Raw genomic sequence first — 70,944 nt, forward strand, 5'->3', positions numbered from 1 at the left:
CCCTTCCAGCTGACCTTCACGTGACCCGACGTAGGTTGTGCCTTTTTCCTGAAACCTCCAGCCGAGTCCAGGTAAGAGTCACCCCCACAGAACTTAACGCCTACCTCTTCCCTAGTGGCTTCACCTGTGAGGCTCTGGCCTCTGGGGGCGTAGTTACCCTCTCGTAGGGGAGCTGGAACTGCCCTTTAGTCTGCCATTCAGGTCTCAAGGGAAGTGTCACTTCCTCCAAGAGGCCTTCCCTGATTTAAGCCTTCCTGATATAACCAGCCTGTTTGATTTTCTCCACAGCACTTCACACTTTCTGGACATCTTGTTTTTGTGTGTTTGTTTTTCCTTGTCTAACTCGCTAGAAAGTACAGCAAGAAGGCACTTTTCTGCCTTGTTCACTACTGTGCCCTCCCCCCCCCCCCCCGCTCCCCCAGGGCGCATTGTAGACTTTCAAACAAACAAACAAACCACACACTGAATAAATGATAGAATGAATGAATCCTCTTTCTCCCTGGCATGGTGAGCAGTGCATGTTTGCTAGCGGAAGGGATAAATAGCTCACGGGACAAAGCTAATGACGCATTGTGAGGAGAGCAAAACGATGCAGCCAAGCAGAGGGGTCCCAGGGACAGAGCCAGGATTCGGGGTCGAGGTTCTGAAATCCACCCTGTAGATGACTCTGGGCTGGTGGCTGGATGACAGTCCTGGCCCTTCTTCTTCCTATGCTCTAGAGCTCCAGAGGTGAGAAGGTTTGTATACTCTGGCTTGGCCACCAGACCTGCCGTGGCAGCCCGGGCCTGCACTCAGGGAGCGCTCAAGTGCCCGCGGCTGCAAAGCTCTTTATGGAGCCCCTGGTGCAGGCCTCGTTAGTGAGGAGAGGAAAAGAGAACAAAGGGCAACCTTCCCAATTATTAATAAGGCAGCAACCCCATCCATCTTAATGAGACAGGGCGGAAAAAATCAGCGGCCGGGCAGCCAGTACACAATGGGACACAATAGAGACCCTGCTTTCTTTTTTAAAAAGAGGAAAGAAAGAGAGACAGAAAGGAGAAAGCTGTGCAGAAAGCAGTTCCAAACGTCCACCTCCATGCACTTCGCAGAAGGTGTCACCTGCTCCGCAACCACAGCGACTTGAAAGAATGCAGAGGGCGTGGTGGTCCTCAGCGGCCCTGTAGTGGGTGGGGCGGGTGCACGGTGGGGGTGGTACCCATCCCAGCAAGAGCCTTTGCTTCCTGGGTGCAGTGGGGCCCGGAGGGAAAGAGGAGATCTCTAGCCTGGGGACACAGGACCTGATGCATTCGCTGGGGCTCAAAGAAACTCATTCATTTACCTTTTCAGTGCTCCGCGCCCCTCCTCCATCCCGACGCCAAAGATTTTCGGAGCCCTGGATTTCAGTCTTGCCCTTGCCAGCTGTGTGGCTTTGGGCAAATAGCTTTAACTCTTCACCCTCGGTTTCTTCGGGCCGAGCTTACCTCCAAGACTGGCTGAGAAGATTTTGTTGTGCTAATCTATGTACAAATGATTGTCGAAATGTCTGACACAAAGAAGGCATTCAGTAGATCTTAATTACATCAGAATCTGAATCTTATTTCAGCTTGTAGTCAGGCAAATGAGGTCTTCTCCGGGAGGCTAGAAACATCTTGAGGGTGGTTCTGTCTCCTGTATACATCAGCTTAGCCCAGGGCCCGGCACGGAGTAGCTGACTGAGTGATCGAGAGGCAGGAACTAGAATAACTTTATCAAGATGAGAGGCTGATTAAGTGTTGGTCAGACCCTGAAAGGTGGGTGATCGTCCTTTGTGGTGGAGTTGCTCCCTGTGGTGGAAGCCCCACCAGCCTAGAGTTCCTGGGTTGCAAGGCCCCACTGGGAGCACGGGCACACTGCTGCACTTCCAGCTGGTCTGCACCTGCCTAAGGGGGTGGGGGCAAGGAGGAGGGACGCACCACACGTAGCCTGAGGTCTAATCAGAACCCCCCCCCAAAAAAAGAACCCCAAGAGGTGAGCCCACAATGATTGGGCTGGAGCACCAAAGCACACAGCTAGGGACTGCAAAGCAGGAGAGGAGCTGGTCTCTGGTGGCCGCCTATGCTTAGGTTGAGGCTTCGTGGGGGTTGTCCTGAGGGAACATGTCAAGTGTTTTGATGTGGGGCAAGTGGAGGGCAGAGGAGCTGTTGGTGAGGCTAGTGCTGTGCCATACAGGGTGTCCCAGGTCTGCACCCTCTGCTGGGGCCCGGAGACAGGGCAGGAAAGCTTCTGAGGAGAACAAGGCTCTCCACTCACATGCGGATGCCCTCCAGTGGAGCTGAGGCTGGATCCCAATTAGAGCGAGGATTCCTGCCAGTGAATGTGGCCCTCTGCCAGGACCCTCATTAGTTTGGCGGGAAATCCTTGCAAACCTTGCTGGATCCTGCCACATGCCCAGACATGCTCCCTGATGTCCAAACCACCAGGCTGTCTGCCTCCCCTCTCTCACGGGATGACACATGGTTTGTCCAGCATTTCCTCAGAACAAACACCCCCAGGCCTCTGCATACTCGGGTGCTCTCTGCGGCACCCAGGGAAGCAAGTTCACTATCCCTCCTGTCCTGGGACTGGGTCCAGTCCAAACGGGAAAGGTGTGTTTTGTGTGGCAAGTTATTACAGGATGAATTCCAGCAGTCCGGAAAGGGAGGCTGCCAAGCGCTCCCCTGGTATGACAGGTATATGACCTTCCAAGTCTCCCTCTTGGCACAGCTTAGGGTGGATTACCCCGGGGCAGGACTTGTGCCACACCCACTATTGTCGGGAGGGTAGAGGGGTCCAAGGCGAGTGGCCTGGCATCCACGAATACCCCCACTGTGTGACCCCATGCAGGCTCTTTAACTTCTCTGAGCCTGTTTCTCACCTTCTTATGCTCCCCATTCAGAGTTAGAGCAAGCAGAGGAATCTCTTCTCTTAGGGGGATGCATGGGGCAGTGATCAGATGCCCAGACTGGGTCTGTGGTACCCTGGGAGCACGGGAGGCCCAAGCAAAGCTAACTCAGATGGGGCAAGGTGACAGGGAGCAGTTGAGGAGGGGATGTGTAAGAGGGAGAGAGAGAGAACGCACGTCAAGTACAGACCTTTGCACATAGTAGGAGCTCATTAAATATTTGTTGATTGATTGCTGGCCCAAGAGTTCTGACTCCTTGCTTTGCTTCTGTGTGGTCTGGAAGAAAGATGTAGAATATGCCTCCAAATTCATCCAACCCGGACAATGGGGGCAATTATCCAGAAATGTGAGCCATCGTTCACCCCACTTCCCACACTGAGTCTTTTGCAATAATTACCTGACATTTCAAATGAGGCAGGATTTTTAAGGACCTATGTAATTGAAGCTAGGGTTAGAGACTCACATTGTTCCTTCTGCCTGAGAAAGACATTGATGCTCTTCACCCATCTTCTCTTCTTTAAAATTAATATTTAATCCTTTCACCATCTTTTTTTCACAAAAAATTATGGTCATTGTAGAAATTTTGAAAAATGAAAAAAACAAAAACAAAGAGAAGACAGTTTAAACTACCTAGGATCCCAATAACCAGAGATAGTTAACATTTCAGTGTACCTATTTCCAGGCTTTTTATCTTTTTTCCTTCCTTTGTTGCTTGCCTCTCTCCCTGTCTCCTTATTTTCCCACTATTATTTCTGCAAAATCTGAATCATGCTGTATATATTTTTGTGTCCTATATTCTCTGTATGTTATTCATTCATTCATTCACTCATTCATTCATTTATCATTCAGCAAGCCTTTATATGTTGAGTGCTTACCAGGTATCAGGGCACTGTTCTATGAGATACAGTTGTGAACAAAACTGATGCAAATCTCTGCCCTCGGGAAGCTTACATTTTGGTGGTGGTGGTGATGAGACAGACAAGAAAATAAATGAGCAAAACATGTAGTGTGTTAGAAGATCATAAAGAGTAGGTAGGGAAACAAAGCAGGAAAAGGGGATAGGGAGATGCTGGGTGCAATTTAAATAGGAAAGACCTCCCTGAGTGGACGATGTCTGAGCCTGAACCAGCAGGGCAATATTCTCTCCCAAGATCCCCCATTTTCTGTATCTAGACTTCGGCATGGCTTTCTTAGTCAGGTGCACAAAAAATTTAGGCAAAAGTCTCGTATCAGCCATACCGATAATGCAATAGCTAAGAAGCAAAATGCAAAGAAAAGTGCTGGAAGCCTATGATCAAGTCCTGGGTCTTCCCCCTCAGGTGATCCACAGCAGGAAAGAGCATGCCATGAGGGAGGGCAGCATTGGTTGTGGGGGGGGGGTACATCGCTGGCACCTGCTTGTCAAAGCTATGCCAACAGGGTGGCTTTTTCATCTCTTCACTTGGACAAACCTGTTTAAGACTAAAAAAAAAAAAATCACATCAGAACAGCTCCATTTTTGGTGTTGGCTTTGCTTTTTTCACACTGATCTTTGCCGAGGTCATGATTATTGCTAACATTTGCACTGGGCTCTTCAATTTTCAAGTTCTGGTGTTCTCCGAGTTCCTAATGCAGTATGGGATAAAGTAAAGGAAGTGTAGTGGTCAGAATTTTCTTTCTACATGAAATTTCAAAGTTTGAAGGTCTACAGCCTGTCTGGCCCACTTCCCCATGATTTAAGGACCTGAGGCTCCGAGAGAAGTAAAGAGATCACAAATGTCACTCAGGACCTCGAGCTGGAAAACTAGACTCCTTAGCTCCGTGCTCCGTCCACATAGGGTTGAGGTTATCACAGCATCATTCTCTTCCAGCAGCCATGGTGGGTTTTCCAATATAAAACTCCAAATGGTAAAGATTGTTCTGAAGTCAGCCACTGGTACCAGGGCCCTCTAATTAAAAATGAAATCTGTCTTACCTGTTTCAAGTAGCAATTTCTTAGCCCTGTGGGCTCTGTCTAGGGATGGGCTCAGTGGCTGGTGTTGGCCTCAAGGATATCTCCTGGATTGCTATGAATGGGGGGCCCAGGAAGTCACCTGGTGCTGGTGCCCTAGTGCCCATTAGCCACCCCCGTATGAAGTCCTGAATATAGACTTTGTCTGGTGAGCTCCTCTGTGTTCCCAATGGACTAAAGCCAGTCATTTGGCAAAAATCAGCTCAGTTGCCACCATTGTTCTTAAAGAGGCAGCGCTGAAAGGGCGGCGGACTAATGTATTCTATTATGCCCCCGCAGGCTGGCCTCTGAGTGTTGGGGAGAGGGCTGCATTCCACAGACGCTCCCTCCCCTGCACTCTGCTCTCTAGCCCCACACTGGCCCCAGGGAGGAGCTGCTCAGCCAGGCCAGGGGCCATGGGTATCTCACCTCCCAGGCAGGGCCCTTGGTAACCAGCTGTGGGGAAGGCACTCCATCTGGAACCCCTGCAGTGGGAGGAAGGGGTGTTGATCCAGGAATGGGCATGGAGAGGCAGTCCTGGCTGCTGAGAGGAGCAGGCGAGGAGCTCCTGCTTCCGCCACATCCACATTGCATGGCAGATCATGCAACCTGTGTCTGTCGCTCCTTCCCCTCTGCAGCCCATTGCCCACCACGAACGTCTCTTCTCTAAAGAACAAGAGGGGTCATGGCATTTCTTTCGAGCAGCCTACAGATCTTTCATTCCGGGGCCAGTTATGCCTAAACCAGGAGAAATATGATGTGTGGCAGATAAGGGGAGAGGTTTTGGAGACAGAGAGCCTGGGCTCACACATTTATCATATACGTCCTTCTAAGCACAAAGGAGAGGCTCGTGTGAGTCTGAGGACATTACTTCTGGTTCCTTGTGTTTTGCAAAGCTGGGCCTCCATCCAGGACTTCCCTTCACCTTAGAGACCTGAAGGGGACCTCCACCAGAGGAGGCAGGAGGGAAGGCAGGGTGTGGCCAGCTGGTTTAGGTGTCATTCCTAACCAGACAGAGGTTTGGAAGTTTGACTTCCTTGGCTCTGGGGCTAGCTGAACTCATTCTTCAGAGTTCTCTCCCTTTTTTTGGACTTGAGTACTGCCTGGCTCTTCCTTCCTGCCACCCCAGGAAATCAGCTGCAAGTGCATTTATTTTCAATGACAGCGACTACCTAATCTTTGGAAAGCTCTCAGAGGGCTGAGAGCCTTGTTTAGGACAGTTTGGGAGAGGCCAGAGCTGAGGAGGGGAACAGAATGATGGGGAGAGAGAATTGTCTTTCAATCTGACAAAATTGTTAGACTTGTATGCTATGGGGACCTGTGCCCAACGCCACAATGAGGGAGGTTCCTGGTGGGCTTGTTCTGGAGCCATGGCTCCTGCACACCCTTTGGCTTCTCTGAGTTTCTGGAGAATGGGCAGAAGAATGCTTGGGGATGAAGCACGCTGTCCTGACCAACTGTGACATCTCCTCAGCCTGGGCTCTTCAGCCTTCCCCTCTCCCCATCCCTCTGCTCTGCACAAACTCCTCCCTTGGTTGCTTTTATGTGGGTCTTTCTCTTTCCTACCTGTACACTTTTAGGGGTTTGGGAATACATCTTAGATGGCCTCTCTCACGTGACTCAGCTCTGGCAAAGGCTGTATCAGGAGAAAAGAGAGAATGGAATAAACTCCAATCGGAAATCTTGGCTAATTGCAAAGAGGAGATTTCCTTGGGGAGGGGATGGAAATAAAATAAAAATCTGGGAAAGTGGGTGAGTTAAAATGATGTAGGATGCAGAACACTTCATTCTTCAGAAAGAATAATTTATTCCCCTGTCAAGGCGTCAGTGATAATGGCAATAAAAGAAAATATAAGCAGTGGGATTATGTGGCAATTTAGGAAGGAGCCAGTTATATATTTATGGACCGAAATGGCTGGAAACCCTTCACACCCGAGGAGTTAATGCGCAACTTGGGAAGCGCTCCAAGGCTGAGTGGTTCTACTTGGGGAGTTGTTATTTATGGAGCTTTAAACCGTGTATTAAGTAATTTGGTGGTCTAGACTACAGTTAAAAATAAAGAACAAAAGGGTTGGATGGACAAATTATACTTTTCTGAGGGGTGGGGGCTATGGCTTTTTTGTAACACTCTAAGTGTTAGAGGGATTGATAACGGGTGATGTTTGCATAGTGACAGATATTAAATGTGATAGACTGTGGAGCTGCTGGGAGATCACAGAAGCCTCCAGATACACAGCTGCTTAAATTACAGTGCGTGGGGAAGAAAGCAAGGTCTGTTCACTCCTGGCAGCTGCAGTCAGCTTCTGAGGAGCCAAGGGGCAGCACCTCTTTGCTGCCTGCCCTTGACTCTCTGATGCCCCTACAGCGTGGCTTCCTTAAAAAAGAAAGTTGCCTGTCCACCCTTTCTGCCAGAAAACTTGGTTTCATTATTAAAGGATTGTCTATATTTGGGGTGGCTGAGGAGCTTGTCTGTGACTTAGTCTCCTGTTCAGAAAAGTGGGTCCTTCCAGTAGGATGCTAAATCGAGGGGTATAGAGGAATGCAGTGCATGTGAGTGACAAATCTTGACACTTTAAACTAGATTATTTTGCAGCTATTGAAATAAAAAAAATAGCAGGCACGTGTTAGAGTTTCTGAGGCTGGTGCTTCTCAGTCTTAAATATGTATAAAATTCACCTAGGAGTCCTGCTAGAATATAAATTCTGATTGGACATGTCTGGGGCGGGGCCTGAAATTTCATATTTCTGACAAGTTCTCAGAAGATTTCGATGCTGCTGGTCTGGGAACCAAACTTTGGGTAGTCAAATCCTAGGTGACATAAAAATTAGAACTTTAAGCTTTTGAATTTTCTGTCTGCTTGGAGAGTCCCTAGACTACAGATCTATGTCAGTGAGGTTTGTTGCTAGTGGTATGCAAGAGAAAACCCAATTAACTTTGGATTTCAAAACGAGAGAGAGAGAGAGAGAGGCCTTACCTAACAAGAATTCCAGGGTAGGCCATCAGTTCATTTCTTACAAACGAGGTTCTTTCCATCTTTCTGTTCCTCCACCCTCGCTATGGGCATTTATCCTCAGGTGGTCTCATGATTGCAAGATCACTGTTGTACCTCTTGGTATCACATCTGAATTAAGCAGGAAAAAGAGGGAAAGGTCAAGGTGCATGCCTTCTAAGGTTGTCTGTTTTAGAATGCTTTCCAGGATGCCCCACTTACCAACCTGCACTTCATTCTCAATGCTTAGAGCTGGGTTATAGGACTAATCTCATTTGGTGACCGCATGTCCACTGTGTGCCTTCTATGTGGCAGGCACTGGGCCAATAAGTATTGGAGATAGGAGGACAAAAAAGATATAGTTTCTGTCCTCAGAGAGCTTCTAGAGGAGCTCCAGATGTGTAAACAAGAAGAGTATTCAAGGAGAGGTGCTCAGAGAGCTGTGGTGCCCAGGGGCAGACACAGGATTGCCCTGGCCCCTTCTTGCTGGGGTGCTCTGGAGAAGGGTCCACCAAGAGAAGGTGGAGAGCTGAGTATTGGACAGGGGCTGAGGGAACAGCCAGGCCTGCCAGAGCAGTATGAGTTTTAGGCACAGAGGAACGAGGCAGCGTGGTACCTCCTTGGAACTGCATATCCACTCACACCTCTGCTGGAATTGTCCCAGTACTGGGGTCCAGCTGATACACACTCGTAGGGCTGCACAAGTGATCTTCATGTGACCTACAATCCTATTGATGATGCCACACCAGGTTTTAAATATTTTAAATATCGCTCCTGGAATGATCACGGAACTCTGGAAATGTTTAGACTCTAGAGAAGACCATAGATAGACCTCTTATCTTTTGCACCCTGGATCAGCGCTTGTATAGTTCCCTCCTCCCGTTCTCTCACGGGTGTATAGTGAGCCCCCTCTCTTGGCATGGCTCACAGTCTTTTCTCCCCTGGAGCCTTTCTTTTGGGCATTGATATGATGGCAGACCAGCTGTACATGCTTTATGGGCAGTTGCCTGCAACAGAGCACTGGGGTCACCTCTGTAACCCCAGCCAGGCCAGGCCACCCGTCCTTGCAACCGGGGCCAACCCCCGACTTCTGACACCAGTATGTACTCACTACTCCATCTCATTATTTTTCTGCCCTGGGATCCCATAGGAAAACACTTCATGCCCTTGTCCAGACTTATCTCTCCATCCTCTCCCTCTTTCAAAACCATCTTTTCCTTCTAGCCGGTCCCTTGGAAGTGTCTGATAAATGAATTCATGATAGGATGTTAAGGACAGCTGAAGGCTCTCCAGGTTTCTCTTCCCAGGGCTGAGCAATTAGCAAAGGCAGTTCAGCCTAGTGCAGCGCCAATGGGATTGAAATACAAAGATCCTGATCTGAGTCGGCCTTGCACAGAGTGGTGGCAGCTGGACTCGTGGTGAGGGGCCTACCACTCTGAGCCTCTGGGGCTTCTGTAAAATGAGGATAATGAATTTCTCTGCCAGCTCTTAGGTGATGAGGCAGGAAGGGTGCACCTGGGGAAGATACCAGGAAGACAGCTCACTGTACTGGGCCCACACTGTGCCTGAGCCAGCTGGGGGAAGGGGGGGTGCTGGGCACAGAAGGCAGCCCTCTCTGCTCCTGTGGAGGGCCCCACATGATCACTTTCCCAGACAGCCCCGGACACAGTTTGAATGCTCTCTGGAGGGGAGCAGGAGTGCGATGATGCACTCTCCTACTCCTCCTCTGGCACCTCATTTACATCCGAACTCTTCTTGAGAAAGGTGGTGGAGCTGTCTGGTGTGCTGCAATGAAGGGTTATGTAAATAAACACAGGGCTTCTTGGGGAATGTGTCCTGCTGCTGGGCCACTGCCCTCCCTGGGGTGATCCTGGCAGATTTACGGGGCCTGCCTTCAGGGAAGCATGTGCCACTTCGCTTCCCGGGGAGAGGTGAAGCGAAGGCCTTCCCTAAAGACCTGTTTTTCCTACTCCGTGGTGTCCCAGTAAAGCCTTGAGCTCTGAAGCCAGGACCTGGCATCAGGTGTCACAGGGCTAGAGCCCCTACCAGCTTCTCTTGCCTCACCCCACACCCAGGTGATGTCAGAGGCTTCTGGAAACCTGGCCTTCTGGATACCAGCACCTGTTTTTAAAGATTTATTTATTCACTCAAAGAACAAATAATCCAATCAAGAAATGGGCAGAAGACATGAACAGTTACTTCTTCAAAGGAGACATACAAATGGACAACAGACATGGAAAAATGCTCAACATCACTTGGCATCAGGGAAATACAAATCAAAACCACAATGAGATGCCACCTCACACCAGTGAGAATGGGGAAAATGAACAAGTCAGGAAACAACAGATGTTGGCGGGGATGTGGAGGAAGGGGAACCATCTTGCACTGTTGGTGGGAATGCAAGCTGGTGCAGCCACTCTGGAAAACAGTATGGAGGTTCCTCAAGAAGTTGAAAACAGAGCTGCCCTATGACCCAGCAATTATACTGCTGGGTATTTACCCCAAAGATACAAATGAGGTGAAATGATGGGACACCTGCACCCCAATGTCTATAGCAGCAATGTCCACAATAGCCAAACTAAAGAAAGAGCCCAGATGTCCTTCGACAGATGAATGGATAAAGAAGATGTGGTCTATATATACAATGGAATACTACTCAGCCATCAAAAAAAAAAAATAAAATCTTGCCCTTTGCAACAACATGGATGGAACTAGAAGATATTATGCTAAGTAAAATAAGTCAGTCAGAGAAAGACAATTATCATATGATCTCACTCATATATGGAATTTAAGACACAAAACAGGATCACAGGGGAAGAGACGAAAAATAAAACAAGATGAAATCAGAGAGGGAGACAGACCATAAGAGACTCTTAATCATAGGAAACAAACTGAGGGTTGCTGGAGGGGAGGGGGATGAGGAGATGGGGTAACTGGGTGATGCACATTAAGGAGGGCACATGACATAATGAGCACTGGGTGTTATATAAGATGGATGAGTCACTGACTCTACCTCGGAAACCAACAATACATTGTATGTTAAATAATTGGATTTAATAAAATTTTTAAAAATACAGATTAATTTATTTATTTGAGAGAGAGAAAGAAAGAGAGAAATCATGCAGAAGCAACGGGAGAGGCAGAGGGAGAGGATCTCAAGCAGTCTCCCCGATGAGCACCGAGCCTGATGTGGGGCTCGATCTAACCACCCTGAGATCATGACCTGAGCCAAAACCAAGAGTCAGACACCTAATGGACTGAGCCACCCTGGTGCCCCACCAGCCCCTGTTTTTAGCAAGATTGCATTAGTGTTCACAGTAGTGTCCAAGAAGGATTTACAGGAAATTCTGCTCGTTTACTGGAGCTGGCCACTATGTTCACCACCCACATCCTACCCACCCTCTAGAGCAGCCTACTGTGTGTGTGCCCTGGGGAGAGAGAGTGGAGTCTGCCTATAGTGGCATCTGTGCACCAACCAGGTCCCTCTGGACTTGGATGAGACGAAAGCCAATACAAAAGCCCTAGGCCCTCTTTCCAATCCTTGTGTAAGGTGCTTAGGATCATTTCCCTTAGAATTCAGATATAGGAAAGATTTTTCTCTCCTGCAGACAAAGAGAGCTATGTGAGTTGTTCACGCTTACTTTTTACCTTGGTTCTTAGGAAACCCAGTGCATAATCGCCGCTCAGGTGTAATGCCTCTCTCAGCCTGGCTACTTCACTTTCTGCCTCCCTCCACTACATATCAACACTCTTTGTGTGTTGGAGGGCCTTACAGAGCACTGGCTGGCTGCCTGGACAGCGAGAGATGCTGAGGACGCCCATGTGAGACAACATGTGACAAGATCCTGGCCTTCCATGGGCTCACAGTCACACAGTCTGTAGATACCCCAAAACGGTTTTAAAACGTCCACGCGAGTGCTGTAATGAAGTGTTCTGAGCAAGGGGAGGAGAGAGTGGTTAATCCAATGCCAGGTAGAGAAGGGAGGTGACGGACCGAGGGACCGAGCGGAGTCAGGCAAGGCAGCTGGAAGGATGGGTGGTAGGCTTGCCAGGTTAAACACAGGACATGGAGTTCAGTTTAAACTTCACATAAACAGGAATAATTGATCTTATATGTATGTCCCATGCAATGTTTGGGGCATACTTATACTAAAAATATTAAAAAAGCAAGTACCATATTTTACTTTTTGCAGTAGCAGGACAGGCATCAATAGTTCCGTTTTCCAGATGAGAACTCTAGGACCAGAGGGAGAAAGTGCAAGGCACCCAACCTGTGAGTAGCAGAAGTAAAGAAAAAAAAAAACAAAACCTCACTATTTCCTGAGTCTGGGCCAGAATGCTTTTCTCTGCATTGCACCAGACCCACCACAACCCAGCCACAAGTGGGACACCCTCTTGCTACTGCACGGCTCCTGGTTGATGCAGAGGATGCTGGGTGCATCTCTGGAGTGTCAGAAAAAAAATCACTGATGATATGATAATAGGACAGAATAAGAGGAAGAGGCTGAAAAGCTCTACCCCCATCCCACCCCAGCCTTTTTCTAGGAACAGGCCAGAAGGAGCTCGCTTTGTGTGTGGGAAGAGGCCACCAGGTAGGCACCTGGCAGGCCCCTCCGTGGCCCTGCTTGGCCCCAACATTCAGCTTTGGGCAATGGGAAGAGGAAGAATGCCTCCTTAGCTGGTGTTATGAAGCAACAGGGAATGCACTTCCAATTTTCATGTATGGGCATCTGGCAGTGGGGGAAAATCAGAACTCTTTTGAAATGGAAAACACAAGTTTAAAGTTGTATTTTCCCCCTGCTCATTCAAACCGTCCAAGGAGGAGATACGTGCCTCCTGGCTCACAACTCTCATACTCTAGAACCCTGGTTTCTGGGAGCTCTGTCATGTCAATTGCATGTTTAAAGAAACTTTGTTCTAGAACGTTCTCCTCTATATACATGCATTCTTGCCATTAGGGGAAAGGGAGACTTGACTTCGAAGCACAAAGTTTTGATAATATGAAAAAGGGCAAAAAAACATCCCAACAAAAACCCCTGGAGGCTCCTCTAAAATGCAGTCTTCAGGCTGGTCTGCCTGGTGCCGTTATACAGTATGTGCACTGATTAGCAGGAGGCAGTCATTGTCCAGAATCTCAGGTGTGGGCTCAAGTCTATCAGTGGTACTTGGACCGAGTCAGTCCTTCTTTCCAACTGGGCCTTTAGGAGGAGCCAGGACTATACTGGGTTTAGGATTCTGGGTTCTTAGTTATACCACACTCCCTGTCTGTCCTCCAGACAATTGTGTCCCTAGTGGGGCTCAAGAGGCCCCTCTCAGGACACCTGGGTGGCTCAGTGCTTGAGCATCCCAGGATCGAGTTCCACATCGGGCTTCCTGCAGAGAGCCTGCTTCCCCCTCTGCCTGTGTCTCTGCCTCTCTCTGTGTGTCTCTTGTGAATAAATAAATACAATCTTAAAAAAGAAAAATGAAAGTCTCTCTCTCTCTCTCTCTCTCTCTCTGTTTCTCTCTCTCTCTCACAGTAAGATAGGGTGGGTAACTGGGAGGTGAGGTTGATCAAAGACCACAAGGAACAACCAGGTGTGCGCTAGGTCCTCTGGTGAGTGGGACTGTGCAATTTCCTCCTGGCTTGAGACCTCCGAGACTGGGGGAGGTGTAGTTCACCTGAGCTACTTTCCAGAATGTTAATGGCGGACAGGCCCAAGTCTCCCCACCATCTGGGGAGACTGCAAGCATGAGTGAGAGGTCAGCTAGGCCTGGATTTCAGAGGTGAGAGGGTGTTATCTACAAACACAACTCTTTCCAGTGAGTGAGTAAACAGATATATTTGGCTTGGGACTGAGGGCCTGGCTAGAGGAAAGAAAAAGACCCCCTACCAACAGCATTTTTCTCTAAATGCCCCTTGAATAGAGACACAGTTGCCTGGTCTCCTGCAGTCTATTCTCTGTGAGGAATGTCTTCCCCAGAGAAGCCAGGCTGAACATTACCAATTGTTTAGGGATTAACCCTTGGCCATCCAAAGTCTTGCTCTATCTGTCTCATCTCCTTCCCTACATTCTGCCCCTCTTGCTTTGGTGCACCTTTCATTAGCCAAGAAGCAACATCGGGGCTGGCCAATTGCAGACGCTTCCAGGGTGGAGAGTGGAATCCCAACTGCTGTACAGGCATGAGTGCTCTAAGAAAGGAGCCTCACATCTTTGCAAACTCTAGTAGTTTTACTTGGAATCTGTCCATTGAGAAATTAGGTCTGCAGAGTCCAAAGCGAGCTTCTCTAGAGCTTTCCAAACAAGCTGGCCCAGGGAGGCAGCACCTCCTACAGTGCCTGCCTTGAGCTCTGAGCTCTGTGGCCCATTTGCCCACGTGGGGTGGTTGGTATCACACTGCTCAGATGCTGGTTTTCAACATCCTTGGCCTCCCTCCACCCACAGTTCAAGGCACAAGTGGTGTGGAGACCTAGTGAACTTCATGAGCTGCTCGCTGTTGCCACCTGTCCCTGGGGTCAGTCATGCTCATAGTCTCAGCTCTCTGGAGCTTGACCCTTCCTTTTAGGGCAATTCAGTGTTTGAATATACAAAAAATTTCCGGGAACAATGAGGATGGGGAGACTTCTGTTTCTCTGGAGGAGGGCATTGCCTACATGAGAAGGCCTGGCTGTATTTCTGCTAATACATTCTATTGGCCTTCTGCCTTAAGGGGGACCCTTGGTTTTGACTTGAGGTTCCTGGACCAGCTCTGAATGCAGCATGTGTGCCTGAGTGATGGGCTTGGTATTTACACAAGCCACACTGATAAGTGCACATGTGTTTTTAATGTTGGGGCTTTCTGCACTACAAACATGTCAATGTGTATATGTGTGCACACACAGGCGAGCTGTCAGGCTGGGACTTGAGTAGGTCTTTTCTTTTCCTGTCCTCCCAAAGCTAACAGGCGTGTGAGTAATATTTCCTCCCACGCCGGGTCGCGTTGCAATAACCACCAAGTGCCTCGGGTGTCCGGCTGTCCCCACCCGGGAAGGCGCGGCCTTGTGAGCCAGCGAGCCGCCCCGACTGCACCTTCCCCTGCGTGCGCGGGAGGGACGGCGGGGGCTTCGCGAGCCGACCTCGGTGGGTGCCGCCGCGCTGAGCCGGTCCGGGTGTGCCCGACCCCGTCTGCCTTTGTACTGCGGCCGCGGAGGACGACACCGGGGGCGGGCGGGCCGCTTGTCTGGTGGGCTGCTGCTTGAGAAGAGGAAAAAGCGTCAAAAGAAAAAAAAAAGAAGGAGAAAAGGAAGGTGCTCACTGTCGCGCGGGTTCGGAGTTGGCGAAGGGCTGTTGCCTTCCTGCAGCGGCCCGGGGCCGCGCCGCTCCTGCCCGCCGCGCCGCGCGCTGGCCCCTCCCGCTCCTCCCGTCCGTTTCGTCCTCTTCCCCTCGCTGTCCTTTCCCCTCCCTCCTCCCCCGCCCCCCCCCCGCCCTGCTTCCGTTATTTATTTATTTATTTTTGGTTTTGTTTTTAAGGGGTGTTGACCTGGGCTTACTTCTAGCAGAGCGAGCCCTCTCGCGAGGGAAGCGATTGGCTAATTGCGCGGGTGACTGACGTGCCCGAGTGCGGCTCGCGGCGGCCGCGAGCTGATTGGCTGCGCGGGGCGGCTCCGAGGGCTCTGCCGCGGGAGCGCCGGGAGCGCCGGGCACTCGAGCCGCGCGGCCTCGGGGGTCGGTGCCGCCCGCGCGCCCTGCCGCCGCCCGCCGCCCGCCCTGCCGCCGCCCCGCCGAGCCGGGCCGAGCCGAGCCGCGCCGAGCCGAGCCGAGCCGGGGCCGCCCTCGGGCCGCCGCGCGCCCGCTCCCCGCGCCCCCTCCGCGCCGCGCGCCCCTCCCCGCTCCCCGCTCCCCGCGCCCGCGCCCGCCGCAGGCCGAGGGCCGCCCCCCGCCGAGCACCGGGCAGGAGCGCGCGGCCGCCGAGCACCGGGCGGCGCTGGGGACGCCGCCTTTTGTCCCCGGAGGCCCCTGCAAGTTCGCGGCGGGACGCGCGCGGGGAGGCGGCCGCTGCAGCCCCGACGTCGCGCGAGCGGGCGCGCCGAGCCGGCATGGGCAGCGGGCGCGGCGCGGGGGGCGGGCGCTGGGCCGCCCGGGGCGTGCTGCTGGCGCTGGCCGCCGGGCTCCTGGCCGCCGGCGCGGCCAGCGAGTACGACTACGTGAGCTTCCAGTCGGACATCGGCTCCTACCAGAGCGGGCGCTTCTACACCAAGCCGCCGCAGTGCGTGGACATCCCGGCGGACCTCCGGCTGTGCCACAACGTGGGCTACAAGAAGATGGTGCTGCCCAACCTGCTGGAGCACGAGACCATGGCCGAGGTGAAGCAGCAGGCCAGCAGCTGGGTGCCCCTGCTCAACAAGAACTGCCACATCGGCACCCAGGTCTTCCTCTGCGCGCTCTTCGCGCCCGTGTGCCTCGACCGGCCCATCTACCCGTGCCGCTGGCTCTGCGAGGCCGTGCGCGACTCCTGCGAGCCCGTCATGCAGTTCTTCGGCTTCTACTGGCCCGAGATGCTCAAGTGTGACAAGTTCCCCGAGGGGGATGTCTGCATCGCCATGACCCCGCCCAATGCCACCGAGGCCTCCAGGCCCCAAGGTCAGGCCGCCCCCCCCACCCGCGCGCGCGAGCCCCCCGGCCGGGGCGGGCGGGGTCCGGGGGCCGCCGCGGGACAGCCCCTGCCACCGCGCACCCCCGCCCGGGCGTCGGGACGTGCTCCCTGCGGGCTGCTCCCGAGCTGTGCGGAGCGAGTTTTTAAACAGCCTCGGGTCGGTCCGAGGTGTCGCTCAGCTCCGCTCCCCACCCAGGTGCGCCGCGGGCTTCCCGGCGGCGGCGGCGCCCGGGCCCCCAGCGAGCTCCACGCGGTGCCCCGAGCGGCTCCTCCTGGGACCTCGGCTCGCTCTTTCCGTACCTGAGACAAAGCCTCATTCTCCCTGTGAAGGGACAGCCCTTCGCCCTCGGGGAGGGAACGGGGCCCCGTGGACGTTCTTAACACCCGAGACAAGATGCCCCGGAGGAAGACACCCAGATCCAAAGTGTGGAAAGCCCAGAAACGCCGAGAAAAAGCTAAGGCGCAGCTTTGTTCATTTTCGTAGGTTCGATGAGGATTAACCCCCACCCCCCCCCCAACCCCCCCAGGACTTTCCTTAGCTGGTCATTCAGCCAAGGAGCCCCGCCAGGGCTACCGAACCGGCAGAGAAAAAAGTTTAGAAACAGGATTTGTGTTTTCTCCACCCTTCTCAGGCCACAGCTCGGGGAGGGCTGGGGGTAGAAAGTGCCATCTCTCCTTCCTGCAGACCCCCTGCTTCTCCCATTCACACAAATCCTCGGGTAATTAGAAAGATAAAAATGTAATTAGCTCATTGTTCCTCTCTCCTTGGGGAGTGGGGCTCGGAAAATCGCACTTTCCTAACGGCCCCGCCGGCGGGCCTGTGCTTCCCGGGGACTCCGAACCCCTCCCACTTAAAGGGTAGCCCTTGAGTGGGAGGGAAAAAAATCTGGGAGACTCAAAGACACAAATCAAAACAAACAGGCAAAAAACCCAGCCGGCCTGACCCTTACGGGAGCGAATTCTTCAGAAGTAGTAGAGTCGAGGCTGAAAGATGTACGTTTAGTCCGGGGATGGCGAGCGGAGCCGGTCCGAGGTGCGCTTAGCGCAGGGCACGTGTCCCGAGGGGGTTTGAGGAGGGTGTTTGGGGTGGGGGACTCAGCTCGCCTTGAAATGGTGCCTAAAAGAGAAATGTCCTCCAAAGGGTCTAGTCTTCCAGCGTGGGGGTGGTGCTAGGATGGGGAAAAGGAGTCCTGGATTCTCCATGCTCCTGCTTATTCTAGGGGGTGAAGACACTGGTCAGCTGTGACCGAGGTTGGGTGGCCTGGGCCCCTGCCAGGCAGGAGAGGCAGCAGCCTGGCTGAAGTGGCCAGCGCACCTCTGTTGGCCACTTCCTGGGTGTCTGCACAAGGTTAACCTTTGGGGGAAGTGCGGCCCTTTGGGAGCTAGAGCTTAGCAATTACCTAGAGCAAACAAAGCACTTTGTGTTCTGCGTTGTGGGGCGATCCCCTGCAGCCCACAGATTTCCCTTCTCCCCTTCCTCCTGGCCTGGCAGGGGGAGGTTAGCCCGGCTCTGCCCCAGAGGCCTCTGCTGCATTCCCAGTCGTCTCTTTGGGGGACAGCCTGTGCACATGAAGTGAAGACCTTTGGGCAAATCCCTTTTGAGGGGACAACGGGGGACTGGCCAAGATGCCTACCTATAAAGAGGGGAGAATTGTCCCAAGGGCTGGCACGGAGTGGGGGAACAAGAGATCATTGCTGTCTCGTCTTTGACTCCTTGGCCGCCCTTTCACCTGACTGCCACCTCCTGAGTCTGGGCCTTGTTACCACTGTCCCCTCTCCTCCCCTCTAGCCCAGGAGTGCCTAGGCAGGCATCCTCCCAAGGCCGGCTGTCCAATAGAGACAAGCCCGGAGGGGACCAGTCAGGTGTGGGTTCTCATTGTTTTTGGTGAGAGGTTGTGCTCGGGAGGGAGAGAGCACCAACTCCTCCCCAGCACTGCTGCGCTGGTGGGAGGGAGCCCCACATGAGGTCCTCTGAGGCTGCATGGCCATTGTCAGCTGAGCGTGGAGGTCAGAAGGGCTGTGTGTGTGTGTGTGCGTGTGCGTTTGTGCGTGTGTGCGTGTGTGTGTGTGTGTGTGTGTGTGTGTGTGTGTAGGAGCAGGGTGAGACAGACCACACTGCCAGTCCTCATACCCTTCTGGCTAGTAGCTCCAGAATGGGGACTGGTACTTTTGGGCAAATACATACACGTGCACTACTGTTAGCCTCCTCTCTCTTTATTCTTTGAAATTAAAACCAAATTTTCAAAGCAACGCATATCTCTGCATGCTGTTCATGTAATTGGGCATGTCTTAGGGGGTATTGGGCAGCCTTAGGGGCCACGTGTTAATAAAGATCAACTTGATAATGAGAGATCAGTCCAAAGCTACTTTTCCCTCCAAAAGGCTGATGCCCTGGCTCTGTCAGCATGTTACGGGAGAGGCATAACTTTATGAACTTCCAGGACAGTTATTTCTAAATCTTGCACTTACAGGAGACCTATCCATTCCCAGGCCGATAAATTGTTGTTTCCCCTTCCAGCCAGGTTTCACTGAGTGAAATTGTATGAATCGGCACATATTTGGGGTTTCATTTTTTTGTTGTCCAGATGTGTTGTGTGTTATATCAGCGTGGCCATTCTAGTGGCAGATTGCAGAGGCCATGGTGCCCTCAGGTCTCCTGAGAGCCTCTCGAGGGTTTTGTCTCGGGGTATCAAGGCGCTAGCCAGAGAAGACCTGCTGTGTGTGTGCACGAGAGTTTTGTGTAATTGTGTGTATGTGTGTGTGCATGAGAGAGAGAGAGAGAGAGAGAGAGCGCACATGTGGGTACTGATTTTTTTTTAGAATCACTTAATTGTAACTCTAGTGTTGGACTGTCTCCTCTCCTCCCCTTAAGATACTAATGAAACACAAAACCTTTCTGTTTTTGGTTCCTTTGCTTTAAACATTATTTTCAATATACCTTAAAACAGCAGTTTAGTTCTACCTCTCAGATGGATGGTGGATTTCTCCCGCTGAGGCTGCCTGCAGGGCCCCAAGGACACACCAGAGGGGGCACAGATTAATATTGCATTACACATTCCTCCTTTCCTTGGATCAAGCTGCTCCAGAGTTGGCCACGAGAAAAGTCACGATGGGGGTTAGCCATGTTGAGAGCACACAGAGCTCACCCCAACATGCTCTTTCTACCTTGAGAGGCACTGAAGGTCAAACATTAATTGATGGGCCTGAGAGAAATGCCCCTGTGGCCTACAGAGCCCATCAGGGAACCCAGAGTATCCAGAGCGGATGATGGGAGTGTGCCAGGGGGACAGTGTTTTATATTCTCACTGCCCCAGCCCTGCTACTTGTTTGGTTGAGATTATATTAATAGAAACTTGCAGTGTGATAACTTCTACTTGAAAGAAAGAAAGAAAGAAAGAAAGAAAGAAAGAAAGAAAGAAAGAAAGAAAGAAAGAAAGAAAGAAAGAAAGCCCCAAGGCACACTTCACTCTTTCACTCTCCCGGGATGGGTTACATGGTCCTTCCCATATTTCAGGACCTCTTTTTCCTGTTTTTCTCCCCACGGAAGCAACAAGTATAATGCAAAATCCTGGGTTAGTTTTTCCCTTTGTCAGAAACACTACCTCCAGAACCTAATTTCAAGTTCTAGCTGAAAAGCAAATTTCCAAATTCTGGGCCAAAAGACAGTCACACAGTCTTCTGCTTAGAAGAAGACTGGCTGTGGTTCATGCTGCCCTCAGAATCTGGATGGTGTTTGGCCCTGGGCACAGAGTGAAGGGGGGAGAGGAATGTTTCGGAAGATGAAGGGTTGTGGTCTCTGCTGGGCCAGGAGGGGACCCTGCTTGGAAGTGGGGGTGATGGGCTGGGGACTAGGTATGTCCTGGGAGCAGCACTGGCCTAGCAGGGCTGTGTCGCTTCCCCCATAGCATCACCATCGTGGGGGCTTGGTCCGTTTCATTGAGCCACAGGGCAACTCACAGGCAGGGGATGCTGCCACTGAGGCCACTGCAGAGGGCAGTGGGGGAGAAGAAGACAGAGGGCCTTACATCTTACAATTTGCCTTGGGGTGACTTTCCTGTGCTCCTCTGCTCCAGCCTGGCTTGGCCTCCAGTGCTTTGCCAGGGGTAAGGCGCCCTTAGAACGCACTAAGGCTTCCCTAGATACATGGATTAAACTCCCAGTCATCAATGGTGGTGGGGTTGGTGGTGGGATTGATAGGCCACCTCACCCTTCTGGGGATTGCACTTTCTCCCTGTCCTCCCACAGAGGCACTTCACCTCCCAGGGATCCCCTCCCCAGCATTTTGGCTTGGAGGAGGCCTCTGGCCCTGGCCTCAGAAGTACACCCCCCCCCCCGCCCCCACTGCTGTGCCTAGTGCCTGGCAATGGCCCTCATGCTTGCCACACACACTCCTCTTCAAAGTACTTCACAATGCTGTGCAAAGGCCTTCAGAGGGTCCCCTGTAGCTCCGTCTTCCCAGCTCTCCCATTTGGCAGCCCTTGCTAATGCTACCCCCAGCCCCCACCCAGGTGCCCCTGCCTCCCACCCAGGCAGGCAGGCAGGGACTTGCACTGCAATAGCCCTTTTGGAAAGGGGACTTTGGGGCCTGCGGCTAGACTTTGTGATTCTTTTTTTTTTTTTTATAAATTTATTTTTTATTGGTGTTCAATTTGCCAACATATAGAGTAACACCCAGTGCTCATCCCGTCATAGACTTTGTGATTCTGACTGAGTTTCCTTCTCTTGGCTCCTAGAGAGGGGGTCAGATTGATCTGCTGTCCTGTTGGGAGTTTGGGCATGGGAACGGGGCATGGGTCAGAGAGAGACACTTAAGGGAGAGGGGAGGAAGAACAAGAAACAAACAACTGGAATAGATGACGACTCCCCTCAAGCCACAGTTCATAGACCCGCCCCTGCCCAGCCCCAGGTAAATTGGGTTGAAATAGTTGTGCCAGGGGCACCTGGAGGCTCGGTGGTTGAGCATCTGCCTTCGGCTCTGGTCGTGATTCCGGGGTCCTGGGATCAAGTCCTGCATCGGGCTCCCCACAGGGAGCCTGCTTCTCCCTCTGCCTATGTCTCTGCCTCTCTTTGTCTCTCATGAATAAATAAATAAAATCTTTAATAAGTAAATACATGGTCATGCCATAGTCAATAGTTTTATCCCCCATGGTTTCAAGAAACTATGTGCATTTGGCTTTAGGGCCAGGGCTCCAGGACTCTTTGATTCTCCAGTTGTCCTTTAGAAATTCCGGAAGACCTTTAACTGCTTTCAGCCTGGTCCTGACCTCTTCCCCAGGGGGAGCTCCTTCTAGAACACCTAACCCCTATTACTCACAGCTCCTCTTTCTCCTGCTTTCCCTTCCCAGGCACAACCGTGTGTCCTCCGTGTGACAATGAGTTGAAATCTGAAGCCATAATTGAACATCTCTGCGCCAGCGAGTTTGGTAAGAAAGCATCCCTGGCCACCTCTGGGAGGTTCGGCGTATTCCCTGGTCTTCCTAGTTTGCATCCCTGGTCAACACGGAGCCTGTGGATGCATCTCTTTGGAGCTTCATGGTCTCTCCCTTGATTCTGCCCGAATGGCTGCTTTTCTCAGGTCCATGAGATGTAGATAGGGTGGAGAACTGGCTCGTTTTTATTAAACTTGGCCTCTGCCCTTCTGTGAGGGATCTGTGTGAGGGATCACTGGATGGGTTTGGGGGGACCTTCTCCAGGAGAGGAGGGTGGCAGACTTGAGGACAGGTGGAGGAGCTAGGAAATAACACCACTCCTTGGATGCTCCCGGGGTGGGGTGGGGGGCACCTAGGAGGTCCTGTGGGCTGCTTAGCTGGCTGTCCCTCCATACTAGTCTTTCTCCATCCACCCTTAGGTGTCAGCACCACTCCACCCAGGTTCTGAAATGATGGCACAGGGTGCCCTCCCAGGGATGGGGAGTCCAGTGCTGTGGGCATTTAGAGGGGCCCCTGTCAGGTCCTTCCTGGCACAGAAAATTGACCTCCTCCCTGTAGTGAGAGTTCTCTTCCTCCTTTCCAAATCACTCTGGGTTAAAAAGGAATTCCAAATCAGCCCTTATAGTCCCAGGAGAAGGGCTGGATGTGGCTTGGGGAGCAGAACTCAGGGGACCTTTCAAGGATGGCTCCTTCTAGTCAGCCTCATGGAAGACCTGAACAGCTCCAGACACCCTGAGCCCATCTTCTCTGGGAGAGGTAGATGTCAACCACATCTGTTTGGAGGGTTGGCTCCTTCTGTTTTATCAGGATGCCAAGAAGTGGCTCTGCTTAGGCCAGGCCCACTTTGCTGAAGGAAGGTACAGTCTGACAATGAACAGTGTATTTCTGGCGATTCCTGTATTGTGTCCCTGAGGCTGGATTTCATGCAGAACTCTTACCAGGAAAAGCAGAACGGTAGGTAATGTGTCTGTCCATTCAGGGCTACCTGCTCCATGTTTTCATTAACCACACATAGTGAGGCATGTGGAAGGGCCTAGAACTGGCAGAGGGCGTATCTGAGTCACACAAATGTGACCTGAACATGCAAGTTGGAGTAATTGTACATGTGACCCACATATTCTCAGGATTGTCATGGTGACTGAAGATGGAAGGGGGAGAACTCAGACCCTTTGCCATGGAAAACTTCTCGAGGATGGATATGCCTTGTGTGTTTTGTTTGTGTGCTAGGCATCTCTGCCTCCTTTGTTCTTGGTGGAGGACTGAGGACATCTAGGAAGATTGGTCCAGTATGCATTCTCCTGCTTGTCTTTGAGTCACATCCTTTTCTTTGGTTGCTGTTTTAAATGAAGTTAAAGGAAATGGTAGAGGGCCCCTGAGGTGATGTGTGCAGATTCTGCTGACCCTTCCACTGACCAGTAGTCACATTTGCTTCTTGATGCTCACTCACTGCCTTGTTTCATCAGAGGTGCCGAGAGCCCAGCTGAGCCCAGCAGATTTCCTGCCGTAGAGTCTGTGGGTACACAGCCCCACACTGTGTTAGCGACAAGTTTTTCTTTTACAGGTGGGGTTGAGATTTCTTCCCAAAGATGAATTTGGACAGAGGAAAAACAATCTCTCAGAAATCCTGATGAGAAGCCTTTTGTGGCATGGCTGGGGCAGAAAGAATCTTTTAAGATATGGCTATGATCCCAAAGAATTCTTACAGGAGCTAACCAAGGAGCCACGTTTAGATTTCACTGATCCTCTTCAGATACTACAAATGAGCACACTCACTTTGAGAAGTGGGTCCCTTGATATTGTGCAAATCTAGGGAACCATATTAAAGTAAACTCTGAAAGGTAATATATTAGCTGAAATTTTATGCTCATATGACTTCTTTTAGGCTCAGCTCCTGAGGGAAGACTGATGGAAAATTCTGGAACTCAGTGTGTGGAGGTGATTGACCAACTGTGCCTTCCTAATCAGGAACTCAAATTCAATGTATTTGATCATTCATTGATTCATGCATCCATTCATTCAACATTTTAAAAAGATATTTTTATTTATGTAAGAGAGAGAGAGAGAGAGAAGGAGCAGGGGGAGAGGGAGAATCGGAGAATCAGACCCCCTGCTCAGCAGGGAACCCAGCACAGGACTTGATCCAGGACTCTGGGATTGTGACCCAGACGCCTAACGGACTGAGCCACCCAGGCTCCTCTCATTCAATCAACATTTCTTGAGTGCAAAGCACTGTGCTAGATACCTTACTCCTAAATACTTACCTAGAATAAAGTGCACATTAGTTTATTATTTTTTTTCTTAAACACTGACCAAACACTAATCAGTGATTTTCTGGAGAGTCACAGAGTCGTGATATAACTCACCAGCAGAGAAGGAGGCTGTGGGAACCCAAGGCCAAATTAATGTTAGGGAACTGTGAGAAGAGAATCTGTGTCTTTATGCTCAGAGTCTTTGTCTGGAACTTACCAACCTGAACTTGTCATCACATCTCCTCCCTCCATGCCCACTTACTCACCAAAATTCTGGTAATTGGGGATTTTGTGGCAACTAGCTAAATTAGAGACATTCTCTAGAAGTGGGCTGAAGAGGCAAGCTTTGGGAGGGAATTTGAATGTGGAAGGTTGGCCTTATGGTGTAGGGTGGGGGTCTAGAGGGTGCTCAGGTTACTTCCCTGAGAGGAACTTCCTTTCCTCACTGTAGTAGCTACCTGCTAAGTTGGCCAGCCACCTGCTTACTGCTTATAGGAGGGAGGGGTAGATCTTATTTTAATGACCAGTCAGGTTTTGGCAGATCTGAGTAATCAGTGGCTTGGGACTATGTTCCTTTCACCCTGAGGTGATTTTCTTCTTGGGTTCAGAGAATTTTGGAGGTCCTTCTGGACCCTCCAGGTCATCCTATCAAATCCACTTATTTCATAAATAAGGAATCTGACTTTCCCACCTGGAGTTCTTTTACTATCTGGTATGCTGCCCTCCTCATTTCAGAGAAGATGAACGGCCACTGGGCTCTGGTGTGGAGGCATTTATCCCCTCAGCATGGGTATGGTGTTGCCAAGCCTTTTGAACTGGGTGCAGGAGATACTTTTTGTTTTTTTGTTTGTAATGTTCTTATAAGGCAATAAATAGGATTTTTTTTTTCACTCTGCAGGGGCTGAGCTTAACTCTGCCCTTCTCAGCATCCTGGAGAATGCAGCCTTGTTGAGAAACTTGTTTCTTAGCTCAGTTCATTTCAAGTAAGTGAGGCAGTCAGCCAGGCTGATGGGATTCAGTTAGGAAACAAAGAAATTCAGCAATGCAAGCTGACACACAACAGAAAAGAAAGAGAATGTTTTACTCCCTACTCCACGGATCAAACTTTGCATTAAGTGGCCCTGACATCCCCGGTGGGAAGACATCAGGTTGTTGGAAGGCTTTCTCTGAGCTCTAGGAATAAGGGGGTGCATTCCTTCTGGGTCAGCACACACACTCGCCCTCCTGCCAATGCATCCTCAGATTCCTGCAGCCTCGGTGGAGCTGGGCGTGCACAGCCCGTCACCTCCTTCCCAGGCGGTGCATTTTTAAATCTCTGGCAGGTCTATTTGGCCACTAGGCTCTCCACCTCGCACTGTACCCCCTCAGTTCAGAGCACATTTTTTCTCCCAACAGGGAAAAGTGTCAGTAGAAACACCTGTGTGCTGATACTCAGGAATGCAGCTGGATCAGCCTGGATCAAGTACCAGATGTGGGAAAGCCAACAGTTAGATGGTGCAAAGGCTCTGAATTCAACATGGTGGCCAGCCTGCCTGCTGTGCTGAAATTGGGATGCACCGCTCTGCTTTTTGTTCTCTCTGCTTTTCCTGCTAGGTGACAACAGGGTGCCACTCCTTTCTCTTAAACAGGCCAGTATCGCATTTGCAGGCTGCCACGCTAGTAATCCTGCTGTTAACAACTCGGTGCCCATCAGCATCTTTCCCTTAAGTTAGCTTATCCCAGGGATGTGAAGATCTGGTTTATAATTGCTGGGAGCCTAGGACCCCGCCTCCGGCCAGGCTCTCTAGCTTCTCCTATTTGTAAACACCCTTAAGCTTTTTCTGCTAGAAGTGTGTATGATGATGTACTTCTGCTAAGATAGTTCAGAGCTTCCTCTCGTTCTGGCTACTCCAGTTTTTTGAGCTTGAGAGTTCAGGTGGCAACTTCTTTACCCCAGTATTTTTTTGCTGTGGAAAAAAAGACTTCTTTGCCTCCAGAAATTTTCCCTGCCTTCTGGAAGGATTTTTTTTTTCCTTTTATATGTTTCCTCATAAAGAGTAAAACCGTACTTTGTAACACCAAACTGAGTCAAATAGGAAAGGACAGAAATCAGGTCTCGCTGTTAGCATTTGGGAGTATTTCCTAAAAGAAATCTTTCCAGAAGTTCCTGAACCTTCACTAATTTGTTCTCACTCTGCCGGACTCTTTTTTCAAGGTATCTTGGCTGTGCTGCTGTTTGGAGGCAGAGTGCTTTACTCTGAAGGGCTGTTCGATCTCTTGCAAAAAGTAGATTCAGCCTTTTCCAAAGTAAACCTTGGGTTTCCTCCTGCAGGTGAGGAAAACTGGCTGCCAGCACAGTAATTGCAACATCTGTAAGCTGCTGGAGAGCAGGGTCTGTGTCCTGTGCCCTATTTTACCTAATGCAAGACGCCCATTAATTATGAGATGTGCTGTTTTGTACCCTGACAAAGGAAGCATACTTCACTTTACAAATGTGAAGATAATCTGTGTCTTAGAATGAACAAAACAAGGCCTGTTTGTACTTAAACAGTCCCTGGAACTGTGTCTTCCCCATGGTAGACATGAAATGAAAGTTTGTCAGATGAGTATTGGAATGATGGGATGGTAAGGGATATGGTAATTGGACTTCCTTTTTTTTTTTTTTTTTTTTAATAAATGGAGAAAGCTCCTTTCCAAGTGACTATGTACAACATGGTTATTAATTTCAAGGAAAACTTTATGCCCTGTTTTGGGTGACTGAGTGTAGATGTGTGTATGTTAAAAAAAAAAAAAAAAAAGAACAAAAGCACTCACATCCAGAAATCCAGTTCAGTCAAAGTAAAATTAAATAGAGGAGAAGGCACACAGCTCCCGGGGTGGAGTTGGCAGGCTGAAAACAACTGGTTTTTATTGTCATTGAAGACCTCTGAAATACATTCCCATCCGCAGATCTGTAAATACTTGGAAGGGATTGTTACAGCATTTCATGTGAGGGGAAAACATGGAGTGGATGCTCTAAGTGCATGGGAAGCATAGCTCACAGCTCACAGCCCGTGTCCCGATCTGAGTAGCCTTCCTGTGCTGGGGGGTATAGGGATGGGAAGGGGGGGCGGTGTGCTGGCCGGTGCAGAGGCTGTGGCTGAACCAGAAGCCTGGAAGCCTTTGTTTGGCTGGGCTGGTAATGATGTCCATTGCCTGCTCGCCCGTGGTCTCCGATTGGAGACTGTTTGAACACGTCCCCAACCTAGGGTCCTGGCCAGAGAATCAGGCCCTGGGCAGTTTGGGCTGGGGTCACATGGGGACCACTTTGCACTCTGAAGCCATGCCAAGGAACCTCTCTCTGGGCAAAGGTGGGAAAGAGCCGCATTTACCCCTCTGGTGAGCCCGGTGCTCCCTGTCTCCATGTGTAATTCTCTCTTGGCTCCAGCTGGTAGGAAGATACTTAAGTAAAGCAAATTTCAGTGAGGATCACTCTTGTTTAGCATATTTGAGCCTGTGAAAGTATCGTGAGGTATGAGAAAGGACACAGAAGGGAGGCTTCATGGATGGGGCACGGCCTTCCCTGAAACTGAGTTCAGTTCTTCCTCAGCTACTTTAGTTCTTCTATTGCATGGCTTGCAGCACCAGGCAAATCCCTTACCCTCTGCAGGACTCAATCTCCCTCTATTTCATATCCAGGAATAGGTTTTGGTGAGGAGCAGATGAGACGGTGTGTCAGGAACCCAGCCCTGGGCCCAGCACGCTGGCCGGACTCACTAAACACTCATCGTGGCGATCCTTCCAGGGACGGAAGTAGCCCAGCCAGCTCTCCTGGGCAACGAGGCCTCCCTCGGGTTCTCCCAAGAGAAGCGAGAGGTGCATCTCAGGAGCTCCCTGTCCTCTGCTCTCAGCATATTTATTGAAATCTTTCCCCAACCTAATTCTATTTTCAACCCTGTCCCCTCCTTGCGTCCCGCTGGAGTGATTGCTTTTCTCTGTCCTAAGACTGATTCCACCGTCAGTTGCCAGGTGGTGTGGTTGGGTGTCCTGTGAGGTACTCTCCAGCTACTGATTCTCTGATTATGAGTGGCCCTGCCCCATTTCTTAAGCCTTCTTATCTTTTTCTTTCTTTCTTTCTTTCTTTTGTAAATGTATTGTGATAAAATGTACATAGCATGATATTTGCCATCTCTGTTAGGTGTAAGTTCAGTGTCATTAAGTACATGCACATTGTCATGCAGCCCTCCTCACCATTCATCTTTTGGATGTTTCGTCCTCCCAAACTGAAGCTCTGTCCCCATAAAGCACTAACTCCCCATTCCCCCTCCTCCCAGCCCCCAGAAATCACCATCTCATTTCTGTCTCTATGAATTTGATGATTCTAAGTGTGTCCTGCAATATTAGTTCTTTTGCGTCTGGCTTATTTCACTTAGCAAAATGTCCCCCTTATCATTTGATGTATGGATGAACCGTCATGGAGAAAGGGGAGCAAGAAGGACTGACCATCAACCTCATCTCTGTTCCCTGAAGCTTTTCTGGACCTGGGGGGAGGATGTGGAGGGGAAGGGGTGCTTTGGGGTAAGGGGGCTGTTCACAGCCCTGCCCAAGCGGCCCATTTTTTGGGGGGCTGCATTGCTCATTTGTATCCCTTTGTCATTTTAAAGATATGCTGAGCTGGATGGAACCTCAAAGATCAGCCAGTCCAGGGCTCTCATCTTATGGATGGAGAAAAATACGACTCAGATAAAGGAGTTAGTCATTAGATTGCCCGAGGCTGCTCTGCCTGGCATCCATTAAAGTTTCTGCTCCCACTCGCACTTACCTGGGCAGCCAGTCCAGATTTCATACCCACCCTCCTTCACATGCTCCCGTGTCACCAAGCTCCCATCCTTCCAGGAGTGGTGGGGAAGCTCCCGGGGAGGGTGTTCCTTCACTGATTCCAGTGCTTGCGGGATATAAAAGGACTGATAGGTGTGCCCGCCACCTGAAAACTGCTTGGCAGTCATTGGATTCTTTCTTTGTGGAGAGGCAGGCAGTGGAGTAGGGTAGAAAGAACATAGGCTTTGGGCCAGGGAGACTTGGAGTAAATCCCAGCCCTATGAACTGAGTGACCACGAGAAAGTCTCTGAATGTCCCTGAGCTTGTCTCCTCACTCTCAAAATGTGAGTGGTGATTCCCATGTTACTGTGTTGTGGGGAGAATTGAATTAAGTGTGTGGAGTTCCTGGGATATGGCTGCTGCTCAGTCCATAATTATTATCTCCTCATGTTGGAAAGAATTGTTTCAGGATGGAAATTAGCCTAGGTAGGAGGATTCTGGCATGAATGAAATCAGCATGTTTGGCCAAAATTTTTAGGAAATTGAATGGAATGTCCTGATTAATTCTCTGGTTAGCAGAGGATTAAACTGAAGAAGGCTTTTTAAAAGCCCATTTGGAAAAACTTGCAAAGCTTTACGCAGCTTCAAGGTGCTCTAGTTAACAAAACCAAAATAAACGCAACGCAACCCAAACCAAACAGAAAACACCCCTGTGTCTACTAGAAGTTCGATCAGGGTTTAGTTTGCTGGCATCCTTGAGGCACCATCAAAGTGGGAGTCAGCAGACCATCCTGATGGCGGTGCAAGGAGCTTGGACTGACCATGTACAGCTCTAGAACATGCCTCCTCAAGGTATTTGTTCTGTTTGTGTATTTCTAATTTCAGAAATCTTGCTCCTGATATGCATTGTTCTACTCCTAGTTAATTGGGTTCCATTTAGGAAAGGTTTTAAAGCGCTTCTGTGTTAGACTGACCTCCGCCCTCTTTATCCAGGGCAGTTTTTGCCTCTTTTCCAACAGTCACCTTGTGATATTTGTGAGATGCACTCCCTTTGTCCAAAAAAACAGGCTGTTTTCAGAGTAGTGAGCATTTATATATTGGTAAATTCCATCCAGTTTTGCAGAAATGAGCCAGAAGCTCTAATTTTTTTTTTTTTTAAGGAGAACAAATGGCCAAAGAAATGTCAGGCCCTTGCCCTGCCCTAGCCTGCTCAGAGCAGCCAATTAAACATGCATTAGCTTTGGAAGACTTCTCAAAGGCCTATAGATTACGTTTGAAATCTTTGTTTAGTCTTTCAGGAACACTGTCACACGGATGATTTATCAAAGAAAGTTGTTTATCTGGCAGTAAAATAAACTCTGGGCTTGTTCAGACTAAAATTTCCCGTGAATTTCTACCAAGGTAAACACTGGTAACTGGCAGGTTGCAAATTCCGTGTGAAAGCCAGACACATACGATAAATATTTGAGCGATAGCTTTGCTGTGTAAGTGGCCTAGCCTGTCACTAGCACTGTCACTCCTCCTGCGCCCCTGGGGACCTGGCCCCGCAGCCTGGCCTGGAGCAAGAGCTGGCAGGGCCTGGGTGTGAGGAGCCTCCTGTGCTGCGTAGGCCTCCCTCCCTGGGCTCGAATGCCACTTAGTGCTGGCACTGGGGCCTTCCTGGTTCAGAGGGGCCAGGCCTCAGGACGGCTTCCATCAGCATCACACAAACAGCCTGTGATGTGTCAGGAGGGAAGTGAACCCGAAGCAGCCAGCTTAGGTTTCTTAGAAAATAGACATTTGTTGGACCAAATTGGCAGGGGGGCTGGTGCCTGTTGAATGATGGGGCCCTGGGGCCGGGCCATGGTGGGAGGGGGCGGAATCACCTTGTGAATTCTGCTGAGCTCGGATCGTAGTGGCAAAAAGTGCTGCAGACGCGTCCCCGGTGCCCTTGGCTTGGCTCACTGGTGAGAGATCCATCTGGAACGGAGAGGGCAGACCTGATGCTGTAAGTGCTGCAGCAGTAGGTGCCCGCACCACAGGTTTGAGTGAAGGACTGAATGAACAAGTGAATGGTGGTAGAAAGAGATGAAATAAAGCCTTCTAGGACTTTCAAAGGAAAATACTGTGGTCATCGCGTATGGTGGCTTTTTGGGAGGCACTGCTGAATTATAAACAGCCTCGGTCCCGGAGTCTGGAGTTTCTAGATCACCCTGGCCTTGGGTGGGGTCTTTAATGCAGGACTGAGTTCAAAGGTGTTCCTAGGGACTTCCTGTAACTTAGGCCCCACCCTGGGTCCCTCTCATCCTGACTTCTTTAGCAGGTCAGGGAGAGGAAGCAAGGGCCCAGAAGAGGTGGCATTTGTGTCTTTGTGAGGGCTTCTGGTATGGAGGTCTGAGCTTAAGTGCAGAGAGCATCTGTGCTCCTGTTAAGTCTTGAGAGTAATTGGTGCCGGTCTTCCCAAGTGGGAGGGGCTGCGAGTGTGTGGAGCCAGGCTCTTCTGATGGCTCTTTAGGGATTGGCGTGCAGATAGCAGATGCTTACTGGCTTGAAGATATTTAGGGAATAAAGGAGTATTTCTTTAGGGTAGGAATTAAGGGAAATCATTTACAAATTCTGAAAGGATGCCTGTGAGTTGTAGAGATGCCAAAATAGTGCTTTGGCAGTGGAGAAAAATGAGGAACCAGCTTCCCTACACTGTGTTCTCGCTCACTCAGGCAGGATTACCAGAGTAGCTTTCTCTGGTTCTCTCGCCCTTCTTCAGCGTGTTCTCCGGGACATATCCTTCTGGAAGAACCTCAGATGTCTTCTGTTCTCTTTGTGAGCCCATTGAAAATTATTAGTTAATGCTGTTGTGTCTTCCACAACAGATCCATTCAGCTTCTGGAAATGGCTTGAGAGTTGAAGGAAATCCCTATCTCTGTGTCTGTGGCAACAGAGCTAGAAATAGGGGCCTGGAATTAGCACTTGGACCAGAAGAGACAGCTGGCACCTGGAAAGTGAGTGCCCTCCTGCAGCGCTGCCTGGGGTGGGGGGTTGGCGGTGGTGCCAGCCTGCCATGCATACCTCCTGGACATCAGGGACTTGCCTGTGCTCCTTCTAGGCTTCCTTTGGTCTTGGCTTTGAGCCAAGGACCTGTTTCTCGTCCTCAATAAATTTCAGAGTCTGGTGGATGAGGCAGGCCTCAGCCATGCTTGTTTGTCTCTGTCCTCTGGCAACTTCCGATGCTCTCAGGCCTGAGGAAGGAGGGTCTTCTGTGGGAGATGGAGAAATTCAGGGTCGCTGACCAGAGGAGTTGAGGATTCTAACTTTAGACTTCAGATTAATGGAGAAAGTCAAGATGGGCGTTCCTGGAATCAGCAGACAAGGGCTGGGAAAGGAATTAAGATCCCCAACCATTAAGAATGGTAATTCTTAAATGACAAAGCCAATTCAAGCAAACGAATGTGGGTAGAGAATATCATTGGTCAGCTCTAGCAACTGAGTCAGCATCCCGTGTTAGGGCTTTGCCTTGGCTAAGACTTGGGGCCACAAAGGCTGATCCAAGGTGTGATGGAAGGGGTTGGCTTTTGTGATGTCTGTGGACCTTGCTGGGAGGGTGGAGGGGGGGCTCCCCAGCTCTGGATCTGTTCCTTGAAGCAGCAGTTGGAATGAGCAGGTGTGTTACAGTGGTTACCCATTCAGTGTGGCCATAGACCTAAGATGCCTCCCAGGCGGGGCCCGGCTCCAGGAAGAAGGGGGGTCAGTCACTAAGTATTGCCGTCTGCTCTGGGCAAGGTGGTGAAAGTAGAAGGGCGAGGCAGCAGATGAGGGCAGCCTGGCACCCACACAAAAGCCATGACTGCTTCCCCCAAGAGGGAGCAAGGCTAACTGGGAAGAGTTACTGTCTTTGTACTGAGATGTAGAGGTGCCGGGGCTCAGATGCCTGTAAGGTGCCACGTGCAGGTCTGTGTCAGCCTCTCAGACTATAGCGTCTTTATTCTTAACCGTATTCATTTAGAAACAGGTGTATGACGCATGTACGTGTGTGTACTTTCTTTTGCAAATCCGACTATCTGCAGGACGTATGCGCTCTTGCACAGATACAATCCAACAGACTGTGGTTGAACTTAGAGTATAACAGCCTTGCTAATACTTTGCTCTATATATGCTAACTTTGGGATCCACACCCAAGGAGATTCCAATTGTGCACACACAGGACCTGGGAAGAAGGGAGGCCCATAGTCAAAGCCAAAGAGACAATCCCTTCCTCCTCACAGGTCTTCTGTACTCGGAGGTGAGCCCTTGGCCAGGTGAGCCCTGAGCCCTTCTGTACTAAAATGTTAGTTGGCCAGAAGATCGCTCATATCTGGGCAGGTAAGTACAGACAAGGGGAGGTTTCTGTAGGCCCGGTTCTATCCTGTAGTGCCTTTTACACGGTTCTCAGGGCCACCGCATGAGGTGAGAGCCACCCACTTTATCACACTTCTATCTGACTGAATAGGAGCTGGTGAGGTGTGGAAGGGGAGGTGGGGGTGTATCTGGAGGGGAGCTCATGAGGGACTGGGGCACCCCCAATTCCTGGGGCCATCTGGAAGCCAAAGCTTCGGGTTTGTCCTGGGCTTCCCAGAGGGGTTTCTGTTCTGCCTCCCAGAAGCCTAATACCCAGCACTTTTGTGCTACTCCGCCTTCTGTTTCCTGCCTTTGTGGTGGAAGGGGCTCCATGAACTAAACGCACGTTAGCGTTAGAGGTTTAATAAATGCCCGGAGTGAGGACGCATCAGGCACCATCCGGCCTCAGCACGGGTTGGTGCACATAAGAATGATGGGGCGGGATGGCCGGGCTTCGGTTGGTGCCCTCAGAGGGCTTCCTTCGGAGGGATACGGAGGGGAGAGCAGATCCACGTAACCACCGCGTCATCGTGTGTGGTGGAATAGCTGGGAAGTGGAGACTGGGAGCCCCGGGTGGGGCCGTTCGTCCTGGGGCGGGGTTGGCTAAAGCTCCCCAGAGGAGAGGAGATGCCTTGTGTTGTTCTACAAGGAATTGGGAGGAGTTTGTCAGGCTGAAACGGCGGACGTGGGAAGAGCGGTCTTATGTGGAGGGCCAGGCAGACATGGACGTGGAAGTATGACGTTATCTGCGTGCTGGGGAGCAGTGAGCCATTTCGGTTAGTTTATAAGGTATATGGGGGCAAACGTTTAGAAATGAGATCCACAAAGGAGGCAAAGCCAGGTCACGAAGGGCCTTGAAGGCTGTGCGAAGGAAGAGAACATTTGTCTTGTTGGCGATGGAGGGGCGCCAGGGGCCTCTTTTGAAATGTTACTTTTACTTGTATCTTAAGAGAAGAGCAGGGGTGGGGAAGGAGACCGGAAGGCAAAGGTGCTCACTAATCCGAAGCCATGAAGGGCCGAGGGCAGAATTTCAGGGAGGACGTTTTGGATGGGGCAGTGTGTGGGTGAGGGTGAGGGTGAGGGTGAGGGTGAGGGTGAGGAGGGCGAGAGGAGGCCCTCAAGCCCCGTCCCAGAGGAGAGGCTCCGGGCAGCGCCGGCCGGACCGCGGCCAGCCCTGGGCCACCCACTTGAAGGGGCCCCCGAAGGCCGGCCTCATGAGGTCAGCCGGCGGCCCGGGCGGCCAGGGAGGGGGCCATCTGCTGCGGTCAGGGCCCCCGGGGGAGAACTTTGTTCTGGGCGCGCGGAGCGGGAGCCAGAGCCTGTAATCAGCTCGTACTCGGGTCGCGGTGGAGCTGGTCATTACCGAGAGCCGTCATCATTAGGAGCTGTCATAAACTGCCCTGGCTGTTCTCTCCAGACCTTGTTAGTGGCCCAGGCCGGCAGCAAACGCTGTGCTGCTGGAGCCAGCCCCGTAATCGCTGGGCTGGTAATGGCGTTAGCCGGAGCCCGGGGGGTTGGGTCAGCTCAGGCATCTGGGCCTTTCTAGAGGAGGGAGGTGAGAGGGACCATAGCTACAAGGGACACGCGGAGAGGCCACAGATGGGGTGCGTGTGTGGTGCGCCCGCATGTTCACGTCTCTGTGTGTCTGGCTAGGTCTGAGGCGTGGGTGCAGATGCAGGTGTGCGTGTGCACAGCGTATCGTCCCAGCGAGCCCGGCCATGCCAGTCAGCTGCTTGCCCAGCTAGGAGGAGCCTGGCTCGTACAGCTGCTCTGGCGTCTCCAGGTGCTTAGCCTCCATGGGGGAGGTCAGAGGCTTCCCCTCCCTGCCAGCACTTCAGAGACAGGCCTTAAGAACATGCCACTGACTTCCCCCACCTCAGGAAGGCTCTAGGGACATCTCTAAGAGCTTTCTCCACAGCATGTCCTTGTGCAAACCCAGGGCCATCTTTGTAAGTTTGGGGAACGCTCCTGTATATAATCTTGGTGTTTTGTTTATTACCTCAAATGCCAATTAGGCCTGTTTTGTTCAGGTTTTAGTGTTTGCCACAAGTCCCTTTAGAACCGCTGGTTCTTTGGGCAGAAGTGACGTCCTTAGCAGATTCAAGTGGTTAGCTGGGATTGTCATAAAGGACAGGGTGTAATCTCAAGGATTGTAAAGCATATTGGAAAGGACACATACCCTTAGGAGTCATGCAGACCTGAGTTCGAGGCTTGGTTTTACCACCCACAGTGTCAGCCCAAGGAAGCCACTTAACCTCTCTGAGACTGTCTACTTATCTGTCAAAAAACAAAAATAGGGAAGCCCTGGTGGCGCAGCGGTTTGGTGCCGCCTGCAGCCTGGGGTGTGATCCTGGGGACCTGGGATCGAGTCCCACATCGGGCTCCCTGCATGGAGCCTGCTTCTCCCTCTGCCTGTGTCTTTGCCTCTCTCTCTCTCTGCGTCTATGAATAAGTAAATAAAAAAATCTTAAAATAAAATAAAAACTCCGTGCCGGGAGACAATATATGATGTGATAGAAAATAACACAATTTCTGGAGCCCCAGGATCTAGTCCCGACACTGACAATAGCTTTGTGAGTCAGACCAGTTCCTTAAAGTATCTGAGCCTATTTCCAGAAGCAAATTGAATGGGTTGCGTGAGGCGATCTCTAACGCTTCTTCCAGCTCTGAAATTGTACTATTTTGTTCCTCAAAAACTGTGACTTGGGTTTCTTGATTGAATATCTCTATTGGCACCTCCTCATTCCCCACGCGTATTCACTGGGAACACTAGACCTTCAGCTTGGGCACGTGCAGAAGAGAAGCCTGTGCCTAAGAGCATGCAGCAGGCAAAAAGTGCATTGGATGTTCCAGCTGAAGAGTTGAGCTGGGGTTGTAGGCCGTAGATCAGCATCCGGACCTCAGCCTTGGACCAGTCTTATTTTGGGATCCCTCTCCTGACCATGTTCTCAGGGCTCTCCTTCTTCCCTGTGCAGACCCAGAAACCCAGGAATGGGGTGGGGAGGGCACAGGAAACTCTTTGAAGGCGAGCATGATGAGAAAGCCACTTGGAAGCATGGAGCATGTGCTTTCTAGACCTTGGCATCACATTGTAATGCCAGTTCTGCGATTTATCAGCTATGAGACTTCAGCCAAATCCTGTTATTTTCTTACCTGCTGAACAGAGATAATTGTGCATACTTGTCAGAAAGTGTGTAGACCTCAGAGATTGTATTGAAAAGTCCTGGAGATGACAAGTGCAAATTCACATCTAACGAGTTACTCACCCTGTGGCAGCTGGTCCCTGGTGCCATCTTATGGTTCAGCGTGGCAACCCCAGGAAAGGCTTTCTGCTCAAGTGGGGGCTGTCAGCGTGCTCAGCATGGCTGTATTTTCCTGAAAGTGCTCATAACACAAAGCCACACATTTGGCGTTCCTTATAAAAGAAAAAAAAAAAGGGTGAATCCAGTTTACAGACATATCAAATCTGAACCAAGACAGTAATGGTAATATTTTTCTCAGAGAATTGTAGAAGGGATTTTTGGAGGTTTTTAAAATATAGACTGATGTAACCCCTAATAATTTCTAGGCTCACGACGGGGGGCATATGTTAACAGAAGGCTGAAGTCCAAGGCATTGGATGGGAGAGGATCCTTGGAAAATCTAGGCCTGAGAATTTATGCCATCCTTGCCCCCAAAGAGGGGACAGTGGCTACAGCAGGCTGTGGGTCAGATGTGGCACATCTGGGAGCCTCTGACCTTCTGTTGAGAATGACTTTTATTGGCCTTCTCTCTGCCATTCCTCTGCACCGATGCCAGCACAGAGACTGCATGTTCAGCACCCCTTTGGCCCAGAATGGCCAATGGCAGCTATTTCGTGTAGGCAGGAGCTGTGAAGTGGGGGAAAGTGAGCGGCCGGGCCACTGCACCTAGGTGATGTAGGGTGAGGTTGGATGTTTCCCACTCTGCAAGGGGCCTGGCAGTTCTCTTCCCATAGACTCCTTCACATGGACAAGTCTATGTGTTTAAAGATGTCTGCCTCTTAGGACTACAAGTGTCAGGAGGACAGAAGGTGAGAGAGCTGAGATTGTGTGGCCCAGCAAAGGAAAGACGTGTTCCTCATGGGTCTGGTAGAAGCTAGCTTGCTGATCAACAAGGTAGTGAGGTCTCAGCCACAGGAGCTGTTCAGAGGCTGAATGGCCTTTTGCTGCGGTGAATGGACTTCCTTTCTCATGAGGATGTTGGATGATTTTCCTGCGCAAGGTGGAGGAATGACCCGGGGCCCCCTCACGAGATCACCCAGCAACATGGAATGCTCATCTGGAAACATGTTTCCATTCAGTAGACCCCCTTTTCAGCAAGGAAAGGAATAGCTTCTAGGTGTGTGAGCTCAACCTTGAAGTCATTCCGACTTGTGTGTCTGCAGGGAGGCCCAGAGGGCTGGAGCAGTTGGGTGGCCATGACTCTTAGGGAACAGTCCTCCAGTTGCCAGAAGGGAGGCCCAACGGAGCTGGAACGGAGTGCAGGCCCTGGGCTGGGCCTCCCCCTTCTCCTGCCTCCCTCTCCTGCCCTTTCCTTCATAGGAGCAGCCATCTGGTCCACCCCCACTCCTGGGTATCAGTTTTCCTGGTGACTTTTGAAAAAAATCCTTTTCTGCCTTCACAGTTGTGTAACTGCGTGTGATGGGGGAGGGCAGTGAGAAGGTTGAGCATGAAGCTGCCCCTTCACTGGGGAAGGAGAATCAATAGATTGTGTTGATTTTTCTCTGTGACTGACAGCTTTTTGCCTCAAGCCTTCTTTTCTTACAGAGTTAATGTGTCTTCTGGCAGATTTCCTTGTTTTGAATGATTACTCCAAGTAGAGAGCAGGCAAGCCTCGCAAAGAAGCCGGCACTTTTCATTTTGCGCATCATCCCTACCCCATCCCCCTTGCCTGATGTTCTTCAGGAGTCTGTCGGTGAGCAGAATCTCATTCGGACCAGCTGAAAAGTCTCCGTGCTCCTTCTCACCCTCCAGGTTTCTTAGAATGAGAAGCCCAGGATGGCGCTGAGAAGCTGTCTCATCTTCCGTGGGGCCCTCTGCATGGATGGTCCTGTGGGGCCTCGTCCTGAGAAACTGTTGCACCGGACAGCTGCCTTGGAAGTGTCTAGGGGTGGGACCTGGGGGCATGCTTGCTAACGCATGCGCTCATGTCCATCTGTCTTAGTGCCGGCCTCCCGTCAGAGTGCTCCTCGGAGGCAGGCGGGTCAGGGGCTCACCTGGGCAGGCCCTGCCCTGGGATTGCTCAGTAAGTTTCCCGAATTCAGGGGATGACGTGCTGAGCTGCAGCCTGCTGTTTGGGCCAGAATGAGGACCAGGCAGTGCTTCCTTGAATCTCCCTGAAGGCCGTGGGGCACTGGCAGAGGGCTCTCTGGTCCCCGCTTCCCTCCTTCACCACAGCCACTTCTCTTGCAGGAAATGACTTATCTGATAGTGAGCTGGGGGTGTACTTCTTCAGCCTGGAGGGAGCTCAGCTTTCAGGTTTTTGGCACTCAGTACTGGCATTCAAATCTTGAGAGGAGGGTTGCTTGCATTTGGAGGCGGGAGGGAGGCTGCATGATCCCGTGGGCTGGAACTGGAGGGCTGGAGGTTGTCTTTCTGAGACAGGGTGTATGAAAGGACAGAGACGAGGGCAGGTGCCTGGGAAATGAGGGGAGACGCGTTGTCCATGTTCCAGGGGACACGACATCCAGGTTTCAGTACCTGACCAGCTGCTGACAGCGGGGACTGTGGCTCTCATTGCTCCCAGCCTCTACAATGAGACTCTGGCTGGATGGCCTCTTTAGTCCCCTTCCACTCTAAGAATCTGTGCTTCTGTGTCTCAAGTTAGTATTTTTTGAACGCACGCAGGCCATGAAGCAGAACCTTCTCCGCAAAGAAAGCCTCACTCTGAACTCCATTACAGAAAATGGGTCAACACAGACTGCTGGGCTAGAAGAGAAGACCTGGAGGGGACTGGCATGGCTACTATAAGGTCCTGGGGCACATCTGACATGCACTCTGTTATGGAGATACCAGGCCCTGGGGCAGGATGTCTGGCCTCAGGGAAGAAGGGCTGAGATTATCCAAAGGGACACTCGTGCTCTTCTTTCCTCCTGGATAGACCATCAGGGACTTTACCAAATGTCCTCTGGCCTGGCAGCCTCTGGGTACAAACGATGGCAATTCCATCCGAACTATGTTAGCCCGCCAGGCTGCAGGCAGAGGCCACTTGTCCCTGCTGCCACTGGCCAAGCTAGAGATCTGGAGATCCCAGGCCTTTGCCCGTCCAGCCTCTGCTGAGCTGCAGCTCGATGTCAGGCTGAGGCTCCCAGATCTTGTAGAGCCAAGGTGTGCTCCCCTCAGACCAAGGGGGTTCTCTGGTGAAAACCCTACAGCCAGGGTGCTTGGGCCCTAATGTGTCACAGCCTCTTGTGGAGCAGCTCTTAGATATATTTACATAGCACATTTTCCCCACCGCGTGCCTGATCCACACAAGAGCCCCTGCTTTATACCTAGAGCCACGGTTCCCCCTGCCCCTCAGATCCAGCGCTTGGCACTTGACAGTCAGTACCAGGGATCCTTAAGGAAGACGCGGTAGGTGACAGCAGAGAGTGGTCATCAGAGGCATTACGGACTCACAACTCCATGAAGCGCTTCATGCAGTGGGTACCGATGTGTGAATTTTGGGAGGGGTTTACACTGAAGAAAGCACCGTCAGTCTGGAGAGCCTGTCTTGGCAAGGAAATTCTAGGCATGAGATGGGAACCCAAGAGATGCTGTATCCCATGGGGCAGGGCCTCGTTCCTGGTAGCCACTGGGGGGCAGGGAGCGATTTGGAATATAGCCAGAGGCTCTGATGCGTAGCTGCTGGAGAACATAATGGATATGTTTGTCAATGGAGCCACAGAAAACTGAGAGCCACGAGCTATACTACATGGAGCACCTGAGGTGGGATGATATTTGCTATGCAGCCAAATCTGGGAGAGGCACATGCAGACACGGAGGGCAGTCAGCTCTCCAGAAGGTGCTTGGGAAGCCGTGCCCCTGGCACTGAGCTCTCTCATTAATCGCTCCAGCAGCTCAGTTTAAGCTCTTCAGAAAAATAGAGACCCTTGAACTGTATTTGTTGAACATTAGGCACTTCTCTGCCTTTTTGTGGAGGACTCATGATCAGGCTAGACTTGAACACGAAAGAACAGTCAGCAGCTTTGCACAGGGATCCTAGATCTCAAGACTGCATCACTGTGTGGGTTCCTGTGACCACTGCCCACAGCTCCTCAGGCTGCCGATCAGAACCAGCTATGGCGTGTGCACCATATTAAGGATGGTTTCAGAGCACACGCTCAGCTTTTTACAGATTGGCACTGTGGGTGCAATTTATATGGTGTCTCTCCATGCACATCCGTCCACAAAAGATGTAAACTGCTACTGGTGTTTTTACAGCACCCGACAGTTGACAAGATGCAGTCCCACTTACCGACTTATCTGAAATCTTTGGATGGGAGCCATCAACTTAAACATTTTGTATTCTGAGGTGACCATGCAAGTGCTCTGGCTGTGCCTGTGTGCAAGGTGACATTTTATCTTCCATCTTTTCCTGTCTGTGCTGCCACATCTATCCCCCTTCTGCCGTGACCTTCTTTCTCCAACAAACCCAGGAAAAATGGGCCCATCTTCCTGGATTTTTCCAGCTTTGTACCAGGGCACGGCTTGCTGCTTGCTGGTGAGGCCTGTGTGGTGGTGGTGGTGGTGGTGGTGGTAGTGTGATGAGTGCCCTCCCACACAGTCCCCGAGGGGGTCGGGGAGAGCTGTAGGAGAGGCCTCCCTCCTGGCTCCTTGGGTGGTGCACCAGAGCTGGGGAAAGGCACTAGGCACAGTGAATGTGTTGGGTCAGCTCTACTGACCCTCTGTAATGGGCATACCTGTTGGGGGAGCTGCGTACTCACAGGACTGTCCTGTGGGGCTCTGAGCCAGAGCCATTGCTCCTGACCCCTGGGGCTTTGGCTGTCTTCAGTAGGCAGGGATGCCTCTGTGTGGAGAGTATTGGGGCACATGGAAAGGAAACCTGCCCAGGACTTGACAAATACCCAGCACGCATTTGCCACCCGAATGGTAGGAGTATGTTTGGGAGTTGGGGGCATGGCCCGAGAATGTGGTCCAGACACCGTTTCTTGCTGTATTCTGTCTCTGCAGTACCCAAAGTCTTTGCCCTTCCGTCAGACTTCCGGTGGGTCTCTTTTGGCCTGGGACCATTTGTCCCTTCTCTGGGGCCCTAGGGGACCACCGCCTCCATAGTCATGGGGAAGTTTGTTTATTTTTGTTCTTACCTCTTTTTAGTAAGTGGCATTTCTGAAGAAACAGAAAGGAGCATGGTTGGGGGGCGGGCACCATATGTGTTCCCACTGCCTTCATTTCCCCTGTACCACGTGCTCCCCTGAGGCTTGCAGAGCTGATGAGTGGAGAAGGTATGCACCACGTGCCCAGGCTCGGGCTGGACCTTAGAGCCTGCAAAGGGCCACAGGTGATCAGGTCCCCAGGGCAACTGGGTCTTCTGAGTCTCCCTGCTGTTGACACAAGGCCTACAATGGCAGGGGGTTGAGGGGAAGCAACAGAAAAAAATTAAGTGCAGGAAGTTGGGTAGATACATAGGATCAGAAATATGAGTGACTAAGAAGCACCTATGATCAGAGGAGGGATGGGATCAGGTCTTGAGATGAGGCTTCTGTTTCTATCTCAGAGCAAATCCCAGAAGAAAGCATTTGAGCATTTGGACTTTTTGGGGTTTTTTTGACCTTTCTTAGCTTGATACTTTGGAGAAGTCTTTGATGAGTCAGAGAGGTGCTTCCCTCTGCTGAGTCCTTTTATTTTTTTAAATTTTTATTTATTTATGATAGTCACACAGAGAGAGAGAAAGAGAGAGAGAGAGAGAGAGAGGCAGAGGGAGAAGCAGGCTCCATGCACTGGGAGCCCGACATGGGATTCGATCCCGGGTCTCCAGGATCGCGCCCCGGGTCAAAGGCAGGCGCCAAACTGCTGCGCCACCCAGGGATCTCTCTGCTGAGTCCTTTTAAACCTAGAATGCCTTTGGCAGGGAAAGAGGACAGTGAGTCCTGAGTGAGAGCATTCCCTCACCTCAGACCTGAGAAGCAGCTTGCCACAGTGGAAAGAGGACAGCCCACGACAGTCTTCTGTTCTGCTTATCATACCCCAGATAGCTTGTGCCTCAGATCACTGACTGGGCATCGGTTTCTTCACTTAGCTGAGGGGACAGCTTAGAACTTTGGGCTGTGTTTGTGGCTCCTGGACTCTGCTTGCCCCCAGCCAGGGCCGTCTGTTTCACTGCTTCTGAAGGGTGGGACCTCCTGAGTTAGACCAAGTGTGCCTTGTTCTCTGATCTGTGTACCTGCCAGGCAGCTTTGGGGGCCTGGAGAGGGAGCAGGTAGGGCTCTGTTGCCTGGCTCCTCACCACCAGCTCTACACCAATCACATCTTTAAAACAGGCATGTACTCTTTACATTATGGGCCAGTTTCTTATTAGGATGACTGAATATTTTAGTTGGCCTGGGACCGTCCCGGTTTATTCCTATTGTCCTGGCATAATAATCAGTGACATTCTTTCTGTCTCAAAAGTGTCCTAGTTTGGAAGCTCAGTTACACAGTTGGCCCCTGACTCCATGACCAGGGTGTCTCTGTGGTGACCACCCCTGGAAACTTTATGGGGTAGCAAGCAATTAAATTTTTTTTTTTGGATTGGAAATCCTGGCCAAACGCACACAATGCAGGGTTAGTAGATACTTATTTTGGTGTCTCCTGGGGTTTCTGTGAAAATCTGCTTCCCAAATCAGAGAAGTGATAAACCATGGAAAAAACAGAGGGTCACTAGAGGGGAGGTGGGTGGGAGGATGGGGTAACTAGGTGATGGGCATTAAGGGGGGGCCACTTGATGTAATGAGCACCGGCTGTTATGCATAACTGATGAGTCACTGGTCTCTACCTCAGAAACGAATAAAGAACTATGTGTTGGCTAATTGAATTTAAATAAAAGAAAAAAGAAAAAAAAAAAAGAAGAAAGCCTGCTTCCCCTCCTGAGACAGCAGGACCCCTTACAAGGAACATAGAATAACCTCTGAATACTGTCAATGAGCCAACGAGTCGTGATCGGTAGGTTTTAAACACGTCATTTAACCAAATCTTTTCCTGAAATGACTTACTTATTTTGTGGAGAACTGCCCCCCCCCCATTGTAAAGTGCGTATTTATTGCATGAAACTTGGGAAATTGTGTAAAGCAGGTGCAGAGGGTAGACGTCTGTCGCCCATCCTTCAGCACCTGGAGACAGCTGCTGCTAACATTTTGGTAGATTTCTCTCTTTCTGTATCATCAAGAGGCACAATTTTGCAGAATGATTTCTTCCCAGTTAACATTGTATTGTAGGCACTTTCCATCCCTGAAATTGTTTTGCAGTTTTCTTCATCCTGAGCCTTTTAAGAGCAGAGATTTTTACTTACTGTTGCACCACATGAAATTAGTATCATCTTCCTTATTGGTACCATTCAAGAGTTTCAATGGCACTTCTATGTTAGTACTTCTCAGAGACAGTGTTTGGGGTGAACTTGGAGAACATTCTCTGCACACTAAAGAGAAGAAACAGTGAGACCCAGAGAGCAGCGGTTGCCTGCTCAGGCCTCACATGGGGTTTGCTTGTTCACATGGACCTTTTGGGAGCACCATCTGTGCTGGAGCGTCGACGATGATGACCTTGCCTGGATTCCCTCTGGCTGAGTTAGTTTCCCCTCTGATGCTATTCACATCTTGTGAGCTAGACTCCCTGGGACCAAATTCCAGCTCTGCCGTTGACCCGTTTGTTGGTGCATTACTTGAACTGTTCTGCTTCCTGAGCAGCAAACTGGTTATAATTAGAGTATTTCCCTCATAGAATTATTGGAGGATTTGTGGAGTTCGTGCGTGTAAAAGCATGGAGACCAGTGCCTGGCGTGGAGCTCAGGGCTCGGGCAAGCCTTCCGTGACTCTTGTGCTGGTTGTTGTTGTCAGTGCAAAAGCGGAGGTGCATGCAACTAATTCGTCTCACTCATGAGGCTGTGGAGTTCAAGGCAGTGAGTTTGCTGCTTATGTCTCTTTATTCGTTTGTGTATCTGATAAGTGTTAGACTGAGCTCTGTGATGTGTTAGGTGCCACGCTAGTCAGTGAGCAGAGATGAACGTGATCTGTGCTCTGCACGGGCTCACAGTGGGGAGTGGGGAGGTGGGGCACACTCATGGATTATTATCATGCTCTGCTCAGCCATGGTTCAGACAGGGAGGGAGGCTTATGAAGGTCAAAGCCAGACTGGGCTGGGGCGCTTCAGGGAGAAGATGGGCTATAGCTTGGCCAGAAGGATGGGTAGAAAAAGCATCAATTTTGCTTGAAGTGTACCTTCTGCCTTTAGAGAGGTCAGCTAAGAAAAGAAGAAAGGGATAAGAGCTAAGGTGTGCCTGCCACCAGTTCCCAGAGGCTTTGGGCTCACAGCTCTTCACGGATATCTCGGCGATGGGCCCAGGGACAGCTGAGGATCACCGTACACCCGAGGGCTCCCCTCCCATCTGCCAAATGGGATAGCATGAAGACCTGCTGGACATTGGGCTTGGAGGGTGTCACATTTTCGGGGGTATCTTTTTAAAAAATTCCTTTGAGTAGAGTTGACACATACTGTTATGTCAGTTTCAGGCTTACAACATAGCGATGCAGCTTCTCTGTATGTTATGATATATTCACAAGTGTAGCTACCATCTGTCACCATCCAACACTACTACACTCTCATCGACTATATTCTCTATGTTGTGTTTTGGGGCTATCTTGCTGAGTTTAGATGACTTCACTATCAGGACTGGACTCTTGTGCTGCTGTGTTCATTGTGGGCCTCGGCTACGGTTGATTTAAGCAAGGTCCCCAGGCAATGTAAGCGGGTGAGGGCAGCAGTTGCCATCTGAGATGGGCGATCTCAGGGAAAGCCCTTGGATGATTAGTGTTTCTATACTGGATTCCAAAACAGAGAAAGGAAGTTTGATGATTTAGAAAGATTGAAATGGAAATTGAGATGAACTTGTCCTGCATTTTTAACAAATCCTCCAGGTGATTCAGATGACACAAATGAAATGGAAATTGAGATTAACTTGTCCAAGTGGGCCTCATGGTGACCCAGACAAGTAAAGTGATTTATCCAAATGTATACAAAAAGTTAGTGTTGGAAAAAAAAAAAAGTTAGTGTTGGAGTCTGAACTGGAAGCTGGAGTCCTCTGCACTGAAATGTATTGCCTTTTGCTACCAAAGGCAACACATTTTTTCTTTTCCTGATGTTGCAAGATCTGCCTCTGAAGATGGGGGTCCCCTAGACCTTGGTGATTCTGAAAATGGTGCTAGACCTGCTTGCTCAAGGTCAGCTGGGTCTAGGACATGTCCATGTTGAACTTGCTGACTTCAGCTGGAACTTCAGTGAGTTTGGAGGGTGCACAGTGGGTTGGGTCTCCCAGATGTTTAAATACCATCTGAGGAAGAGTTCTCAGAATTCACCACCGTGAATAACCAAGATGACAAATCAAAAAGCCCACCCTATCCTTACTTGCCCTCAAATCCTTTGAATGGTGGTTCTTAATGTGGTCTCCAGACCAGCCCAACAGCTAGCTAGCTTGCTTTCTTTCTTTCTTTCTTTCTTTTTCTTTCTTTCTTTCTTTCTTTCTTTCTTTCTTTCTTTCTTTTTCTCTCTTTCTCTCTTTCTCTTTCTTTCACATGAGCTGGGGGAAGGACAGAGGGAGAAGGAGAGAGAATCTCAAGCAGACTCCCCACTGAGTGTAGAGCCCAACTTAGGGATTGATCTCATGACTCTGAGATCATGACTTGAGGTGAAATCAAGAGTCAGCCACCTAACCAAATGAACCACCCAAGTCCCTCACTTGGGAACTTTTTGTGAATACAAATTCTTGGGCCCCTTCCTATTGCTACTCAATCAGAGACTGGCTCAGCGATCTGCATTTTTAACAAGTCCTCCAGATGATTCGGATGACACAAAGTTTGAGGACTTCTCTCAGAGACATGGAGAGCTCATGGCGGTTCAGACCTACTCCCCATCTTTTCCCTTCCAAGAGACCACTACACATCCCAGCTTGCATTTGGGCGAACACTGTGGGGGTGGAATGGAGAGGAATGGAGGAAACCTAGTGACCCTGAGGCAGGAAACACTGTTTGCCTTGGCGGGTTTGTCTGGATTTGGAGCCAAGATTCAATCAATCCTAATGATTGACTGCATTTAAGCAATTCTCCTATTCTCCTCTACCTCCTGCTGGGGGTGGGGGAGCAGGAATACGGTGCTTACTGGGAAGGAGAGGGCCAACGCTTTTCTTTGTCCCACTCTGAGGACCTCGGCCCTGCTGCCAGGGCTGCCAGTGCACACGTCTTCCCAAATAAAACCACACCAGGCAGCTCTTTGCTCTCAAAGTGGGGTTTTCATTTTGCACCATTAGCTTAAATCAGTGGGGATTTAACGCAATCCATGAAATCAAGCAATTAGGCAGCGGGATTCCGGATGGCTGACACGGATGCTGCTGTGCTGTGTGTGTGAATTTCTGTGGGGGTGTTGGGGAGGATCTGTAAAGTTGGAGATTCCCCTCTCCTCCCTGACATCTCTACCCCAACCTCCCCAAGATGTCTGGGGTCCGATAAACAGGACGACTTCAATGAAATAATTTGCCCCAAATAAGTCACTCAGGAGCATATTCTACATCCGCTGTATTTTGTAAGTGAGAGAAAAAGCAAGCTGCTTTCAATCGTTTTTTGTTCTTTGTTTTTTTGTAACGTATGTCCTGTAGTTAGTAAACGCATGTAAGTATTCAGCATGTGGTTTGTGGTCAGGGGATAGAGTCTGACTTATTGTGACCAAATGCAGGCTTCTTTCTTTTGTAAACGAATTAATGATGCCAAACACTGGCTCCTGCTGGGAGCAGAAAGGTCTGTTAAGCTGCCACTGCAGGGCCTTTGTCAGTAGGATTCATCTGGGCTCTGATGCCTCAAAGCCAGCTTGCCCTGGTGCCCAGACCCTCTGCTGCATGTTGGAAGGAGGCTGTGGTTTCTCACAGCCAAACCCTGACCCAGAACTGTTACCAAATCTCATTTGCACTGTTGGGTTTGGGGATGGCACTTGCTGCCTCAGGGTTGCCCACCCAAGGCAGTTGTGGAAATGGGGCCAGGATGTAGAAATCAGGTCCTCTCTGTTATTAGTGCTGAGTGAGGTTTTGCTATTTTTGAATAGCAAGGCTATTTCACCTGGAGGAGGGGTGTCAGCCAAGCTCACGGGGCTGATGCATGGTGTGCCCATCTGTGGGCCTTCCTGATCCAAGGGACTGGGAACAGGTCACTTTGTAAAGAGTTTTCCAGTCTTATCCTCCTGTTCCTCAAATCATCTGTTTGAGATTTCCAGTCCTCTCTGCAGGAAAAAGGACAAAAGGCAAGTTACTAGGAATCAGGGTGTGATCTGTTTTCTGCTTTAGGATGATTTTTCATTGCCCGATTATCCCCAGAATCTGCCAGGACCCCATTCATCCCCTTGCTTTCTTGCTCCCTGCTTGGAGGAGCTATGGAACAAAGCAGAGAGCTCTGGATGGAGGGGCAGGGAGGAGAATTCTTACTGAAAGCCCTTAGGAAGCCCTAACACTAAACTTCACTTGAATGAAGAGTAGAGGACCTGGAAATGTAATCTTTGTGCTTCTTTTAAGATCTCACATTTTGTGATTTATTTGTAGTTTATATACATTTAAGTTCTTTACTAGCCTATAAACTTTCTTAAAATGTAAGGTTTTTGAGTCAAAGTAAGTGCAGTATAAAAAGTCATAGTGTTAAAATTTTTCTAATTGTAGTTAAAAACTGCAGTTTGAACAAAAAACTGCAGTCCCCTGTGTGATGCTTTCCTGCCACTAATTCCCACAACCCATAGGTAATATTTTCCAACTATTTATTTCTAACTAAATATTTCTAACTAATTATTTCTTTTGATATTTAGCCAAATGGAGTCTATTTATAGACTAACTAAAATAACACTAATTTTTTTAAGGTTTTATTTATTTGAGATAGAGAGCATGAGCAGGGGGTCCTGCAGAGGGAGAGGGAGAAGCAGACTCCCCCCTGAGCAGGGAGCCTGACAGAGGGCTCGATCCCAAGACCCTGAGATCATGACCTGAGCTGAAGGCAGATGCTTAGCCAACTGAGCCACCCAGGTGCCCCAAATAACATCAATTTTTCATTTTAATTTTTAGTTATTACTTATTGATTTTGCATTGCTGAAGATAAAGATTGATCCATCTTACATGTCCACTCCTCTCCACTTACAATAAAATTATATCACACTTTGGGTTAAATGACTACTCAATATTTAATGTACCACAATAAATAAATGTGACTTGCAGCTGAGGCATGTAGTCTAATGCATCTACATTCCCTTTCCTGTGTGCCTTTTTGTTTTCCTTTGAGATAGCAGTTGTCTCATTTTCTGTTCCCTGTTCCTTATGTTTACAATAGGAACTCAGCCCTAAACTTTTCTGCAGGTATACAGCAGGTCATCTGCCTGAGCCCTCTTCCTCTGGTTTCAGTGTGGACTGATTGAACTTCAGGCCTGCCACGTGGTTGTTCTGGAAAAATCATTTTAAGACTTCCATTACTTTTGTCACATGTTAGATCTTTGATGTCCTCAATCCTGTGTCTGAATTTTGTGCTTTTGTAGAGCACCTCATGGAGTAGTTTCCTAAGAAAAAAACGTATGGAAGACAGCTTTCTTCTAACCATTGAACTTCTGAAGATGTCTTTATTCTACACTCAGACACTGATTGATAGCTTGGTTCAGGTTGAACTTGGGAATTTTTTTTTAAATTTATTTATTATAGTCACAGAGAGAGAGAGAGAGAGAGAGAGAGAGAGAGAGACATAGGCAGAGAGAGAAGCAGGCTCCATGCACCGGGAGCCCAACGTGGGGATTCGATCCCGGGTCTCCAGGATCGCGCCCTGAGCCAAAGGCAGGCGCCAATCCGCTGCGCCACCCAGGGATCCCCATGAACTTGGGAATTTTAAAGGCATTGATCCATTACCCTCCAGCGTCTAGTGTTGCTATTGATAAATCCAATGCTATTCTGCTTGCCTGATCCTCTGCACTAGAGGTATAATCTCTTTTTCTCTAGATGACTTTAAAAGTTCTCTTTATGTTGGTGTTTCTAATGTCATGATTTGTTGAGCTGGGTCCGTTTAATCTGAGAATTCATGTTTATTTCTGGGAATTTTCTTGTATGATTTCTTTGGTATTTCTCCTGCTCACTTCCCTGGTTCTCTCTTGTTCAGATACGGAAGCTCCTGGCTGAGCCTGTTGTGTCTTCTTCTGTCGCCTATTTCCCCTCTCTTTGTCATTTTTTTTTTCAGCTTCCCAGGAAACTGTGTTCAACCTTATCTTAAAGTACTTGTCTAGCATTCTCACATTTTAAATATCCAAATACTCTTTTTGTTCTCTGAGCATCTCTTCTAATAGCTCTCCATTCTGGTTTTACGAACACAATGCTTTATCTAATATTATCTTTGCAAAAAGTTTTCTTGTGTTCCCTGCATGGTTTCTCTTATCTCTGGATTCTCTTTTTGTTTGTTTTGTATGTTTTGGTCTCTGTGGTTCACACTTTGAGGCTTTGTGTAAACGCTTGCTGATCCCTAGCTGGCCATTGGAATTGAAGAGTACAGTACATTGAAAGCTCTGTGTGTGAATGTGTGGCCTGTAACTTGTTAGGGCCTTGTTTTAGAGTTTTGCTGGTGGAGGAGCTGCAGGTCTTTTCTTTAGGACTACTAATTTCTTTAGATAGAAACTCATCACTCCTCTTTGGGGGCTGTAAATGCAGTGTTCCAAGACCTGAGGGACTCACTGCTTATTGTGCAGACTGTCACTTAATCCTATGGAGTGAATACAGCCCATTACCACCCTGCTCTCCTTTGCATCTAGGGTGCCTAAGCCCAGAATCTGGTTCAAACCTTCTATATAGGATAAACCTCTTGGTTGTTGCTGAGGTTGGTGAGAAGCTGTTACCAGATTTATGGCCCAAGGCTAGTGGTTCTGAGTATCTTTCTAGAGATTTTTAGCCACTTCTTATATTTAGTACAACCTCTGTAATAGAGCTCAGAAGTCCCCAGTGGCCCCGAATCATGAACATTTCTGGGTCCTGCAGTGTGGATTGGCTTGTTTCTTACAGACATCTCTATCCATAAGCTGCTAGGTTTCAGCTTTTCTTCTTGTCAAGCCAGGGTTCACCATCCATTTGCTTTCTATTATCCTGCCTGCTGATGTTCTTGTTTTCTCACATGTGTTTATAACTTTTTTTTCTTTTACTGTGATTTTAAACTGACTGCAGAATGGAGTGCAAATCATTGTGTGTGCTCAATCTAATGTGTTTGACTAGAAGTAGCCAGTGGTAACTCCTCACAGACATTCCAGAAGCTTAGTGGTATAGTATACCTTTTATTTTTTCTTCCCAGTGGTTTTTAGCTCCCCAGGATTCACCCCCACCCCTCCCACAGGCCATCAGTGCCCCCAAATCACCAAGTTGAATGATCTTGTCTCATACTCATGCTTGAGCTTAGCAGCATTTGGGATGGAGGAGCATTTCCTCTATTTGAAATACCCTCCCCCTGTGCTTTCTGAGACACTTGGCTGCCTGGTTTTCCATCTGTGCCTCTGATGACTTTTACAATAAAACTCCCTCTCTCCCCAGTGATGGTGCTCCCTAAGGGCCTGCATTCTCTCTTTTCTCTGTACTTGACTTTTCACTGTAATCAGCCAAGTCACAAATCTGATCACTGACTTAGCTCCTTTCCCACCTTTTGCATTGGATCCTTCTTGCACTCCGGCAGCAATTCCACATTATTGGTAGTATGAATGGCTGGTTCTTGGCCAAGGGTTGCCATACATTCAAGCACCCTGTCTAAGTACTTGGACAAATGGTGGCACTGTTAGGGTCAGGGGGAGGGTCAAGAAGAAAAGATGGTTTTGAAGAGAGTGTGGGTTTGAATTGGGTATAATGAGTTTCCTTTTCTCATTTCAGCCTCTGAAAGATACCCAAGCCTCATGGGGAGGCTACCAAGGAAGTATCATTTCTGAGCAAAAAAGTGGTTTCAGGTGACTAAAACTGAAATGAAATTTTAAGAGTCTACCTGAATATAAGAGGTTATTTGTTTTAAGATTAATGAGAAAGGCCTAGAAAGTCCCTAACCTCAACCTTAACTTGGGCTTTCAAAGTTTCTGGGTCTCTGAATTCTTGCTGGCAGTGACCAGTAAAGTGAGAGGTGGGAGTAATATTCTAGACTCAGAAGATGTTAAGTTGTTGCTAAAAACAAACAAACAAACAAACAAGCAAACAAACACCTGTTAAGTGTTTTGTTTGTTTCTTTTGTTTTAGTTCAGGGTCCAGGTGTGTTCTGAGTAGCTGAGATCACGGGCCTGAGGTTGTAGAAGCATTTCCCTCCAGGGTGAGAAGGGCACCGGAAGAAAGAGAAGACCAAGCCTGGGGTGGGGTGGTGCCAGAGAGGAGATCTCCGGGCTCCCCAGGATTGCCCCACATGGGCCTTCTTGATGGCAGTGCTGCCAGGCCAGCAGACAGGCTACGCTCTACACTTCAGAGGTGGAAAACTGAGACACAGGGAGCTCAGAACCAGATCTTGTAGTCACACAGTTAGAACCTGGGACCCAGTACTCTGTGCAGTGCACCAGCTGTTGCCTTTTGCCTGCCTCACACCATCATTTGCATTGCAAACGGTGAACCCAGTCTATGGATAGATCTCTGGGGGTCCAGGCACTGTCTGCAGGGTGGAGGCCGGCTGGAATGGGAGGAAGTGGTGATCGGTTCCAGGCTGCTCCTGGGCCAGCACCCATCCCTGTCCCAGAAGCCCCTGGATGTGGTATGGTGGGGGGCTGTGCACATGTCCACAAGGCCCAGAGAAATCAACCTTGGACGGCTAATCGCCTATCCAAACATTGTTGGTAATCTGCATCCCTAAAATAAACCCTTAAAAGATGGAAAGATGTTAGTAATTTCTGGCCATATGTGCCTCCTCCTTCCTTACTCTCCCCACCTCAAAAAAGAAACTGAGCCAAATGGCAAGAAATAAAGAGCCTAATGCATAACACATTTCCATCATTTGATTCCCCTCTCCCCTCGCTGTCCCCCCACCTATGTAAACTGAATTCCTTTACACGGTCATGGCAAAGGAACATTAATTTTTGATTTGAGTTGTGATTAAAAGCAACACAATCAAAAGAGTGAAATAGTTTCCACTGAAGCAATATCATTTTAAACCCAGTCATGGTGTAGTAGGAAAGAGTGTGGTCTTTGGGGTTAAGTGTGGGTTTTAATTCTGATTCTATCTCTTACATACTGTGGCTTTGGGTTGTCATTACTTAACCTGAGTCCTTCTCCTTGATTGTAATAAATAATAACGGCTCCCTCTTAACATGATTGCTGCGAGCACAAAGTATGGAGCCGTGCACAGCACAGCCTAGCCCATGCTCATCTGTAGAGTCCAGCACCCAAAAACTGATGACTCATTTCTCTGCAGATAAGAGGGTGCCTGCAGGGTGCCTGCATGGCACAGTCGGTTAAGTTATCTGGTTTTTGATTTTGGCTCAGGTCTCCATCTCAGGGTTGTGAGATTGAGCCCCATGTCGGGTTCGTGCTCTGTGCTCCATGTGGAGTCTGCTCATGACTCTGCCCCTCCCCCATGTGCTCTCTTACTCTCTCTCTTTCAAATAAATAAATAGATAAAAATAAGAAAAATAAAAGAGGGTGCCCACATTGCCAGTTGGGGCATGCACTCATCTCGCCTGGTGATATAAATGATTGCTTCTATAAGAGAATGGTTCTCAGCCTTAGACTTTGGGAAGTAGCTTAGAGTTCATCTAACACTATGGGGCCACTTTATTTAGAGGATCTTATGAAAGGAGCAGAATTGTTCTTATCTCTTACCTTCCTGCAGTATTCCTTGCTGCTCTTTCTTTCTTTCTTTCTTTCTTTCTTTCTTTCTTTCTTTCTTTCTTTTTCTTTCTTTCTTTCTTTCTTTTTCTCTCTTTCTTTCTTTCTTTCTTTCTTTCTTCTCTTTCTTTCTTTCTTTCTTTCTTTCTTTCTTTCTTCTTTCTTTCTTTCTCTCTTTCTTTCTTCTTTCTTTTCCTTCTTTCTTTTCTCCCTTTCTTTTCTCCCAGTCCTGTTTTCTCTGTTTTGCAGAGGGGAGGCAGAGATGGAGACTTGACTTTGCCTGGGCTGAGGCAGTGAGTCTCCTCTCTTGCTGGTCTCTTATTCAACCCCATTGAGAACTTTCCTCATTCAGTGAGCCACAGACCAGAACAGTTGAAGTCTTTTCCCAAGTGAACCACCAGGCACAAAGTTCGTCAGGCTATAAGGGAAGCTAAGCTGGGTGTCAGCCTGTGTAGGCATGTCTGGGGTGAAGCCCTGGATGGGTGGTTTCTGTTGCTTTCTGTTTGCCACACTCCTGCCTGCTTAGTGCCCAGTTCCTGAACCTTCTGCTGCCCTTGGGAGTGAGGCATTTCTTAAGGGATACCAGGCCCAGGGTATTATATGAGATTAAGTAGACTGCAAAATCCGGAACTCTTTTTGTAAGAAAAAGAAAGCAGTGGGAGCATTTAATTTACTGACTTTGACACATTCATTAAAGGTTCGTTCCTAGGATGATCTCCCCTCCTTATTCTCTGGTTAGCCAAGGGTGTTTTTTCTAATAAACTAAACACTAAATAATAAATATAGTGTTTCCTTTGCCAGAGCAGTTTTTTTTTTCAAGCAGGAGAATGCCTTCTATCATTTTATAAATGAAATCATTTTGAAATGTGGATGAAACCAGGAAGTGAGTCTGAGCTCCTCCCCCTTATTTCCATGATCCATATAGCCAGTCATATAAATATCAGGTTCATTATGAAGAATTTTGCAGCCATAGAGTCAGCATGGGCTATACAATGATTCAAAGTGAACATTTAAGACATCGGTTGAAGTTGGGGATTAGTGACTTTGGCCAAGTAAATTTAACCCCCGTACCACAGCTTTCTCATCTATTAAATGGGAAAAATAATTATACCTTCCTCTTGGAGTTGTTAGGTTTAATTGAGGAAATTCATGGAAAATACTTAGCACATTCCTGGCATGTGATATGCTCTCCTAATTGTTAGCTAGTGCTATTCTGTTCAGATTCAAGCCTGTTCTTGTGGAGTGTGGGTAGGAGCTTTGAGTTATTAAAAAGAAGGAGCTTGCTAATTTTGAATTTAGAAGAATTCAGAGGATGCACAAATTATCTGGTGGCTGGCATCTGGAGAATGATTTTCTTCTCCTTTGGAGCTATCTGGGCTGGCCAGCTTGAGAGGGGAGTTGACTGTCACAGCGATGATGCTGTATTTTAAGTACATTTACCTCTTATAGAAGGCCTCCACATGAATTTAATTATCTTCACCAACCAGACCTTGCAGAGCCATCACTAAATTTCCTGTCCATACATGCACATTAAAATAATGTGAACTCAGGCTCTGTAGAGACAAAGAAGAGATAGATGGACTTGGTAGATGGGTGCAGAAGCTTGTGCCCACATCCTGTGTTAGACTCCAGGGGTCATCACTTGGATTTCTCTGTGAGGACTTCACCAAGAGTTGCTCTGATCTGTCAAAAGCTCATGTGTGGGTCTACCCAGTGGAAAGAACATTTGTGGCACCCGTTAGTGGTTGCCTTGTGGTTGACAGAACATTAGCAGTACCTGCTGTCAGAACTCCCTAGAGGCACAGTGGTAGGGATCATGATTTCTCTGGTGCAGAAGTTGGGCACTGATTATTGATGCGGTCAAGCATCACCCTCGGATGCACCATTTACATTTCCCCATTGCTGCGCCTTGCACATATAGATTGCGAGTCTGGTTTACCAGACCCAACTTTCAAGGACTTTTAGGTCCTTTGGATGTTGAAAATCCAAACCAATAGCTTTCTCTTTAAAAACAAAACAAAACTCAGGGTGAGTTTTTTCTTTGAATCCTGAGGTCTGTAGCATTAGATTATGTGGATAATATTAAGTTATGTGATCCCCTTCTCTTAAAGCCTTGTGTGATGTTTTGAGTCACTGAATTTTTTTAAAAAAGAGAAATATGATTGGGTTCTGAAACTGTATTCGAGAATCTCATAGAGTCCCAAGGCAATTATCGAGTTACCATTAAACACCATGAAAGAGGGCAGAATCTGAATATAGAGAAGAACCGAGACCTTAGTGCTCATCTATAAAACGGCCTCTTTCTTTGACTTGCCAGTGGCCTTTCCTTTCAGCCTCACCTGGAGCCTTCAGTTTAGGTTATTGCTTTAGATGCAAAACCTTCATTCTAACATGCTTTCTTCCTCCTTCTCTCCTCTTCCCCTCCTTGCCTGCACCATCTCTAGCATTGAGGATGAAAATCAAAGAAGTGAAAAAAGAAAACGGTGACAAAAAGATTGTCCCCAAGAAGAAGAAGCCCCTGAAGTTGGGACCCATCAAGAAGAAGGAACTGAAGAAGCTGGTCCTGTACCTGAAGAATGGGGCTGACTGCCCATGCCACCAACTGGACAACCTCAGCCACCATTTCCTCATCATGGGCCGGAAGGTGAAGAGCCAGTACTTATTGACGGCAATCCACAAGTGGGACAAGAAAAACAAGGAATTCAAAAACTTCATGAAGAAGATGAAAAACCACGAATGTCCCACTTTCCAGTCAGTCTTTAAGTGATTCTCCCCCAGGGGGGCAGGTTGGGGAGGGAGCTGTGGGCTGGGGTGAGGGGTGGGGCTGAGCAGGCCACCCTAGAACCTGGACGTTCATGCTCAGTGCTCCTTCGGTTGGTAGAGGACCTTGTAATCCAGTTGGCTTTGCTCTGGCAGCATCCATCCCCACCCCTTCCCCCCTGTAGCCATGCTCCAGACCTGGGACAGCCAGTATTTAAAGCCGCATGCCCAGGTAAGGAAAACCATGTAGATTAGGAAGTCTTCTAGGATCGACTATGGAACAGCACATCACTGAGTAAAGCAGGTGCAAACCATTTCAACCAGAGACAGCCACTGAAAAAGAAAATTTGGCCAGTAAACAAAAACAAAAGCAAAACTGAGATTGGGCTAAAAGTGAGCGACAGCAACAAATAAAAGTTCTGCAACTTTCTTTGTGTTGTTACAAGTTGCTTATGGATCCTATCAGCCAATCTATGCCTTTGGGACTAGAACATTCTAACTATTGGTAAGATGTGCTCTTCATTCCAGAGTAGCTTCTCTTTGTGCCTGCGTTGGACAGAAACACACACCACTCCTATCACTTAGGATCAGTTCCAGAAGGTCAGTGTAAGGGAGAAAAAGCACAAGGACAGTATATAATCGACAACACAGGGAGGTCAGGCCTGCCCTGCCTTTCTATGTGATCGTCCTGTGATGTGAATCAGCTAGCCTCAGATGCCATGTGGATGGCAGTTAACAGCAGCCTCCGTGCATGATAGGACCTCCAGACATGTGGAGGGCGGCACATGCCTGCCTTTGTGTGAGGAAAAGGAAACACTGTGGCCGCCAAACCCTTGGCCGGAGAGAGATGACGATTTTCAGACTGAGAAGGCAATGGTTAATGGTTTCTAGAAAGCATCGCTAGAGAAAAAAACAAAGGAAAAAATATTAGGAACAGCCCCACAAATTGCTAGTCAGTGTGAATTGTAATTGGGTGAAGAGCTTTGTGCTCTAATTTCATCTGTCTGTTCATTTCACTTTCTTTTTTTCTTTTTTTGGGGGGAGGGGGGAGAAGAACAGCAAAACCCTATAAACTTCTCAACGTTTAAAAAAAGTCTACATTGACACTTGAAAGGGGTACTGGGCTGAGGGTCTTTTAGTGCTTTTGAAGCTACTTTCCAGGAGGGCAGCTTTCTCACTGGGCATTTGGGGTGGGAGCTGGGTTTACCTGATAGCATAACTGTGTGGCCCTCTTTTCTGAGGAGTTCTGGATTGTCCTGGCCTCCACACAGTGCCAGGCAAAACTCACAGTACTTTCTATGCTTATTCTTTCCTGTAAAGAAGTGGATTACTTTTGACCTGATTGTGGATCAAAGAAATTCAGACCAACCAGCCTGCCTGTCCTGCACTTAAAAAAATTTTTTTTTAAATTTTGCAGAGGGAAAATTAAGCCCAAAGTGTCCCATCTAAGGAGAGAATTTCAAAGGCAACACATCTCTGCAAGTTTTCCTGAGTGCCCTAAGATACTTCTTTAAAACCCTGTGTTTAATAAGTGATGTACATGAACTCACTCACATAAGCAACTTTACTCCTTTTGTTCAGTGTATAGGAAGTCACTCTAAGCAATTAATACTAATTTGCTCCTCAAGCCCAATTTTTAATCCTCTGTAAAACCTGAAAGTGGTGAACTAGTGGTTGTCCCTCTGGGTGAATGTTTATACCCAATCCTGAAGCTGCAGTGATGCTGGGAGGTGTCACCCCCATGGCCCCTGGACTGACACAGAAACAGCGGAAGATTCTGTTAATTTTTGAAGACTCCAGTCTGAAAATCAGCATGCCAACTTCATTACCTACCTGAGGGTTATCCTGATATAATTAACCTCTCACAATTAGTGATCCTGTTATTTTAACACTTTTTTTTTTTTTTGTGGTTCTCTCTGAACTTTAATCATAAAGTGTTGGGGATCTTAAGTGATTTGCCTATAATTTTGGATGATCTTTTTAAAATGTGTATATATATTAGTTAATTAGAAATATTCTACTTTCCTATTGTTAACTGAAATTCAGAACGATTTCATGAATGCATGGATCTGGGCCTTGTTTGGGCTGGTTAACTCAAGAGTTCAGTGCTCATATGTATCTGCTCATTTTGACAGAGGGCAACACGCAGCAGGCCCCGTCCAAAGCAGGGCCTTGGGAAGGGGTTTGTGTGGGGTATTCCCAGTTACCGCATAAAGACTGTGGAAGAATGGGTGGCCGTGCTGTGTGACTCTCTAAATGGGAATTCTCAGGTAGGAAGTGACATTTTCAGCACGAGTTCAAAATATATTGGAAGTAGGAATTGCAGCCGCAGGTTTTATTCCGATCAGACAGTCCTAGGACTGGGGAGTTTCACTGCGGATCTGAGATACACACTATCTTTGTCTATAACACGTCAGCAATTTTAGGGCATGAAGGGAGGTGACAGGCCCAAAGCTGTATTTTTCTCACAATCCTTTGGTTTTCTCAACCAAGGGTACAGCAAAACTAATGTGTAGACTATCTGCATGGTCATCGGTTTGCAAAAGAGGAGGTCTGTATGTGATTCAGTAGTTGTTGCCAGTTCAAAGGTCATATTTGTGATGGTTGAAAATCACTCTGGGTAGAATCCTGCGAAGTCATTGGCAGGAGTCAGCTCAGTCTTTGAAGATTACTAGTTCTCTTAAGAAGTGAGGTGAGAATCCCAAGAACACTTTCCTTCTAGACCATCCCATGGAATGCGTGGCTCTGGGTGTCAGTGCGTTAGCACCGAGGGCTCCCGAAGGCAACAGGCAGTCAGAGCTCCAGTTTTCATCTGGATCTGTAAATTACAGAAAGCCCAGTGCCCAAAGCTCGAATGTGTGTTTCTCATCAGACTCCCAAGCAACTGGTTGCTCTCTCATAAGTCCGCAGATGCGGGCTCAGGCCATCCGTTTCCGAAGCGCACCTTGGGGACTCCCAGGCAATAGCTTCGCAGCCACTCTGATCTGTCACCAGCAGATACGTAGGGCATGGGTGAAATTCCTGTTTCCTCTAGTCCCCTCACGTAGCACTCCTCTTCTAGAGTCTAAATCTTTTACAAAAGCTTTGAATACTGTGAAAATGTTTTACATTCCATTTCATTTGTGTTGTTTTAACTGCATTTTACCAGATGTTTTGATGTTATCACTTATATTAATAGTAATTCCCGTATGTGTTCATTTTACTTTCATGCTTTTCCTGCCATGTATCAATATTCACTTGACTAAAATCACTCAATTAATCAATGATAATGTGAGTTGTGCCTTTTTCTACCCCCACCCCCCCCGACCCCCGAGTGATAGACTACTTCCCCTCTGCATCCCCCTTGCTTGAGTTTCTTCAGGGATGTTTTCTGGTCTTCTTAGCTTTACAGCTTTGAAATGATAAGTAGGTGTGGGTGGGCTGGAGGAGCACCCGGGAGGCACCGGCTCCCTTCACCTCCATCCCACATTGACCATCTGCTCCCGTGAATAACTTCCAGAAGCATTTCTTCTGGCTGTGTGTGCTTTCAGACCACAGCAAAGGTTACATACTTGCTCTGCAAAGAATGTATTTTTCAACCCTGCCTTTCTTTTCCATGTTTTTGGTTTCAAATGCTCTCTCCTCTTCAGCCAGTTCCATGTTAAAATTACCAACTAAAATTTGAAAACTCTCTGGGACCCGGAGTCTTAGACCCGCACAAGGTCTTATAGGACACCACATCCAACTGTTTAATTTAAATTTTAATTTACAGATGGAGAAACTGAGATGGGGGATGGCTGGGGTTTCACAAGGAGCTTGGGGTTCCCAGGTCAATGGTGTCACTGGAACCAGAACCCAGGGCTGCTAGGGGCTAGACACATGGGAACAACATCTGAGTGACTCCCGAGCTTCTCTTTGGATCCCAAGGGTGGCACTTGCTGAGCCCAAGCCTTTTCATATTAGATGATATATGTCTTGCCCAAGGAATTCCTCAGTGTGACTTTTAATTCTGTGAGCACTCACAGGGACAACTTCATTGAACATCATTCTCTGATTAACAAGGCACCTCCAAACCTCAGACAACTGGCAGTTTTACCTAGAAGTGAGTAAATACTCTCTGGTCACCGAAAAACACAGGAGCACAGAGAGACCATTCTCAGGCATGGTGTGAGGACTTGGGAACAGTCCATGAAAGCTGTGCCCTAGTATCTAAAGATTTTCCCATGCTGATATACATTAGCTCTCCTAGTGATACGCTAGCCAAGTCAAGGCAAATATTGGCATTTTTTCCTTTTTATTCCCTTCTATGTTTAATGAAAAGGAAAATCTCTTTTAGTTGGGTGTGAATATCTTTGTCACCTTGCTGAAGCCGCATCACTGTGACCCATAATTTCCCATTGCTGTTTTGATTTTTTTTTAAACAAATCAACAAAAGGATAATGATGTACAAAAGCATCTTGGCTTCTGCTGCTGGAGTCTTCCTGGAGTTTGGGGTCCCCAAGGGTCAGGACTGCTTAAGCATTGTGCCTTAGAGTTGCTGGTAGCACCAAGGTTAGGAGCCTTGCTCTCAAGCTCTATAGCACCCACACTTCTTTAGGGGATTATACAGGTGCTCTCCTACTCAGGGGCAGAAAGAGATGAGGGGTCACAATGTTATCCGTTTGGCTGGTCTTACTTCTAAGGTTATCTTCCCACAATGGGTACAGAGATTTCTGCAATTCACCTTTGCTCCAGAGGAAGAAAAGTCTGTACCAATTACCCAATAGTAATCAAAGGAAATAGAATCACTCTTAAGTTTTAGCATGGATACCCAGAGCTTTCTAAGAAATATGAGTATGGATTCATTTTATTATTTCCCCCAGAATCTTAGTCCATTCCAAGCCCCAGATAATTATCTATTCCCTTCAGAGAGAAAAGAATCAGAAGGAAGTTTCCAACTTCTTTCCCGGTGTAAGGGGGAAATTAAGATAACACACTTTCAGTGTCAGATAAACCTCAAAATTTCATTGAAAGAAAATTATTTTTTTTAACAGATCATTGAGAAGAGCCTGCTAACAAGTGGTTTTCTGACTTCCATACCTGGTAATTTGGATTCAAAAGGTTTGCCATGGGTCTCTAGAATTTGAACTCTGAACTAGTGCTCTGGGTTTCTCAGATGCCAGCAGTCTGTTGGATCTTACGTTGCAATGCATTTTTGCAGGACATAAGTTGCCTGGGAGCTATTATTTTGGTATCTCCCTTATCCCTACCCACGTTCTCCGTATTACTTTAGCCCTTTCTAAAGTTCTGAGTTATTCTTACTAGGTGTTAGTTAATAAAAGAGGTAGTGTGGAGACATGAGGGCAGGAAGCCTCTTTCCTTTAGCTAGGTACATCTGGCTTCCCAAGTAGTGCTTCTCAGACTTTAATAAGCACAGGAGCCACAGAGCCACTGGTGACTGGGGGAAAATGCAGGTTGTGTTGGGGTAAGGCAGTGGGGCTGGAGTCCTGCATTTCTGATGGGCTCCTGGTTGTGGGGAGAGGCCTCACTCTTGGTCTGCTGAGCACACTTTGAGGATGAGGCTGGAAGGGAAAGTGAGAAGGGCTGTGGAGCTAAACGGATCTTTGCTTCCTGCTGTAATAATGCCTCATCTGGGCTCCCTACGTAGAGCCTACCTCCTCTGGACTCAGTATTAACTGTGCTTTGGATTGGAAAGAAAATCACTGTGTGAGAGACCCCCGGTTAGAAACCCAACCCTGGGGGATCCCTGGGTGGCGCAGCGGTTTAGCTCCTGCCTTTGGCCCAGGGCGCGATCCTGGAGACCCGGGATCGAATCCCACGTCGGGCTCCCGGTGCATGGAGCCTGCTTCTCCCTCTGCCTGTGTCTCTGCCTCTCTCTCTCTCACTGTGTGCCTATCATAAATTAAAAAAAAAAAAAAAAAAAAAACTTAAAGAAACCCAACCCTGGTGGCTAATCCTCTCAACCCTCCACTCATTTGATTTCACTTCCATCCCACGCCTTGATAATTGATTCTTCTTCAGCAGACCTCACTTATTCTGGAAACTCACAGGTCCCTTCTTTTTTTTTTTTTTTTTTTCTTTTCTTCCTTAGCAAACTGAGCACTCCCAGCCTCTGCCCTCTACCGAATTCCCTTAGTTCCTAGGCCTGGACCACCAGGCATTGTTGAAGTTGACCAACTGGTGGTATTTACCTCGACTCTGCCGTCCTATCTGAATCTGACAACAGAATTGGGACTTTTCATGTTCCATTTGTTCACATCTGGGCAGTTTCAAGCTCAGGTTATGGGAGAGGCCAAGAAAAGGGGAAAACTGAAGTATTTGGAGGGGAAATCCCACCTCTTTGATAAATTGAGGACAGCCTGCCGAGCCGGGCTGATTTACTGAGGAACAGGCGTTAGGAATTTCTGTCAGCGAGGGCCTTTTTGTAGGTTTGGAGAAGATGGGTACCAGAACAAGCTCCAAATAGGAGCAGAAAGCTCCTGTGTCTTTATACATCTGTGGACTATTTAGATAAGAAGGAGCTGTATTTAATCATGGAGAGAATTGTTTGCTTAAATAAAGGGAGGGAAAGTGGCATGTGTGTGTTTAAGGAGAGGGAAGAGGAGGTGGGAGGAAGGAGAAAGGATCCAGCAATTTTCCACAGCTGAAACCCTGCCACGTGGTTTTAATTAGGATGACCTTCTCATCACCTGAGCACCAGAGTTGGTGGATGAGGGTGGGGGTGAAGGCTTTGGAATTCTCATGGTCCAGTCCTTGGGATTTCAGCTAAGCTATGCCATGGGCAGCGTGAGCTCCAAGGAAAAATTCTTATCTTGGAAACTGGATTGATGGTGCTATGAATTGTGATGAAAAAAAGGATGGCTGGTGAGTCCCAGTTAGTTTGGATCCTAGCAAAATTTCAACTGCCAGGGAAAGAGATTCAGTTTTCCATCAACTCCTTCCCTGGAATGCCTGAGTCCTGGGCCCTAGAACCACATGTGCTTAGGAAGCTTCTTCATTGGCTGGCCAGGTGGGACCCCAGGCCAGGGCTTCTCAGAGATTCCTTAGATGTCAGGGCTTAAAGATAAATAAAGCAATCAAAATCCAGAACTGCCTCTTAGATTTCCTCAAAATCTCAAAAAAAGAGATTTCTGAAGAAGAGACCCTGTTGAAGTGCTTTGTACACGATCTCATCTCTGTTGCACGTTTTCAGAATCCTCACCAGCATCCACTGTCACTGTTTGTAGTGGGAATGAGTGGGGGCGGGGTAAGGACCTCAGTTTCCAGTTTGGCTATCCAGTTCTCTAGAGTTTATGCAGATCTGAGTAATTTTGCCTCTTTGCCTAGAAAATTAAGCCTATAATCTGAAAGAATAAAGGTGATACATGCCAAAACCCAAGTGCCTGTTTCACAATGTGATCCATGGACAGCCAGGGTGGGTTCCACCGAATTAACTGAATTCCTCTGGGGTCAGCACTCCCTCCCAAGGCTGGTGGCTGAGGCCACCAGGAATCTAAATTTGGCTGCTAGCCTTGGCAGGTGACTCAGTGACTTCTAGCTGTAATATGCCCCTCCAGCATGGGAATTCAGGGCCTGGGGAAAGCCCCAAGGGCCCTGCAGGCGAGAAAGGGGAGGAGGAGGAGGCAGCTTGTAATTGGCTAGAGGAAAAAATAAACACCAGCTATAAACTGCGATTAATGTCAGCATGAAGCCTTCCTGGCTCTGCCCCCGACTTGCCAACCTGCTACCACGTGTAAACTCTTCACATACTCTCAATAATTCTCTCAGGCTATCTCGTTATGTTTGGAGGCCTCCTCTTTGCAGGGTCAGGACCAATGGCTATTTATGTATGGGGGCTAGAGTTGGGTGATAAAGGCATCCCACGATGGAGATAAGCAGGGACAGTTTAGAGGTGCACCAGCACCCAGACACTTGCATTTATTTCCACTCAATGGAAGGAAAGAAGTCACCTTTAAAAATCTTAGACACTAGATTGATGGCGCCATGAATCTTGATGAAAAAAGGACAGCTGGTGTGACCCAGTCAGTTTGGTTCCTTGCAAGATATTTCCATCCTAGACCTTCCTCACTGCGATCCTCCCTTCTAGTCCTGGGCTGGAGGGCACAGCTCTACAGTACGGGACTGTTCTTTTCTCCAGGTCAGAACATTTTTCAGCAATCCTCAGACTGAACATACAGCAGGTCCAGAGAAAATCCTGTCCTCTTTTCTGACTCACAATTTCCTCCCTGCCTGATGGATGGAAATGTGTTTGTTCAAGAGAAGTGGTTTCAACTGCAAGGGAAAGAGATCCAGCTTTAAATCAAGTCAAATGAAATTCATGTGTTCCAAAAGGCCGACACGCGCGTGTGCGTGTGCGTATACACACACACACACACACACACACATGTCCACATGTGCCAGGGAAGGCCACAGCTCCGCCCCAGGAGGACTCTTTTTTCCAAAGCACAAACTGCTCTGGGTCTAAATTTGTTGCTATCGTTTTTATAATCACTGTTATGTGCTCTGATGATTGTGAGTGGCGTTGGGAATGTTTGTTCTCATGTAATTGCTTGTTTCCTACTGAAATTTCCATGTCAGACCCTTTCATTGTTCTCATTATCGCTTGCCTCACATTCTGCCTGCTGGGGAAGACCCATCACAGCGGCTTTGGTATCGTTGGTATGGATTATGGAGCCCGGGTGCAGGACCCCTCCAGCAGGCTGTCAGGCGGCTATCACGAGCCAGCCACAGGAATTCAGGGCTGGGAGCTGCAGCTCTGTCCTGAGCAGCTGGGGTCCTGGTTGCTGGACCAAACATCAGGGCAAGGGAGACTCGACAAGGGCCTGGCCTGCCTCCTAATTTGAGATTAGGCTAAATTCAGAGTGCATTTTGCACCCCAAGTATTTCAGAGGGAATGTGACCCTTGTGTTTCTGATTCATGCGCACTTAACTCACTCAGATGTTGATTTACAAAGGGCCAGTGATAGCCAAACAAAACTTTAGGGCTTCTATTCCAAGCTGCCTTTTTTTTCTTATGACTTTTTGTGAATAGGGTAGGTGGGAGGAAAGAATCAAAGATTTTTGTCTTTGAACCAGGAAGCTGCATTTCATTGGGAATGAAACTGGGTCAGAAGTCCAGGAACACAGACCTTTGGAACTGACTGGGCTCTCTACTGGACAAGTCATATGCTTCTAGTCTCAGTCAGAACCACCTGGACTTCCTCAAGGCCTACTCACTGTCCAGGCAGTACAAAGCACTTGAACTTGACTTGTGCTGAAAGTGAGCCAGAGTACATTAAACGACCATCATCTGTTTACATAAATAAATGCATGTCTATGGAGAACACATGGAATTCTGGAATGAACACCCATGCTTGCCTCTTCTCTTTACCTGAAATTCCAGCAGCCACCTCCCGTGAACACTAATTTACTCTTTCAACAGACCCAACCCTTCCAGGAACTTGGGGTACATTTTTTTATGGGCTGCACATGAAGCCTGTTTGTAATGGGGCAACAGAGGTTGACATAAATTAATAAATTCAGCTGTGAGTGCCTTCTGGGGTCACCAAACCTCTCTGGGGAGTCCTGGGATTTTGTCCATTTCTCATTCCTTTCATGAAGAACTAAAAAATAATTTATCCTTGGACTTGTGTTTGAAGAGCACATCTCTTTCTGGGGTGTGTATGTGTATATATGTGTGGGTGTGGGCGTACATCAGTGTTAGAACGTGCAGGTAATGGCTTGGGGATTATGTGTGCTTGAGTATGTTGGTGTCTGTAGATGATATGGCTTCAGTATCAGGCCACTGGGATTTCCCCTCCTCACAGACCCCTCTTCTGCGACACTCATTGTACTTCATATACTATGGAATGCTTAACTGTGTGATGCCAAGTCTGTCTCATATTGATCACTCTTGTTTCAGCTATGTCTTTTAATCACTTCCACCTGTCCGTAGGCACCATGAAGTCTAATACTAGTGGAATACACATTATATATTACAACACATTGTACTAGTATTATACATGCGTAATTCCTGTCTCTGTTGCCCTTTCACCACTGCCATTGCCCTCAGCATTGTGTCTTGCATGTGGTTTGTGCTCAAGTAACTTGTACTGGCTGGTTAAGAAAGAAGAGGGATGGCCGGAAACAACTGGACATCATGATATAGCAGATTACGGCCTACGTGGGCCTTCCAAGAGAAAGGAACATTACTCCAGAGGGTGAAGAGATTGGCAGCATTCCAACAGCTTTGCCATCCCTGCATGTGAGGCCCTTTCTTGTCCCCTATTGGCACTACTGGGTGGAAAGTGTCTTCAATGAACTAGCTTTGTTTTTTTTTTTCCATAATGAGAGGAAAATGATGAATTTATGCCAGTAGATTTGAATGTGTTAAGGTTGGTCTGGGTTCACAGATGGTGTCCATCAGCTGCTGACATAATCAATGAAATTAGGGAAAAGCTGATTTTCCAGTATTTCTTTGGCAGAGGACCCAACAGCTTACACTGGATCCAAATTAGGGCTCATAAAGCATAGAGGCAGGACCCTGAATGTTGAGCATCTTTTCATAAGATGCTTTCAACTCCTTATCTTTCTGAACAGTTAGAATGCCTGCAATTGGGTCACTTCCTTTGGGACCATTTATTGACTTTATAGGATGATTCCCTTCTGCTGCAAATAGTGCAGATCTGAGCTGGCCAGAAGACCTGGGATATTTTCTCCTAAATAAGCAGTTCTTCTTGGATCTTTTACATTTAGTGAATTCTTTAAAATTCCTTGCCGTAGGACCCAACCAGCAGCAACAAAACAACAAAACCCCAAATCAAAATTCCAAATTTAGCATGGATCTGCAGAGAAAGAATTTCTGATAGCCTCACATAAAACTCTGACACAGAAAGTAAGATTAGTTCTTAACCTGGTCCATGCCTGCTCCCTTGGGGCAGTTCTGAGCTATCGGGGCATGTGTATCGCATTCATCAGGATAGGGTTTTATCTTGTTCTTTCTCTTAATGGCAGCCTGAGAAAAGCCATAGTATAAAAGGTGGCTTAAAATACTGGTTCTTACAGGCAAGAAAAGAAAAAAAAATAAATTAAATTGGACAACTTCAGTATTAAAAAGTTTTTTGCATCACAGGACAGGATCAGTGGTGAAAGGCAACCTGCACAATGGAAGATTATTCAGAATACATAAAGAATCCCCACAAGTCAAAAACAAAACAAAAAAAACAACGTGATTAATAAATGGGCAAAGGACTTGAACAGACATTTCCCCAAAGGAGATACACAAATGGCTAATAAGCTCAGGAAAAGATGCTCAACATCACTCATCATCAGGGAGATGCAAATCAAAACCACAAAGAGATACCATCTCACACCCATTAGGATGACTTCTATCAAACAACCAGAAAAAGAACAAGTGTCGGCCAGGATGTGGAGAAATTGCAACCCTTATGCACTGTTGGTGGGAATATAAAAACAGCATGGCCACTATGGGAAATAATATGGCAGTTCCTCAGAAATTAAAAATAGAGTTACCAATATGATCTGGAAATTCCACATCTGGGTATGTACTCGAAAGAACTAAAGTCAGGGTCTTGAGATATTTGTACAGTCATGTTCATAGCAGCATTATTCACAATAGCCAAAAGGTAGATGAGTGAGTAAGTAAAATGCAGTATATACACACAATGGAGTATTATTCAGTCTTAAAAAGGAAAGGAATTCTGACATATGCTACAACATGCGTGAACCTGGAGGACATGATGTGAAGTGAAATAAGCCAGTCCCACAAAAACTAATACTATATGATTCCACTTATATGAGGGGCCTAGAGTAGTTAGATTCATAGGGACAGAGAGTAGAATGGTGGTTGTCAGGGGCTGGGGGAGGGGGCATGGGGAGTTGTTTAATAGGTATAGAGTTTCAAGCCTGCAAAATGAAAAAAGTTCTGGAGACTGGTTGCACAACAATGTGAACATAACGCAATTGAACTGTACACTTAAAAGTGGTAAGTATGGTAAACTTTGTTATGTGTATTTATCACAAAAATAATTTAAAAGAATATTGTCCCTTCTTTCTTGGGCATTTTGGGACAAAAGCTCTCCAAAGTCCAGGAATATCTGAGTTGGAAGCTATGCGTGCAGCAGACCCTTATTTCTGAATTACTTATGCAGTTTAGTGGCCTCCTAATGGAAAAAGACTTCATGGAGTGTTTTTTCCCACCTCCTTCTGCTCACCACACTGGGGATTACGAGAAGAAAACAGCTACACCCAAATCAAAAGTGATCAGAATTCTCGCGGTGGCAAGATTTTCCACCCCTGGCAGGCAACTCTCTCTGTCTCTCTCTCTTTCCCTCAGGCGCCCTGCATGCAGGCGCAAACAGACCCGTACACCCGAGCTTTTCCAGCCAGCCCAGCTCAGCAGACGACCTCTGTGAGATGACACCATTTCCCAGGCTCCGTGCTGCCCTGGGGCCCTGAACTCACCTTCCAGGGCCTCCCAGGACTGTGGCTGTCGAGGAGAGACAGGAAGAGGCGCCTCTGGGCTTCACTGAGAGACTGGCAGTTTACCTGGGTGGCCCTGCCCCTTCCCGGCCCCCTGGGAGGAGCCCCACCTTGGAGGGGAAGTGGATTCAAGACACTTTTCTATCAATCAGCAAGGCCCTCCAAAACTGTTACCACTTACGTTACTTATTTGCCATCTCTTCTTCCTAGCTTTTAAGATTTATTTTCGTTTTTTCCCCTGCTCACTTTTTTTCTGTCTTTTCTCTGCCCCCCCCCCCCCTTTTTTTTTTTAAGAACCATCTTTCTTCATCTTTCCCTCTGGCTCCTCCCAGCCCCACACCCCCATCTTCCTATCTGTTTTCCTAGCTCCCTCCTTTCTCTCTTCCCTGGGCTCTCTTTCACAGCCAGGTACATACAACCCCAGTCCCTCGGCACAAGGAGTCTTGTTTTGAGATGTGACAGGGCAGGGCCTAGCTCAGGGACGCTCTCAGGGAACCTGTCCCTGCCATAAAGTCCAGGTGGCCTCCTTCACACAGGCAAAGCCAGACAGAAGCCTGTCCCACCCCCCCACCCCCCCATTTCCCAGTCGCCTGGCTCAGACAGCCTGTGACTTGGGGGTGGCCAGGCCTGATTTATGGCGGGGGCGTCATGGCAGGGGCGTTCTGGAGGAATGGCCGGCCTGGGCCTCTCACAGGGTCGGAGGGACCTGGCTTTGGTTCTCGCAGGTAGGTGCTGTGGCGCCTCGAGCCTGCATGCTCGAGGACCGTCTGTCCTGGTGCACCATGGGGCATGGGAACAAAAGGTGCCCACGGCTGTCCTCCATAGCTCCTCACTCGGTAATCAAGCCTTGTGCCCGCCACGCACACGGGGCTCTAAGCAAAAGTGGTTTCCCTTCGCACAGCGCTAACCTATCTTCCATCTGTCAAGTCTGCTTCCCCATCTTGGGACAACTGGCACTGGGCTCGGACACCCTGCTGGGCGGTAAGAGGCCTGGGAGAGATGAAAAGCAGCGCCTGCTTGACCGAGACAGAAGACAGCTGGTGTCCTCGTTTTCTTAGAGCTTAGAGAGGCGCGCAGCCCTTCCACAGGGTCCACTTAGCAACCGGCCATTTTCCTCAGCGCCGTTGGGATTTCTCTGGCCGGGGTCCATCAGGGCCTGGAACTTCCTGGCAGGCGAAGTAGAAGAACAGACAAACAGCTATTTCTCCCTGCCCCGCCGGCTCTATCGGGGCTGAGGGAGAGGGTTTGGTTGTTTTCAATCATTGATGAAAGCCCAACTTTATTAGGTAGCCATGCTGCCAGCTATTAGGAAGTTTGCAAAGATAAAGGAGAAATGAGTCCTGCCGCCAAGTGTCTTATAGTCTCACAGGAAAGGTGAGACGTGGACGTAGTCGCCACAGTGCCGGCAGGACATGAAGTATGCTTGAGACATGGGGCTCAGCTCCCCTTGAAAGGCCTCGGGGCAATGCTGTCCAGGAGGATCGATAAAGCTGGGCCCCACAGAACAGTCAGGGCTGGATATGCCAAGTCAGGAAGGGGGTATGCTGGGCACAAGAGGTAGCATGAACTTGGAGAGAGAGAATTAGGGCATGGGGTGAATGCTGCAGGACCCAGAAGGTTGACGCTTGGAGATTCACCCAATCAGAAGTTGCCTCCAGGAGGCTGGGGAGACTAACATCTCTCAGCCCAGGTCTGTCAAAATCCTGCACCTGTTCATGACGGCCACATGGAAATGCAATGGCTGCCATCTCACTGAGCCCCAGTGAGTGCCACTCACAGCATGATACATGCCCTGGCTCGAACTGATACACAATGAAGTGAGTGCAGAAATTGCAATTTAATGGAATAGTTTTGTGTCTGTCGAATCTAATGCAAATGTTGAGCTTGCATTTTGCATGCTCTGTTTTTATTCAATTTTTTTCCTGGTAATTTGTTTTTATTGTATTTTACAAAATAGAGTTCCATGACTGACTGGAAAAAGAAACTAGTCTTTCATCACATACTTTGAGTAGCAACTACCTTAGCTTCTCCCTGCCACTCTTCCTGAAAAGGGCTTCATTTTCTTTTCTTTTCTTTTTTTTTTTTTTTTTGATTTTTATTTATTTATTCATGAGAGACACAGGGAGAGAGGGAGAGACACAGGCAGAGAGAGAAGCAGGCTCCATGCAGGGAGCCCGATGTAGGACTCGATTCCAGGACCTAGGGATCACAGCCTGAGCTGAGGGCAAAAACTCAACCGCTGAGCCACCCAGGTGCCCCAAGGCTCCATTTTCTCTTGGCAATGTGTGTTCCCACCTCATACTGTTTGCTGAGGCCTGATGTCTGAAGCCTAATCTGTTTCCTCCCTCCTGGTGGACCACGGAAAGCATGTTGTGTCTGCACTGTGGTGTTAGAATCCCATATGTGGGGCAGGGACATGA

At 48.7% G+C, this 70,944-nt stretch overlaps 1 protein-coding gene across 1 annotated transcript; it reads left to right on the top strand.

The window, feature by feature from the left end:
* Nucleotides 1–15,748: 15,748 nt before the first annotated feature.
* On the top strand, nt 15,749–59,328 carry SFRP1 (secreted frizzled related protein 1). The gene is made up of 3 exons (XM_025993642.2): nt 15,749–16,457; nt 21,816–21,893; nt 55,750–59,328. The coding sequence occupies exons 1-3, from the start codon at nt 15,914–15,916 to the stop codon at nt 56,070–56,072; spliced, it is 945 nt and encodes a 314-aa protein (XP_025849427.2). The 5' UTR covers nt 15,749–15,913; the 3' UTR covers nt 56,073–59,328.
* The last annotated feature ends 11,616 nt before the right edge of the window (nt 59,329–70,944 follow it).

Source organism: Vulpes vulpes, chromosome 7 (assembly GCF_048418805.1).
Source record: "Vulpes vulpes isolate BD-2025 chromosome 7, VulVul3, whole genome shotgun sequence".
NCBI lineage: Eukaryota > Metazoa > Chordata > Mammalia > Carnivora > Canidae > Vulpes > Vulpes vulpes.

Coding starts and splice junctions, on each gene's coding strand:
- SFRP1 (XM_025993642.2), top strand. CDS start 15,914: ATGGGCAGCGGGCGCGGCGCGGGGGGCGGGCGCTGGGCCGCCCGGGGC. Junction 16,458..21,815: donor CGAGGCCTCCAGGCCCCAAG/GTCAGGCCGCCC, acceptor TTCCCTTCCCAG/GCACAACCGTGTGTCCTCCG. Junction 21,894..55,749: donor TCTCTGCGCCAGCGAGTTTG/GTAAGAAAGCAT, acceptor CACCATCTCTAG/CATTGAGGATGAAAATCAAA.